The following is a 72,089-nucleotide window of genomic DNA, read 5'->3' as shown; positions in this document are numbered from 1 at the left end:
GTGAGAGGGTGTTGGCTATTGTTAAATGCTGTGATTTCTTCAGCCCATTGGTTATTTAGATGTGTTAATTTCCACGTATTTATTGATCTCCCCCATTTTCTAGTGTTATTAATTTCTACATTAACTTCCTTGTGATTGCAGCACATGCTTTGATTTCCATACTTTTAAATACATCAAGATTTATCCTTATTGCCATGGAAACAGAGAGTCTGTCCTTGAAGGTGTACCCTACCTATTAGAGACGATCACTTTTTGCTATAGTTGGCTCAGCGTTCTGTGGATTTCTGTTGACTGTAGTTACTTTATTGTGCTGTTTGAATCATCTGTTTTCTAACTCACCTTCTGTCTAGTTGTTCTACCAATTATTGAAAGTGGGGTATCAAAGTGTCTGCTTATAGTTGAATTATCTATTTCCACCATCCAACCTGTCAAATTTTGATCCATGTATTTTGAGACTCTGTTGTTAGCTGCATATCTATTTAAAATTGTAATATATTCTTGGTTTATCAGTCCTTTTATCCTTAGAAGAGAACCCATTTGGTCTCTGGGAACATTTTTGTCTGTTGTGTCTGCTATTAGCAAAGCCACACCTTTGCTCTTCAGGTTGCCATTTGTATGATGTATTTTATACATTCTTTATTTACTCTTAACCTGTTGGTATCTTTGAACCTAAAATATGTCTCATATATAACATATCAGTGAAAAACTTTTTTTTTTTTTTTAATCTCAGAGATTAAACCCGGGGATGCTTAACCACTGAACAACATTTCCAGCCCTTTTTAAATTTTGTCTTTAGAGACAGTGAAAGGCAGCGTGGGACCCGCGGCGATCCTAGCCAACGCTGTGCACTCCCGCTGAACTGCCACCTGCTCGCTCCTCGCTCCTCTCGGTTGCGCCTCGCCAATAGCTCCCAGAAAAATGCACTGCAGACACAGGTCACACACAAGAGACTTTATTATGCGGACGACTAACACGTCCACTCCAGGGTGAAAAGAAAGGAAAAAAGAGAAAGATGGCGTGTGCACTTCTCCCAGATATTGGAATCTCCTGGGCTGGAAGGAACCAGTAGTGGAGGAGAATACTTGCAAGCTGACTGATGAACCAATAGCTATTTAGCATGTTAGGACAAAACGTGGGAAACAGGAAAATGGCGGCAGCGTAAGCCGGAAATTCCTGTAAAGTAAGAGGCGGACAGAGCGCAGATTGACAAGTGGTTGGGAGGCGGAGTATCGGCTTTATATTACAGACAGGATCTCACTAAGTTGCTTAGGGCCTCATTAATTTACTGAGACTGGCTTTTGAACTTGCAGTCCTCCTGCTTCAGCCTCCTGAACCACTGGGATTAAAGGAGTGCACTACCACGCCTGGTTTGGTGGATAACTTTTAAAAATTCCATTGTACCAATTGCTATATTTTAATGGGAGAGTTTGAATCCATTCAAATTTAATGTCATTACGGATAGTATTTACAGATGCCATGTGGCTATTTGTTTTCTGTTTTTTTTTTTTTTTTTAGTTCTCTAATCCTTCCCCTGTTGCTTCCTTTATGTTAAATGATATTTTTTAGTATAGCATTCTATTTATAGTATAAATTATATAGTATTTAATGTTTTTGTTGTTGTTTTGAGTTATTTTCTTACTGGTTGCACTGAAGATTACCATCAATATCTTAATTTATAAAATATGTTTTAATGCCAACTTAATCTAAATAGTATGTAAAAATCCTTACTCCCATGTGACTCTAATACTTTCCTCCTTTTTACTATTTTTGTAAGTTATATCTTTATACATTGTGTTGCCATCCATAGATTTATAATACTCTCACATTATGAAGTTGTCTTTTTTGTTAGTTTAAAAAATAATTAACTTATAAACAAAACTACATTTGTTCTGCATTTTATATTCATCTTTGTAGTTACTATACTGGAATTCTGTTTGCTGTGGATTCATTAGTCTTGAATTCTTTCTAGACTAAACCCTGCTTTTAATATTTCTTATAAGACAGGTCTGTTAGTTACAATGTGCTCTATAAATCTTACATTTATTTTATTTATGTCAGTTTTAATAAATTTGTGTCTTAATTTCTATTTCCCCCATGAAAGTTAGTTTTGCCAAATATGAAAAAAAAAAAAAGTTGGCAGTTTTTTTTTTTTTTCTTTCAGAATCTAAAAATGTCATTCCAATGATTTCTGATCTTTGTGGTTTCTGGTAAGAAACCATCTATTAATTTTATTGAGGATTCCCTGTATAAGACAAATGACTTCTTTCCTGCTTTTAAGAGTCTCTCTTTGTCTTTTAACTTTAACAATTTTATTGTGATAAATCTAGGTGTGCATTGCTTTGAAGGCATTTTGTTTGGAATTCACGGAGCTTCGCGAATATGTGAATTCACATTTTTCATAAGATTTGGGAAAGTTTTCAGGCTTCATTTCTTCAATGTTATCTCTTTTTTTTATTTATTGGTTCTTCTTAGTTATACATGAGTAGGATCCATTTTGTTAAAATTATATAAGCGTGGGATATATCTTATTCTAATTAGGACCCAATGCTTGTGGGTGGGCACAAGGGTGGGATTCACTTAGGTATTTTCATATCCATTCATAGGAAAATTAGGTCAGATCCACTCCACTGTCTTTCCTATTCCTGTCCCCTCCCTTCCCTTCTTTCCCCTTCGTTTGATCTACAGAACTTCTCTTCTACCCCGCCCCCTTTTTCGTGGTTTAGCTTCCACATATTCGACCCTTGTTCACTTAGCCTGATAGTCTCAGCTCCACCCTGCACTGGCCAATGCTGCAAAGTCATTCCTCTTTCCCTTTGTTCACTAGAACTGTCATTGTGTATGTGTTGGCACACTCCATGGCCTCTCCCACTTTTTTGATGGCTTTTTTTCATGTTTCTTCCTTCTTCATATTCCTTGGAATGAATATTCTCAATTGTCTTACCTTCCAGATTTCTGCTCAAATCTTCTATGGAACACTTCTTTTTTTTTTTTTTTTTTTAATTTTGTAGTCACCAAATTTCCATTTGATTCGTTTTCAAGTGTTCATCTCTTATTGCAAATCTCTATTTGGGTGAGCAATTGTTCACAGAATTTCTGTCAACTATTCGAATGTATTTGAAACAGCTTATTTAGGTTGAGCATGGTGGTATGCAGCTGTAGTCTCTGATGCTGAGGAGGCTGAGGCAGAAGAATCATGAATTTTGGAGGAATTCAGCACTTCTATTTCCTCTGATACTGGGAATGTAGTCTCTAATTTTTCCAGGTTAACATTGAGCATAGAAGAGTGGATTATGGGACTAGTATAAATTAAAAATACCACAAATTTCACTGTTCTTAGAAAGACGCAGCCATTTTTCTCAACTAACCATCTTCTGGGTTGCTGTGAGCCTTTGGTTAATTTGCGGAGTTCTAAAGAAGTTGAGTCTAACTTTTTCTTTTCTTTTTCTTCCTCCTCCTCATATTTGTATGTGGGTCCATTTATGGGTTCTCTTTTGTGTTCTATTGATCTTTGTGTTCGTCTCTCCATTAATGCCCCACTGTCATTTTTGAAATGACAATTTTTATTGGTTGGATTATGATCATACATAACAGTGGGATTCATTGTGACTCCTTTGTACAGGCACATAACATAATTTGATCAATCTCATTCCCCACTATATTCCTTTCCCCTCCCTCCCCTGATGTCCTTCTATGCCCCTGGTCTCCCTTCAAATGTTCATAGTGCATTATAATTATATATAAAAGTGGGATTCGTTATAATATGCTTGCACATGAATATAGGATAATGTGGTTTATTTTGTTCACAAATGCCTCCCCAGGACCTCCCCTTAACTCTGCCTCTTTATCTCCTTCCTCTGCAGTCTCCCTTCTATTTTTGTGAGATTCCTTTTCTTTTCTCTTATGCTGCCACATGAGAGAAAACATTCAACCCTTGACTTTCTGAGTCTTTGTTTTAATAAGTGCTGTGTGTGAGTTTGTGTGTGTGTGTGTGTGTGTGTGTGTGTGTGTGTGTGTGAGTGAGTGACTGGGGATTGAACCTAGGCCCAATGCATGCTGGGCCAGCAATGGACCACTGAGCTGGTCCACTCCACACTACCTGACAACTGTAGATTTGATTTGGGGTAAGGGATTTCTCCTACTTTATTATTCTTTTCAAAGTTGTTTTAGCTATTCTAGTTTCTTTGCATTCCCAGATACATTTTAGAATACTCTTGTCCATACCTATGGAACATATTGTTGCTTTTTCTTTAACTGGAAATTAAGTTAAATCTATGTATCAATTTGTGGAGAACTAACATTTCCCCATGCATGTACTTAGTTTGTGTGTTCATTTAGATTTTCTTTGATTTCTTTTATTGGCATTTTACAGTTTTCAACACTAAAGCCCTGTACATACTTTTTGGATTTGCACTTAAATATTTAATTTATTTTTGAGCAATGTAAATGGTGCTGTATTTTTAATTCTGGTGTCCCTGCATTCATTATGTTATATAGAATATATATTAGTTTTTTACATGCATGTGCTGTATCCTGCAACCTTGCTGAATTCACTTGTGGGTTATAGGATATTATGGTTTTTTTTTCACTAAAATCATTGGAATTTTCTAGAAAGACATGCTATCTGCAGTGAGACTGTTTTGTTTCTTTCTTACATTCTTTTTAAACTTTTTGATTTTTTTTAATTTTTGATGGTGCTGGGGATTGAACCCAGGGCCTTGTGCTTATGAGGCAAGCCCTCCACCAACTGAGCTATCTCCCCAGTCCCTATTTTTTTTTTTTTTTTAATTTTTAGAGACTGCATTTTATTTCCTTTTCTTGCCTTACTGCCTTAGCCGGAACTACCAGCACTGTTGAGTGACAGGGGTGAGTGGACCTCTTTGCCTTGTTCCTTGGTCCTTCACAGTTCCGTGTAATGGGACATTTAGGGATTTTGCCTATGTTTTCTGTCAGTTGAGGAAGTTCCCTCTGTTCCTCATTTTATGAAAGGGCTTTTGGTTTTTTTTTTTTTTTTTTTTGTAAGTCAGGAATGGGTATTGAATTTTGTCAAATACTTTTTCTTCTTTGACTGTTAAAACCATATGAATTTTCTTCTTTGGCTTTTTATTGTGGTCGATTATATTGATTGATTTTCAAAAATAGAGCCAGACATGTTTCTGTGGAATAACCCTCAGAGGCCATGATGCATGCATTTTTTTTTTTAATATATTGCTGAATTACATTTCTTAATATTCTCTTGAGGAAGTTTACATCTACATTCACAAGGGACACTGATGTGTAGTTTTCTGTTGTTTTACAGTCTTTGGTCTGGCTATCAGGGCAAAGCTAGCTTTATAAGATGAATTAGGAAATGTTCCCTCTTTTTCTATTTTTTTTTTTTTTTTCTGGAAGAGATTGGGTAGAATTGGTGTTAATTCTTTAAATGTGGGTTAGAATTTTCCAGTGTAATTATCTGGTACTGGAGATTTCTTTCTTGGAAGCTTTTAAACTATTAATTCAATTTCCTCAATAGCAATAAATTTATTCAAATCATCTGTTTCATATTGGATACCATGTGGTAGTTTATATTTTTGAGAACTTGCTCTATTTTATCAAAGATGTCAAATTTATGTGAATAGAGATGGTTGTGGTATTTCCTTACTATCCCCTTGGGGCAGGCAGTTTGAATGATATCCCCTGTTTCATTTCTGATTTTGGTAAATCTTTTTTTCATAGACAGATTTGTGTCATCTCTCTTCTTTTTTTTTCCTTAGACTGTTTTGTTAGAGTTTTATCAATATTCTCAACCTTTTCAATGTGTTTTGATGATTTTGTTTGTTTCTTTCCCTTTTTTTTTTTTTGAAACTGAGGATTGAACCCAGGGGTCTTCACCACCAAGCCACATCCCCAGCCCTTTTTAAAATTTTATTTAGAGACATGGTCTTGCTAAATTGTTTAGGGCCGTGCTAAGTTACTGAGACTGGCTTTGAACTTGTGATCCTCCTGCCTCAGCCTCCCAAGCCACTGGGATTACAGGCATGTGCCACCATGCGAGACCATGATTTTCAGTAAGATTCCTTTTCTGTTTATAATTTCCTTGATTCTATGTTATCTTTAATATTTCATTATGTTGTTTGGGGTATATTTTTCTCTTCTTTTTCTAGGTCCTTGAGGTGGAAGTTTAGATGATTTTCTTTAGACTTTTTTCCCCCTAATATATAAAATTCTGAAAACTTCCCTCTTCATGCTGCTCTGACTTATTTCCACAAATTATGTTATGTGTGTTTTTGGTTTCAGTTTGTTCAATGTATTTTTTAAAAATTTCCCAGGAGAATTTTTCTTTGATTCATAGACTAATTAGAAGGGAAGTATACCTTTTAGTTCCCAAATGTTTGATGATTTTCATTTTTAACTTCCTGTTGTTGGTTTCCAGTTTGATTCCATTGTGGCTGGAAAACATGCCTTGTATGTTTTCAATGTTTAATTCTTTTGTGTGTGATCTTGGCTAGCATTGATTTTGGTATGTATTTCACAGTCACTTGAAAAGAACGTGGATTGTTGTTGGGTGCAGTGTGGTTTAAGTACACATTGATGCTGCTATTGAGTTTCCGTATTCCTTGTAATTGGTCTAATTGCAGATTTTTGAGAGAAGGAGGAGAAAGATGCTGAAGTCTCCCAACTATTTTATTTCTTGGTCTGTTTCTCCTTTGAGTGTCTCAGATGTAGTTTGCATATGTTTTAGCTCTGATACTAGGTGACACATTTAGTATAACTAAATCTTGGTGGATTGACCCTCTTATCATTATACACTGCAATTCTCTATTTTTGATGATTTTCTTTGCTCTGAAGTCTAATTTACATAATATTAATACAACTATTCTTCCTTTCTGTGTTTAGTATTTGCATAATAGACTTTCCCATTAATTTAGATGATAAATAAATAATCTCCTGTAGACAAAATAGAGTTTCACCATATTTCATGATCCACTCTGTCATCTGTGTCTTTTAGTTCTTATTATTAGACCTTTTACAATTAGTGTAATTATTGACATGTTAGGGAAATTTAAAATAACAAAGTCTGTCCTTTTTGTTGTTTTCTGCTTATTCTATTTTTGTTTCTGTGTCACTTTTCATGTTTTCTTGTGCGTTACTGAAGTATTTCTGAATTCTGGTTTAATTTGTCTAATATTTTGATTTTTTTAAATAAAACTTTCAGTGGTTGCTTTGAACATGATATTATATATACATGGTTTGAGTCTACTAATGTCATTTTACCAGTTCAAGTGAACAATGAAAGTTTAAAATCTTTACCTCCATTTATGTCCCTTCGTTCTCCTTATCTATAATATAATTTTGTTACATATTTACATACATTGACAATGACATTAAATGGTGCCATGATCTATATTTATCGTATACAATGTAGACAATTCAAAAGAGGAGACATCTGTTGTATGTACCCAGATTTTTGTTAAATGTGCATTTGCTTCCCTCTCTTTGTTCCAGTATTTCTTCTTCAATAATTTCTTTTCTGTCTGGAGAATGTTCTTTAGTCTTTCCTTGAGGGTTGGTCTGATGGTGACAAATTCTCTTAGTTTTTCTTTGTCTGAAAAGTCTTGATTTCTCCTTCATCAGTGAGGGATATTTTCACTGGATATAGAATCCTAGGTTGATGATTCTTTTCTATTAGCTGTTGAAAAATGGTTTATCACTCCCTCCATGGTTTCTGAAGACAAATAAGCTTCACTTAAATTGTTTTCCCTCTGTAGGTAAGAGGATATTTCTTTCACAGCTTTCAAGATTTTTCTTGGCTTTAATTTTCTGAAGTTTAGCTATGTTGCATTTTGGTGTGTATTTCTTTGAGTTTTACTTGAATCTATAGTTTCTATCTTTTGCTAAATTTGAAAATTTTTGAGCTCTTATTTCTTAGAATGCCTTTCAGTCCTTGTCTTTTAGCTATTCTTCAAGAACTTAGATGACATGAATATTAGATATTTTTTAAAAAATTCTTTCACTGTCATTTTTTTAGTCTATTTTCTCTGTTTAGATTGGGCAATTTCTATTACTCTATCTTTATTTTATTTTAGTTTTAGTTTTTTGGCACTGAGGATTGAACCCAGAGCACCTAACCACTGAGCTACATATATCCCTAGCCCTTTTTATTTGTATTTTATTTAGGGTTTTTGCTAAATTGCTGAAGCTGACTTTGAACTTGTAATCCTCTTGCCTCAGCCTCTCAAGCCACTGGGATTACAGGCATGTGCCACCGAGCCTGGCTAGTGTCCTATCTTTAAATCAAATATTCTTCCCCCATTCTCTTCTTTTTGCTATTGAGCCCATGTACTAAGTTTCTCATTTTGATGATCACATTTTTCAATTTTAAAATTTCCATTTGTTTTTTCTTTTACATCTCCTGTCCTTACTCCATGCCTGAGACTTTCTATCTATTTTGCTTCTAATTCTATTTTTTTATATCTTTGAAGAATGTTTATAACTATGCAAAGCATGTAAAAAATCATGCTTGCTTAAAAATATTTGTCAGATAATTTTCTGTCATCTTGGCATTGTCAACTATTGATTACCTTTTCAAAATCCCATTTGAGATCTTCTCTGTTCTTTGGTATGATAAGCGATTTTTGACTGACATGGAAATTTGGTGTATTATGTTATAAATGTGTGGATCTTATTTAAACCTTCCATTCTAGCTGGTTCCCTCTGATGTTGCTCTAGCAGGAGAAGGGATGCCACCTTGTTATCACCAGGTAGGAGTAGAAGTCCAGGTCCTCACTGGCCCTGCGGTGGGAGGGACTTCTCATTTCTGCACAGTGGGACAGTTCCAGTTCTGTTAGATCTACACTGATACCACTATAACTGGATGGGTAGACATGTATTACTGCTTCCCACAAGTTCTCCCCAGGCATCAGAGTGGAGCTGGGGGGGCCTTGTTACTACTGTACAGTGGTCAAAGTCCATGTTCTCCATTAGACCTCCTAGGGCGAGTAGATGAAGTGCCTTCTTACTGCTGGGTAAAGATACAAGTCCAGGACATCTATGTGGTCTCCACTGATATTGTGGCAGAGTGGGAAAGAGGGTGGGCATTACCACCCACAAGGATAAAAATCCTCTCTGTCTTCTCAATATTCTCTTACACCACTCCTCTGCTTCATCCCATCTATCCTTATTTAGTCTTTGCAGGTGGGCTCACTGTTTTTGTTTGTGGTGTTTAATGGAGTACAGTGATTGTTATTTAAAAGTTTTTTGTCTTTTGGGCTGGTGTTTTTCCTAATCCTTTGACTAGAAGTACCAGAACTCTTTTATTTTTTAATTTTTTAAAGATCAGTGTCTACTAGCCATTCCAGTGTGGTGGCTCCTTTAGCTTTGAGTCTGAATGGGTGGAACGAAAAGAAGGCCACCATGTTGTTCCTTGGGATCCGAAGTCTCTAAGTAGTTTGTTTTTTTTTTTCCTCTTCAACTTTTACAAACTTCTTCTGTTGGTGTTGTATACAATGCCCAAGGTTTCTTTAGAAGCACTTAACAATGGGAGGAATAGGGAAAAGTATGTCCACTCAATCTTCTCTGCAGGAGAAATTCCCCACACTTTACGAAAAGGTATTTCAAATGTTTTATAATCCACATAAGTACTTAAAAGTGAGCAATGATTTAGGGAGTAGGGGTTGATGCTAAGTTGGGGGAAAGAGTGAGTTGAATGTAGGTCCTGCAGAGTGAAGTCACAGGGAAGAGGGAGCTTGTGAAAAGATGTCCCATAATAGAAACTGGCAAGGTAAAAATTGCTTACAGGCAGAGCTGGATTTTGAAGACTTGGGGATACAGGAAGAATGTCCTTTAACTGATCATCCCCATAACAGAAAAAAAATGGGCATTCCCCTGCCCCTTAAGACCCACTTTAACCTCACTTCTCACCCTTTTGGAGTAACGTAAAATGACAATAATAGTTGAATCCATTGTATTATTTGAGAGTGACCCCTGACCCAGAGGTCAAGCTTTATGCTTCTTGGTCTGATTAGGGCATTCCATATTTTTTGAAGGAACTCATCTTTAGGCCCTTTCCATTAATTAGACCAGAACTAGCAGATCTCTGAACAGGAAAAACCCAGCATTGAAGGCTCTCAAATTGCTCTTTGGAGATTAGGAAGTGAGATAAGAAAGGGAAGCTTTTACCAACATGACAGTCATCTGGCAAACCCCAGAGAGGCAGCACTCTGCAACCTGAGAGGAGCCCAGCCACATGAGAAAAGCAAACAAACACAAATACCTTTGTGATGCTTGGGTTTTTATAAACTCTGATATCTGATGGTTAATCTGCCTGGTCCTGACCAGAGAGGACAGTGCTAAATTGCCTTCTATTCTTGGGCAACTTAACTTATCATTGTTAGACCGACTGCATCAGAGCCTTTGAAATCAGATCAGGATGCATAGGAAAAGTTGTCTTGGTCCTGGTTTGGTGATCTCTGAACCAACGGAAGTGGCTGAGGTTAAATGAAGCTCCCCAAGGTATGGGAGGGAGCTCTAAGAAGCCTGTCGGCAGGGTGGAGCAGGCAGAGGACACTGCAGAGTCATCAGAGGTGAAGCAGGTGGCATCTCCCACACCTAAGCCCCTTCCACTTTCCAGGAGGAAGGTGGTGTGGGACAAAGAAGCACATAGCCTTCGGATAAACTCAGACCTCTGCCACTGGTCTGCTAAGTGACCTTGGAGAGTGATTCCATGTTTCCAACTTCAGCTTCCTCATCCATAAAATGGAAATAATAATGAACCTCGTTTCAAAGATTTGTGTTAAGGATTGAAGAAGAGTAGTGCTTTATAATTGGGAGTTTTCAATGAGTTGCAGTAGGTGTTCTTTTTAACACTACTAGTCTAATAGAATGTTCAAAGTCAGAAAAATAAAAAACCTTGCAGGATTGAATCTATTCATCTCATTTTGTAGCATGTGTGCTAAGCTGAGATTTAAAGATGTCCTCCATAACTTTCCCCACAACAACCAAGATCATGGGACTTGGACAGCTCCCCTAGTCATACCAATGTCTAAACTCTGTGGTTCTCTCCTTCTGTGTTTTCACTTTCTCTGTCAAGTCTAAGTTATTCTTTGCACTTAATGAAAATGTTATCTGCACTCTTGAGAGTCAGTTTTTTTTTTAAATGCATTTCAAGACAATTGTATCAAAGAAGGAAGAAGAAAATGGTAGCAATGAAGGAGAAAGATCACTGAAAGAAGAAACCCAGATGCAGACAACAGAAGCCATGTCCCAACACAGAGTCACGTGTCTGGTCATCATCACACTGTGCATAAGGTCGGAGTCTTCTCTGTCTCCCAAGGTGAGCGATCCCAAGTGCATTCTAATGCATGTTTTATTTCTCCATTGATTTTAATTAAAAGGATATTGTCAAGGTTGCTAGGCATAAATATTGACTGATTTTGACACGACGGTTGTCCTGGAGGGTTGAGCTTGCTATTTCAAGGTTCCTGTATCTCTTTCTTTCAGTTCTTTACACTTCCTTTTTGTTATATTGGAAATATCAAAAACAGAAATACTTGGAAATGCCTAAGATGCAACCAGGTTGAAACAGAAAATAATGTCTGATAATTTGGAATAACTCTGAAATGAGATCTTGGGCATGAACTTAGAATGACTGCATACAAGGTAAAATTTACTGACTAACGATCTGATGCTTCAATTTGGTCAATGTGTGTATATATATATATATATATATATATATATATATATGCACATATATGTATATATTTATATGCTTATGTAGGTCCAAAATCCCAGAGGGATGTGAATAATGCTTTTAATAAAGCAAAAAGGTATGATTTTTTTTTCAGTGCTGGGAATTGAACTCAGGACCTCATGTATGTGTGAGTAAGTGCTCTAGCACTGAGCTACGACCCAGCCCCTGGTATGATCTTTTAAAAGATAATTTTACTAAAAGAGATTTCTGTAGCCCATCACTCCCAACCCAGTGGCCCCAGATCTGAGTTTTATTGTAATTTTTAAGTGATCACAAGCCTCCACTCAATCAGGCTGTCAGTTCAGCCGCACCGTTTACACTTACCTCGATCCAGAAAGGCTTGAGATGGAGCTGGCACGTTAGGGTTAATTCTAGCAGAGCCCAAAGCAGTAGGGGGTTAAAGAGGCTCAACTCCATATCAGGAGGAGGTGGACTGCTGAGAACAAGTGGTGTGAAATGCATTACGAACATTCTCGGCACAGAGAAATTGTCTTTTTCTTGTTGATAGTAGAAAATCAATACAGTTGTTTTCTGTTCAGTTTTCAAGGGCGCACGTTGCTGTGACTTCAGGCTGGAGAAGTTCATAGGGTGGTTAACAAAATGTCAGCGGTGATTGAGCAGTTCAAGCAAAATTGACATCCCTGGGCTCTCTGTCTACCCTCGCTGAACTGGGAGCCACTGGGGAAGGCAGAGTATCCGGGGCAGCGAGGAGCTTGTGGGCCGGTGCATCGGCTAACGAGGAACTGCTGGCTCCGTACGACAGGTGGAAAGGGAGACAGGTGGCTACCCTCCTTGGCCTGGGCAGCTGCAGGGAAGAAGGGAGGAAGATTCTCTGATGGGCCCTGGAGAAGCTCGGAAACCCACGTAACATCAGATACCCTGTCAAGGTCTGGAACATTCCTTTCCAGATCCGCTCTTACAGCCTGGGGAGTTTCCCTCTTGGCACCATCTAGCTGGTCACACCCTCTTTTTCTTCCTCCTTCCCAGATGCTTTCTTTCCCCACTATTTCCATGTCCCTTCTCCAACTCCCTTTCCTAGAGAGCAGAAGGTCATCACTCAGTATTTCATAGGGTGAAGGGGCAGAACCTCAAACCAGAAATCTCAGGGTTTAAAATCCTGAACTGGGCAGGTACAAGCGGGACAGTTTCTTAAAGGGCTTCTCCAACCCATACCCTCATTTTCTCCAACTGTGAGAGTTGTGATAATTTGTCCTCATAAGACTGTTGAGAGGATGAAATGGGATTACACACATGAAGAATCTCATGCATGGTGAGTGCTTTAGACAGCTCTTTTCCAATTAACGAGCCCTCCTGATTCTATTGATAAATCTAAATTTCCAAACATAACTTTCTCACCATTAGGAATATAAGCTGATATGTGAACTTAGACTGAATGCTTGACAACAGTTTCTCTCCCCAAATGTTCCTTGGTACTATCAGAAAATTTATGTAACTCACCTCCCATGAAGCCATAAGAGGAAGGCATAGGAAGGAGCTCTTTAACATGTTGGTCCTTTGAAGTATATTAATACCAAAGGTTCCTTACTCCAAAGTGACAACTCTAATTATGGGATCCTAGTGCATTGTCAGTCAAGTTAGAAAGATGTAGGTACCTGATAAGGGTTTCTTAAAGGCCCTCAAATCATCAACAAACATCTTTACTGTCTACAGTAAGTCAGGCTGACTGTGGTTGGAAAAATAGAATTAACTATTTTAAGCTAAAGATTTGGGCAATAGTTACATATTGTATGGGAGAGATTAACTAATGGCTATATACCATTCTACCCTCCAATACCTGTGGTTTAAAACACAAGTGTATATGTCTTGCTAATGTTACAATCCCATGGGGGTTGTGATGGGGGTAGGGCTCTGCTCCATGTGGTCATTTGAGGACCCAGACTCTTTCCCTTTCTAGGTTACTCTCCCCTCTATTCTTGGAGTCTTCTTCATTGTGAGGTAAACAAGAATGGTGATTTGCAGTAGGTAGTTTCATGAACCATGTCTAGAAGTGGCCTGTGTGCTTCTGCCCACACTGCATTGACTAGAACTCTGTCACAGGGTATGTAGGGCTGCATGTATATGCATGTTTATAATAGCGCTATTCCCAATAGCCAAACTATGGAACCAGCCTAGGTGCCCATCAAATGAAAAAAGAATATGTGGTGTATACACATGGAATTTTATTCAGCCATACGGAAAAAGGAATGATATCATTTTCAGGAAAATGGATGTTACTCAAGACCATTGTGCTAAGTGAAATAAGCCAACTCAGAAGGTCAAGGGTCACATGTTTTCTCTCATATGAGGAAACTAGAGAGAGAGAGAAAGAGAGAGAGAGAGAAAGATCTGAGGGGAATCTCATGAAAATCAAAGGAGACCAGAGGAGGGAGGGGGAAGTGCTGGGGAGTGATATCAGTCGATTTATATAGTTATATTTTGCATATGTACAAATATGTAACAACAGATCACACCATTCTGTATAACTATGATGTACCCATAAAAAATGTGAAAAAAATTTTCCACATGCCATGACTTGGTCTTGATGAGGAGGCGCCACTTGCAGCAGCGTGCTGTGGACGCATACGGACATTTTTGGAGGCGCACTCGTAAGTTTCTACACATCATAGAATGGATTGTCAAGATTTTAATTCAACTTTGCATGAACACCAGGGTCTCTGCATAGCACAAAATCCAAGACAAAAGATTCTCTTGAATCTCATGAAAGGCCAACAAAAGTAAGACAGAGTGAGAAGCGGATGCTCGAAATCAACCTTTTGCTCAAATTCCTTCTTCCTTAAACTTTTTTCTGTGCATGTATACTACCCTCTGACCCCTCACCTCATGATAACGTTTTGGAAAGAAGAAATCGATGGAAAAGACTGGTCTCCAGTGAAAATGAGGATATTTGCCCAAAACCACCTATAGCAGAACCTCATGGCCAACGCTCCTCTGATGTCTCCTTTTCTTCCCAAGACATTGTGACTTAGTCAGTGAGGAAAAGCCCTGAGCATTCTCCCTAACTTTGCTGTGGCTCACAAGCATTTCCTTTATTTTTTGCACTCTTGTTGGGTGTGGGGAGGGAGAGGGTTTATCTTTGGCTTTTCTGCAAACCCAATTTTCCGTGACTAAGAAAAGGGACATCAAAGGGCTCATTGAAATAGATAAAATGCCCCATCAAATAGCTCTAATAAAACAGCATCTTGATGGTTTTTGAGAAGATGGATCAGAAGCATATGGACTCAATTTCCCTTGGAAAAGCCTATTGGGAAAAGGAAAGCTAAGTGGTGTGAGTAAAGTGTTTCGGGTATTTTGTTCTATTTCTAATTCTGAACTATAGCTCTAACTTTTTGTCAATTAAGAAAATCCATGGAGAGTTGATCCTAACTCTGGGTCCAGATAAGATTTTGATGCCCAAGGAGTCCAAGAGTATAGTGGGAAATCCAAAAGAATAATAACCTCACTACCATATATCTTTAAAAACAAAAAACAAAAACCAAAAAACAAAAAACCTCACTGCATTTTAATCTCCAAAACCAGGAACTTCATGTTGGTATGGGGAGCAGGGATCGGGGAGGGGAGAGGGGCTGCAGAAAGGATGGATTCTTCAGCTTGTAATCTCACGTTCTAAACCTTCCATCTTCAAATGTCGTCAGCTCCGGAATAGTCACTAATCTTCACTATATCTCTTGCAATTGTTGATCATTCTTTTATTTGATGTCAATTAGATAAGAAAGAAGTTTCAATAATTCAATCGTTCTGTATTAAAGGTCAGCCCAACTGCACACAACTTATCCCCACAGTTATCAATTGCTTTTATGGAACAGCTGAATGAAGATCACTTGGCTAACTCACCATCCATCCATCAGACTCAGATTCATCTGAGTAAATGCAGAGTTATGATTTAATTACTGAAAGGTTGAGTTCAAATGCAAGGGAATGAGACTTGTTTATAGAATGATGGCTTGTTTTTCTCCATTGCTAATCATGAGCTTAATTTTTAATGGAAGAGCATTGCTAGCATAATTAACACCCAATTTACATGTGCATCCATAGAACCAATTAATTAAATTTTATTGATGTCTAGTTGCTCTTTAAAATGCTTTCCAAATGCCTCCAAATTGATTTTAAACTGTTGATAGTGGAAGTCAGTTTACACTTTTCTTGGGTTTATGAAATACTAACCTCTTCATTCATTAAAATATGCTTTGTCTACTCGAAGCATCCCATAGTTTGCTAAAGATATTTTGCCTGGAGAGTTCAGTGTGGTCCAATAGTAATGTCCGTTTTAACAGTGCTTGAAACAAGCACTACCATCCTTAAGGGACCACAGTGAGGTGGTCACTGGACCTCTACATGAAGAAAGGAAGCACGCCTTCCGGAGCCAGATTAGAGAGAGTCAGAGTCACCTGAAAAAGACAGAGAAGGTTTCTGAGCAGCAAGTCAGTGGGAATGCAAACACATCTGAGGAAAACGTCTTTCACTCCTAAAAGGCTGAGCAGCAAGACAGTCCTAGAATGTAATTTATGTTACAAAGACATGCATATACACCCTGGGATAAACTCTGAGCCTTATGACTTTTCAGTTTTCTTAGAAATGACAGTCATTGCTGATAATGAAACTCTGACAGCCTCAAACCAACGCCAATAAATGTTGAATGGATACGAATCCTCTCATTTACTCACCAAGAAGTCTCCCAAATATAATAGAGCTTCTATATGTTGACATATTTACATGAAGAGAGAGGAAATGAGCAGGCTACAAGTATTCCAAATGTTTTTTTAGTCTCAGTGATGGTCATTTTTTATACTAAATTAATCAAAATGCATTGGGATTAATTTAAACATATTAAACTTGAAAAGAATGACCACATATCTTTGATAGCCCCTCTTCCCGAGAACCCTCCAGAAACAACCTTAAGTATGACTCAGATCTGATCCTTTCCTCCACTCCCATAACCTTATGAAGTATCATCAGGTCTTGCCTGGGCTACAGTAAAAGGCTTCTAATAGTTGGACCCCGTCCCTCCTGTATACCACCAATCTGTTCTCTGTTCAGGAGGTAAAAAGATCATGTGAACTGCCTACATCTCCTCCCCACCTGAATGTCCATATATGCTCACACAATTATTTTAATGACTTCTAATGCTCTCAGGTTCAATATAACCTTTCTCAATACGCCAAGGAGGTGCCTGACTTACCCACCCATCCCTAGCTCCACATCACATGCCCTGTCTGCACCAGCTGTACAGGGTCTTTTTCAGTGTCCTGTGTAGGACAAACCCCCAATTACTATGGAGCCTGACAGGCTTTTTTAAAAAAAGTTATGAACAAGGTTCTTGTACAAAGTTAAATAAAAATTTACTTAACATGAACTGAGAGAACCAACAAGACTGGGAGTTTGGGAATTAAGCATTTATCAGCATTGGAAAAAGAAAGTTGGATTAAGATTGCTCGTTTAGATACAAAAGTGGTTAATGGACACAGCACAATGAAACTGTAACCTTGAATTATTTTTCCTACCAGCAGAAATCATTTGCATCTGGTCCAGACAAAAATATCCCCAAGTTAACTGTAACAGAGTTACAGAGTCTGGGCCCTAATCAATAATAAAGAATATGGCAAACGAAGGTCTGCTCACCTAGAACAGGGTTGGCAAACTATAATCCCTATACCAAGTGAGCCTGTGACCTGCTTTTGTATAGTTTGAGAATGAAGTTTGTTTTTTTATTTTTTATTTTTTTCATTTTTAAAGGGTTATAGAAACCATTCCTCCAAACAAAGAAGAATATATGACACATAAATGGCCCAATTTTAAAACAAAGCTTAAAATATTTACTATGTGGACCCTTATAGAGACGTTGCTGGTTTTGCCCTGGAAAATTAAACAACCTCTGCTGAACCTTTTGGACAACACTCCTTTGTAACTTTGAAAGCCAAACAGTTGTCCTTTGCCTTATTTCTAAATATATGAATATTTTTTAAAAAATAGGCGTTGCAGGTCTATTCTTTCTGCTTAGAATGTTTTTCCCTTTCCTCCCTCTCTTCACTGAGTTAACTCTCCTTTCAGATTTCAGCTCCAAGGTCATTTCCTCAAAACAGCCTTCCCTGACTTGCCGGACTGAACCATATTCCTTTATTATCTGACTGTTTTGACAACACAAGGGCACCTGTCTTTGTTAGAGTTCTGTTTGTGGGGCCACTTGACTAATATGGCATACTCCCCTCGTGAAGGTAATGACAGTGTCTAGTTTGTTTTCTCCTGTGTCTCTGGTGCCTAGCATGGTAACTTCTTGTTGGTTGTAGGCAGATATTCAATAAGTATAAAATAATGAAAAATGTTTAACATTCTCACAGAGCAAATTAGCATTCTGGGGTTACCTCACCCTTGTGGGTTAGTGAGCATGACTCAATTTCTTATTTGGAAGTCCTAGACATCCCAGCTGTCTTCACATTGGCTCAGATGATTGACAGTTTTCTCCTAAGAACTACTAATGGCCATAAATGGGTGAAGGTATGAGCTGGGGTGTGATGGAGGGAACTTTCACAGTATGATCTTGGCTAATATCTTATAAAAGTAAAGCAGCACCCCTTATTAAGCAGTGACTAAGAAGTGTTATCCGGTGCACTAAGAAGCACTGACATTGAAAGGAAAGTAGCACAGTTTACTATGTAGACTTCCAGGAGTTCAGCAATAAGGACGGGTGTGTATGTGTTCATGGTCTCACTGAGGGTAAAACGCTTGCCTGTTAAGAAAGCATCACTTCACCATGAGATGATTTAAAATTTCGTGTAAAGCTACTGGCATGTAAATTGTTTTCTTTTGACTTAGCACTAGGTATAGCTTTGAACTTGATAAATATCTGGGGACTCAAGAGCTTCCTGTGATCTCGTATTTGGGAGGTCAAAGACCAATGAAATTTGTAAGCTCATGGGATTTGTAGGTGAGAAGTCTCCCGGAAAATTCTGTGGCTTAAATGGTTAGCTCATCTTGGGGATTGGAGGGTGGTGGGTGCATCAGGAACTTCTGCTGAAATCGAAGTAGTTGGAATACTGCATCTAATTCCACAAATCCCTTGAAAATATCCCTAAGGAATGAGTGCATAGCTTCGTTGAGTTGATGGCCAAAGGCAGAAAGAGTTTGCATGACTCAGTTGTGGGCATTGACTCCAAAACAGAAGAGAGATATTAAAATAAGATGGGGAAGACATACAATTTGTAGCATGATAAATCTGGTTGTATTCCTGCTTCTTATAGTGTGATATTGGACTAGGTACTTTTTGAGCTTTGGTTTTATCATTTGTAAAATAGACATGCTCATATCAACGTTACAGTACTGTTGAAAATATTTATGGAAAAAAAGTATGTAAGGCATCTAGAAGAGTACCTGGCCATCAGAGAGTATTCAATGAGCATAGCTACATTTTATTAAGCTCTTATTAAGTGTTTTACCTTGTATTCCTTACTTTAATAAATGAAAAATCAACATACTAGTTGAAAATAGGAATATGAAATTTTATCAATAGCATTAAGAATGGTACCATGGGAGATTGGAATTTAAACCCATGTTTCCAAAGCCATTCCTCTTGTGCTGAATCCTGTGGAATACCTTAAGAAATATCAGTGTATTTCTTTTACACCCTCTATCTTTAAAAAAAAAAAAAAATTATTCTGGAATCTCAGTCCTAGACTTGCTACCCAGACTCATTTCTAACAAGTCCCAGGGGCCACTCTTGTAGAAGCTTTGCCCAAAGATATGGTGAAGCAAGAGTGGAAGAAACCAGGGCTCCTGAGTACCTGCATGGAGCAGAGCTGCTCATGACATGAGATGGTCAGGTCTCCTGTGGTCTTTCATGGGACAGAATAAATCCGTCTTCTTGAAGCAACCAAATGTGAGATCTTCTCTCGTCTTGTTTTTTCCAGTCTTTTTTCCCAATTCTACCTCAGATTTAAAACCAGGTTGCTCCACCTTCTGTGGTTGCTTCACAACACTACATGATTCTCTTCATAGAACTATCCTCCTTGGAGTCGCATAGCCAGGTTCACCAGTTTCTTCTCTCACTGTTCTAAAAATGGTAATATCATTCTTAAATATAATTTTCCTATATCTTTCACTCTGGCCAGTACAATTCTAAGCATATGGTAGCTGGCTGGTAAATTGCTGTCAATTAATATTTTAGTAAGTTGAGAGTCTACATATATATTTTAGCAAATAATTTTTTTTTTCGGTACCAGGGATTGAACCCTGTGGTGCTCAACCACTGAGCCATATCCCCAGCCCTTTTGTATTTTTTTGTTTTGAGACCGAGTCTTGCTAAGTTGCTTAGGGCCTCACTGAATCACTGAGGCTGACTTTGAACTTGCAATCCTCCTGCCTCAGCCTCCCAAACCACTGGGATTGCAGGTGTGCACCACAGCACCCATCAACAGATAATTTTTAAAAAAAATAGATTCATAGTGCTCACCCAAACTACCTTGAAACATACTGTGAACTTCCTTTAATGACTTAGAGAGCAAGAAATAAAGGCACATTGTTATTATTTTATATGGCAACTAATTTCTTTTTAAAAAACTTTTTAAAAAGTATTTTTATTAGCAGTTGATGAAACTTTATTTATTTATTTATATGTGGTGCTGGGAATCAAACCCAGTGCCTCATACATGCTAGGCAAGCTCTCTACCACTGAGCCACAACCCCAGCCTGTGGAACCTAATTTCTTATGCTTCGCCTTTACAATGCAGACTGGCGATGAGAACCCACCTCAGGATAGGCAATCAATGTGCCTATTTGGATGATAACTAGCCTTGAGATAAACCGCCACTTATTAGTATGGGCATATATCCATGCTTTTACCATGCACAGTCACACATAGGTCCTTTGCATAACTGTACTTAACTTCCGAGACTGAAATTGTTACAGATGGAAAAAGAAATCTCAACCTCTTATTTGAATGGACTCTGATTTTAATCTACAGAACATTAACCCAATATAATGGAATTCTGGTTAGTAGCACATCACCCTCCTTCCAGGAGAAATGCATTGTTGGAGTTGGAGATTATCATAAACACAATCTCACAATACTTCTCATGGTAAAGGGTACAAATATCATTTCATAATAAAGTAAACTTCATAGGTCTGTTTTAGTCAGTTTTTCCATCCCTGTGACCAAAAGACCCGAGCAGAACCACAGAGAGGAGGAAAAGTTTATTTTGGCTCCTGGTTCAGAGGTTCAATCCATGGTTGGCCGACTTCATAGGTCTGGGCCCGAGGTGAGGCAGAACCTCAAGGTGGAAGGACAAGGCAGAGGAAAGCAGCTCAGACGTCCACAGACAGGAAGCAGAAAAGAACTGCACTCACCAGGGACAAAAATAAAGGCCAAAAACATGCCCCCAGTGACCTATGCCCTCCAGCCACACAATGCATAAAATTTCATGTGTGAGTGTAGAACACAGACTGAAGGTCCCACTCTGCTGCACCCTGAGAACCGAGCATCGTGAGATGCCCTGCGGACTGGTTGGGGATCGGTGTAGACAAGGAAGCCTGACTACCAGGGTTCAGATCTTAGCTGTGTCATCTTGAGCTTTGTGTCTCAGTTTCCTCATCTCAGGGACATAATGTGACACAGCAATGGAGCCTACCTCAAGGGGTGATGGAGAGCAATAGAGGAGTTAATATATAAAAAACTTTTAAAATAGTGTTTGGCACATGTGAACTGGGAAGCAGGAGGATATACCAGGAAGTCAATATTTGTTGAATGAATTAAACATCACCCTTTTTTAAAAATATTGGGGCCCCCCTTTACCCTCTTTTCTTAAATTTTCAATTTTTTTTTTATTTTTACAGACCGCATTTTGATTCATTGTACACAAATGGGGTACATCATTTCATTTCTATGGTTGTACATGATGTAAATTCATACCATTCGTGTGATCATACGTGTACATAGGGTCATGATGTCTGTCTCAGACCACCATCTTTCATACCCTGCCTCCCTCTCATTTCCCTCTACGTAATCTAAAGTTCCTCCATTCTTCTCTCACCCAACACCCTTCTTTTAATAGCAAAACAGAAGTAGGTGGGTAGAGGGAGCGGGGGAATGTTATCCTCAGACTCAGTGGCTGAGCAAACTGAAAGTCCTTGCTTACGTGAAGTCCTAGGGTTACCCACGAACATTCTATTCCTTTCTTTCCCATGGTGGATGATATGGAGAGGAGGAAGCAAAGTCTGCATGAGCACACACATGCGTGTGCAAAAGGAAGGGCTGAAAAACGGTTGCTGGAAAATGAAAGAAGCTCATTCTTTTCTTAGACCCGTAATCTGGCTTGAGCTGTGGAGAGACCTTTATCATGACAGCTGGGTTAAAGGAGATTTGCGTGTTGCAAGTACTCAGGATGCGGAGAGCAGATAAGGGAGACATCGCTCCTCTGGGGTCCATCTTGCTGGTAGTCCTTTTCCTCCGGAGTCCACGAATGGCACAGGGAACATACTGACCAGCCAACCATGGGAAATATATCAAGATTTATCATCTCTTGGAGTAAAAATTGACCCCAATTTAACCTCTATTAATATTTATTTCTCAGGTCAATAAATCTAGAATTTGTCTTAGTGAAAGTCAATATCAGTTGAATTCTGCCTACTCTTCTTAGGGGGCGAAGAAGAAAAGGGAACTGTAATTTGAAAATGTTATAAATAAAATAATAAAACCACATACAAAATCCCCCAGGGATGGGAGAGAGGATACAACATTTCTGCCACTTCTAATCTTAAAACAAATAGGAAAAAAAAATAGATATTGGACCTCAGATGTAATTTGTCTTGATTCCCCAATCAACATCTCTGGTGGAATGAAAGATTCCCCAACCTGAAAGAAGAGACAAGGCACTCATGTTCTAGTCTCAGGTAACCTTGACCCCATGTTTTACTTTTCTGAACCTCTGCTTCCTAATCTTGAAAAAAAATATATATGTTTCTATCTGTTCACTATTCACTCTACCTCAGATTTTCAGCTGTTTTATACCAGGTACTCAATGTTGCTTCTCATATATTTTTGCTGGAAAAAATAAAATTATTATATTATACTTTATAGAAAACACAAATGATATTAATTAAGTTTTGATTTGCAAAACAAGCAAATCCTTCTCTCATCCTTCCTTTATACTTTATACTGCCTTATGTCCCCAAAATGCTTGGTGTGGGAGGGGCAGCTAGATGTCAACTGCCATGCGTTTGATGCATTAGCTTTCAGACCTCTTGCCAACCTGCAAAATCCTCTTTACCTTTCATACCTTACCTTGTCTTATTTTCCATGTCTCCTGGAGAGTAAATTTAGTCCCCTTATATCTCAGACCTTTTTTGTGTTGCAATAACAGAATACCTGATGCTGGGTAATGTATAGAGAAAAGAGGTTTATTTGCCTCAAGATCCTGGTGACTGGCAGTCCAAATAGCATCTGACAGTATTGCAATATGACAGATGGCATCATGTGGCAGAAGAGCATTAGAAAGAGAGCAGTATCACATAGCCAAATAGGAAGCAAGACACCAGGGAGAGGCTGGGCTTGCTCTTTTATAATAACCTGCTTTCCTAGGAACTACCTCTTCCTTGGAGAACTACATTAATTCCTTCTGAGAGTCATGTGCCAGGACCTAATTGTCTCTTAAAATTCCCACCTCAATATTATTCCATCGAAGAGTTCAGCCTCAACATGAATTTTGGTGGAGACGAATCATATTAAGTTCATCGCACACTGAGACCACCCTTCCTTCAGAGCATTGCAGTGTGAATGTGAATTGGATCTAATTCCTACCCCACCTATTATCCAGAAATTCTTTGAGGCCGAAAGGACAAAATAGTTGGAAAAACTCATGGTAAATATAAAGCATCGGATAGCTAGGAGGACTTTGACTATTTTGGATTCTCTTGGATTAGACAGTGTGTTTCAGAACTGACATCAGATAGAGTCATGGACAGCAGGCTTTCCAGGAGTCACGGTGTGGTTTCCCTGCCTTGATGACAGAGGTACATTAGGCAGATAAGCAGGTGGGGGTATGCTTCCCAGACTCCTCCTCCTAAACCCACCACCCCCTTCCACCATCCCATTATTCTTCATCAGAATGTTCTTTATTTCTCTCATTGTACTATAACTATCGGATTGCTCTAATACCTGTTTAGTGTTGGCACGTGTTTATGAGAATGGGGACTTCATCTGTCCTATACTCTTAGATTCCTTGTGCTTAACACGGGGTTTGTGCTTAGTAAATATTTATTGAATAAGTGAAAGTCTAACTGAATTAGCAAATGCCTAAGAATATGAATAATTATGAAAAAATAATAAATGTGGTTAATCAAAGTTAATAACTCTAATTGCTTACTTTTCTCTCTGTTGTGGTCTCTGGATCTGGAATGTCCCCTACAGGGTCATGTATTAAATTCTTGGTCCCCAATGCAGTAATGTTCATAGGTGGGACTTCTGAGAAGGGTTTAGATCATAGGTATACGATTTATAAAGGATTATCCATAAATAGATTTATGATTAAATGGATTCTTGGAATGTGATGGAAACTCTAAGAGGGGATGACTAACTGGAGGAAATAGGTCACTGGGGGCCTGACCTATATATATAAGGTATATCTTGTCCCTGGTCTCTTCTTGCCTTCTCATTTGTCAACCATGAGGTAGGCTGCTTAATTCCATCCTACCATGATGTTCTGCCTCACCACAGGCCCAGAAGCAACACAGACAGGTGATTATGAACTGAAACTTCTGAAACATTAGCCAAGATATACCTCTTCTCCCTTTAATTATTTTTCTCAGGTATTTTGTTATAGCAACGAAAACCTGACTTACTTCTTTGTACGACCTTTGCTGTGCAACTTGGAAGTTCTTCCCACACAAGGGGAGGAGTATGTTTTACCACCCTTGGCTCTTGATTTGGTCACATGACTAACTTTGGTGGCAGCACAAGACAGAGTGATGCAGTACCCTATTGACTTCACTGTCTCCACTGGCTCCCTTTCACCTCTACCAGAGCAACAAGAAATCAATGCCTGGGTGAGCCCACAGTTTGCAGGAGAGAGTGAGACATTTATGGAGCAGAGCTACCTGTAGCTCATTAGTCTCGATCAGCTAAATCCCAGGCCTGAGGAGTATAGTTCCATTGTAAGCCATTGAGTGTGGGGTGGTTTATGAAATAGCAATACTAATGATATAACAATAACATGGCAGGGCTTATCATGCCTATGCTGACTTAGACCACTGTAACTAAGTAACAAACTTGGTGACTGGAATGCAGATCAAGCAGACAGTTCTAGAATTGTGATTTTGGGATATTGGACTTTAAGATCATGCTCGGAAAGCACAGACATAGGAAGTTTTAGAGGCAAATGGAGAGAGTCCTTACCACCCTTTTCCTTCTGTCTCTTCACCTCTCTCCATACACATACACATGCCTTCCGGATGCAAAGTTTGTATGGGACCCTGCATGACTCGTGATGAAAACCAAATCTTTCCCATCAAGAAACTGAGGGAAAACAAATTATGCTTTGCTATTTGTGTTTGTTGTTGCATCTCCAGCCATTTATGAGATTGAGCAAAGTTAATTTGACAGACATTTATTCATCTTCTGTAATGAAATTGTAAAGAATGGTGTGAATCTCTTCCCGTAGGCCTCCGAGAACATCATTTTCTAAATGTGTGTGTGTGTGTGTGTGTGTGTGTGTATGTTTTTTAATCACCTAAAATGTTTATCTGCCCTGAGGTTTTAAGACAGAAGTCTTGGCATTCCAAAGCATCATGCAGAAAACTATAATAAATTCATTATTAATTGGAGCAGCAGGAAAGTCAATTACAGAAAGATGTCCAATCTTTTTATCAACCTACTTGCATTTCTTATTATCCTGCATCCAACATTTGTTTTCCAAACACAGAGCATGTTATCACTCATGCATTTAGTTTAATTTGTGGAATTTCCTTTTTGTGTGGTTCTTAATGTATTTTTTAAAATATTTCTGACTTCCATTTGAACAGTTGACATTTTTCAATTGTACAGCATTTTAATTTAACTAATGTTGCTATGACGATAGTGATGTTTCTGAAATGATTTTTTAATTTTCTGAGTTCAAGAGGTAAAACTTTAGGAATAAAGTCACTCTGTGATTGGGAGACAAGGACAGTATCCAGACTGGAGGTAACAGCTGATAGATTTCTTAGAAAGTGCTGCTCATGTAGGTGAAGAGTTTAGAAAGACCTCTTCACACAGCATGTGCCAGACAGAGCTACCAAACTTTAAAATGATATGCATATGCAGAAAGAAAATTTTTTTTCTGACAGCTGTATCAAAAGTCCCAGACTTGTCTTTTATTGGTTAGTCTTAGGGAACATGCTCATCTCTGAGCCAATCAGAGTAGGAAAAGGATGAATAACTCTGATTCAGGGTGTTTTTTTGTTTGTTTGTTTGTTTTGGAGAGAGAGGGGGAGATCAGTTCTATCTGAATTATGTTTAGAAAAGGTCAGTTTCCCAAAGAAAAGCTGTTGTTATCAGAAATGGGCAGGCAGATACTCCAACAAATAAAGTTATTATTTTTTTTCCATTTTCTGGGTCCATAGGAAAAAAATAAAAAAAACTATATCACTGTTGGAAGAATTCAGGCCTCCGTGATATATTTAATTATTGGTTCTACTACCTCATTTCTCCATGCTGTGGTCTGAATGTTTGTGTCCCCTCAAAATCCCTATGTTGAAATCTGGACCCCCCAAAAAAGATATTGTTAGAAAGATGATAAGGTAATGGGTTTAGAGCCCTCCAGATTAGAATCTGTGCTCTAATCAAAGACATCTGGGAGAGATCCTTTGTCTTTTCTATTGTGTGAGGACAAAACAAGACGGGGTATCTATGCAGGAGAAAGTGAACCTTGATCAGACACTGAATCTGCACTCATCTTGGACTTCCCGCTCTTTAGAACCATGAGAAACAAATTTCTCCATCCGGTTGATGTTATTTGGTGATAGCAGCTAAAAGGATGGAGACTTCCATAAAAGATTAGCATATCTACAGCCTTGCTTTGTTCCCATGGTGGACAGACCACACATCCCTGATTCTTAACCTTGAACTTGATTGTGAGATTTACTTTGGCTAATGAGACATTGGTAGGTGGGATGTGGTGGAGATTTAAAATGTGGCAGTGTATTTGGGCTTCATCTCTTGATTTCTGCTATCACCATGCTGGCCCCCAAAGAATTGGAGACATGGGGAGCATACCAGAAATGGATTGGTCTCCTGGAACCAGGTCCAACTAGCTTCGGACAGATCAGCTGACCCTCAATTGAACCACAGATGCATGAGTGAGAAGTGAAGTCTCATAAAGTGCCAGTGAGATTTTCTGGTTGCTTGTTATGTGACAACACCTGAAGAAGACACCTTTCATGTAGGTCTAACTATGTGGAGAAAGGATGAATAGGAACACATCCGATTGTTTATATTAGTTGCAATCACAGGAAAATCATCCATATTCTTTCTCCTTTGTCAGCAGGAACATCATCCACAAAGTGAATTAAAAATGATTTCACTGGGCATGGTGGCACACGCATATAATTCTAGTGACTGGGGAGGCTGAGGCAGGAGGGTCACAAATTCAAAGCCAGCCTTAGCAACCTAGTGAGGCCCTAAGCAACTTAGGGAGTCCCTGTCTCTAAATAAAATATTAAAAATGACGGGGGATGTGGCTCAGTGGTTAAGTACCACTGAGTTCAATTCCTGGTACCAAAAAAAAAAAAAAAAAGAAAGAAAAGAAAAAAGATTTCTATTTTGGTTGTATCATTTCTTACCACAATTCCCCCAAATTTGATTTTATTTCCATTGCTTCCCTTTTTATTATCTTGCCCCAAATTCTAAGCATTTTTAATTCATGTCCCAAAGTGTTTAACATTGAACATGATGCTACAAATAATCCACCATTCTGAGCAAGTTTAGTAAGAATTACATTATTATTATGACTACACTTAGGCATTTACAAATTTGCCTTCAAATGAAGATTTATCAGGGGTTTCAGCTGCTCAGAAATAAAACAATATTAATGCCTTCGCAAGGGCGAGTGAGTTAATCCAATCTTTCTATATGCTTGGAGACTCTAAGGATCTCAGTTTGGACAGCTGGGTTCCAATGTACAGTAACTTCTCTGTTACATGGCAGGGCTGGGAGGATGGGCTGTTTGCATGTTGCCCTTTTGTATTATTATGCAGGGCTTGGGATGGTAGAGAAAGAACCACTGAGATAGGCTTTCCATTTATCCTGAGGACGTTCGAGAAGGCGTGAAAGGCGCACAGGCATGGTCCCTAAAGGACATCATCTGAGCCCATGGTCCTGGTCTGACAAAATGGTATTTTCCTTGGTGAACTCATTAGGGAAGGTGGCAGAGTACTTACAAAATGGATGTAGTAATCCAGCACATCTGGGTTTAAATCCTACCTCCAAACTGTAAGGGTCAGGTGTTTACAAAATTTATTTACATTTTTTTTTTGGTAACAGGGATTGAAACGAGGGGCACTTAGCCACTGAGTCCCATCCCCAGCCCTTTTAATATTTTATTTAGAAACAGGAACTTGCTAAGTTGCTTAGGGCTCTCTAAGTTGCTGAGGCTGACTTTGAACTTGTGAACATCCTGCCTCAGCCTCCCGAGCTGCTGGGATAACAGGTGTGCGCCACCGTGCTTGGCTATTTACACATTCATTTTATTCACTAATTTGCTTATTTATTTATATTTTGCTTATATATTTATAGAAGAAGAACCTGTCAGAGGGATTAAGATGTCCTTGATTTATTGAGGGAATGGTCTTAAGACAAACTTGAAAGGGAGTGAGAAACACAGGATGTGAAAGAGGAGAGAGCTGAGCTGGGATGTGATCTTAGGTAAGGTCTGAAGTTGGCTGGACCTGTGGGACCGCTGGAGCACATGGCGCACCACACAGATGTCTTTGCACGTGGCACACTGTTGGGGGCTATGCCATGCAGACTACGCCAAGATGGCGCCTGGCAGCCAGCCAGAGGTTGTTTTGATCACATCTGCGGTGAGGAAGTCGGTTAACATAGGCACACCCAAGTGCTTTATCATTGGCCGTATTCAAATAAGTCCGCGCACACAACGCGTGCACATGTATTCCCGAGTGCTCCTGTTCGTGCCTGTTTGACCTTTACCGTGATTGGACAGTTAGCTCCTCGCCTGATCTTGTCATAACTAGTGTCAGCCCTACCCTTTGCCTCCTGGAGGGAATATAAGCCGGCTCTCCTCGAGTGCCGGTGTTCCGGGTTCCTGAATCATCAATAAACTGCTTCAAATTCAAGAGTCTCGCAGCCCATTTGTCTCCTGTGCCGAATTGACTCCGCTGGACGGTGTCAGCGCACCACACAGATGTCTTTGCACATGGTGCACCACAAAGATGTCTTTGCACATGGCGCATCACACAGATGTCTGCACATGGCGCACCACACAGATGTCTTTGCTTTGAGGCACACCACACAGATGTCTAGCCCTTGTTAAAAATTGTGATAAAATATACATAACATAAAATCTGTCATTTTAACCATCATGAGGTGTTCAATTCAGTGCCACAGTGTTGTGCAGTCATTACCACTGTCTAATTCTAGAACCTCAAAAGAAAACCCTGTTCCTTTTAGTGGTTCCTCATTCTCCCCAGGCCCTGGTAACCATTACTTTGCTTTCTGTCTCTGTAGATTTACCTCTTCTGGATATTTCATGTAAAGGAATTATATAATTTTTGCCTTTTGTGTTTGGCTTCTTTCACTTAGAATAATGTTTTCAACATTCATCCATGAATGTTGTTCCAGAACCTCATTCCTTTCTATAACTGCAAAATATTCCATTGAATACATATACTGTGTTTGGTTTACCCGTCCTTCAGTTGAAGGACATATATATTGTTTCCATCTGGTGAATAGTGCTTCTGTAATTATTTGTGTCCAAGTTTTTGTTTGAAAAATTGTTTTCAATTCTCTGGGGTATATCTAGAGGAGTGGAATTGCCAACTCGTATGGCAATTTTCTATTTAAGCTTTTGAGATACTGCCAAATTATTTTCCACAGTGGCTGCCCTATCTTATATTTCTGTGAGCAATCAAGGAGAGTCCCATTTCCCCCTCATTCTTGCCAACACTTGTTACTATCTGTCTTTTTTCTTGCAGTCATCCTAGAGGATGTGAAGTGGCTTCCCAAGGGGCACCAGCCTTTTGGACTCTCAGATCATCAGTCATTAGCTGCAGGCTGCCCTGGGGAGTTCAGTCTCCCAAGTGAGGTGGATCCCTTTCACCACCGAAGGGCTGCATCTCTGAGCAGTGAACAGGCCCCACTCACAGCTACTGCAGAACTTGTCTACTACATTCATTCATTCAAGGGACCTTTCTTGGAAGTCTAAGTTATGCTGGGATGCAAAGTACAGATTCTGGTTTAACAGAAATAGCACCATACTGGAGTATTTCAACACTGATCAATTCTTACACCAAAGTAAAATGCAACTCTGGCAAATATAGGGAAAAAGATTTGACCTTGGAAGAATGGTGAGAAGTCTTTTGTGAGGCAATAGCCATTGAGGTGTGTTCTAGACAGTAAGTGTGAGGGAACTTGCTGACTAAAGAAGGTCCAGGAAAGTGTTCCATAATGGAGGAGCAATGTGGGCACTGTTCTTGTGGTGGGAGGGATTGATTCTAGAATCATGGTAGGTTCTAGAATCTGACCTGGCTTGCGGCTGGGAAAGGGGATGGAGTGGGCAGGTGTTCTTGACTATACCAGTGAGGTAGGTAGGGTCCATCCCTGCAGGAAGTTGATGCTTATTCTAAGAGTGTTTGGAAACCTTTGCAGGAATTAGGCAGGGCTGACATTTTTGAAAATGTCATTCTGTCTTTTATGTGGGGAAATGAATTAGGATTATCCGTAAAGAAGAATCTTCAAACTGAAGGCTCTCCCACATCGTATTTAGATTTTTCCATTCTCTCTTGTAATGATTCAAATGTTTCCCCAAACTCATGTTAAAATTTAATTGCCATTGTAACAATATTAAGAGGTGGGCCATTAAGTGATAAAGTCACGAGAGTCCCACACTTTGGGGTGGGATTGCCGCCATTAAAATACAGTGTGTTTGACCCCTCCTGCCTTGTTCTCCCTCTTAACCCTTCTGCAACATGATGTCATAGCAAGAAGGACCCTGTCAGGTGTCAGAGCCATGTTATTAGACTTCCCAGTAACCAGAACTGAAAATCAATAAATTTCTGTTAGTTATAAATTATCCAGTCTGTGGCATTCTGCTACAGTAACAGCACAAAATGGATTGAGACATCCTCAACACCACGAAAGTAAATTCTCTCCTTTGTGGCACACGCTGACCCTCCCTCATGGTGTTTTATTTCTTTGTCTGCCGGTAGTTTTTTTCTCTGACCACCTTTGGCGTTATTATGCACAAGGACTCTAAATGCTGTGGACACTGGAAGTGTTCCTGTCAATGTTGATTTATAAGTTTGATGTCTCTGCATTGTATGGGAAGGAATTTGAGATGTGCACAGTAGATAAGAACCCTTTTCTCTACTTGAGTTCAGAACAAATTGACATAAACAGAGAAGTCACACAAATGGATATTGACTTTGTCTCTGCTGAAGTTGAACTTGAATAGCCCAGCTGAATGGCATGAACACAATGGCAAGAGGCTTCCCAGTGCCACACCTGCAAATCAGACTGACCCACCCAGTCATGGATGGTGGCAAGCACTGCTAAACTCATCCACAATATTGACTAGACCTTCACTGCTAAGCCAACTGCAAAGTCAAGGATAAGCAGGCCATGTTCTTCACAGGAAGAGAGGGAGAACATAAGAGCCAAAGATGAGGTGAAAAATGTCCTGGGACCAGTGGGGGAGATGAGAGAGTGTTTCTAGAAAGAAGTGAGATTTGAACTAGACTACGAATGACAGGTTGTTTAAAATCCACTAAGTGATAGATAACACTAGCAACGATGGAAATGATGGTGTCCCGTGATAAGGTTATAGACTAGACAAAAGTACAAGGGCCTTTCTGATGTAAATACCAAAAGAAGTAGTAGCCAGTTACTTAGTGTGCTTGTCGGTTCTCTGTTCATATAACCTTGACGCTCACCATTCCTGCTAAAGATTTCTCGCTGGTGGCATCCCTCTGGTGACGGGAGCAGCTGGGTCTGGGTCAAGGGCAGACTGGAAGTGCTGGGCATTTGACATCTCCAGGACCAGCCTTTAGCCAGTGATGACTGGGAGTTGGTAGATGCCCACCCCCATCTGCACTCCTTGGGTGGGCCAACTCTGGGTCATGTTATCCCATGTGGACAGTGACCACATAGTCCATGGCATAGTCCCAGGCATCTGTGCCCTGTAGATTGGCTTCGTCCCCCTCTTCTCTACTGGTGCTTCCAGAGAGCACCTCCCAAATCAAATACTTGATGTCCACACCTTATCCACATCTCAAGATCTTTCCCTGTACAGGCTATTTCTCTTTAATAAAGTAAAAGTCCACATTTATATGATTGAGATAACAAGAGTTAAATACGTATGAACATAACTAAATATCAAGTCAGAAACATTCCTGAATGAATATTCGTGGGATTATTTATCTATCAACATGTTATTGACTCTTATAATTGAGAGATGTTAGATATTAGGTTCAACAAAAATAAATAATATCAAACTCTGCACAGAGGGAGTGTTCATTGAATATCATTTAAATATGAATATAATTCATGTCACTCCTTTGCCTGGAAACCTGCTTTTTTTTTTTTTTTCCTTGAGTGGTTTCACTTTTCTTCTGTTCAACCATTCCGATAGGTCTATAACAGCCAAATGTACTGTTGACTCAGCTGCCCTTCAGATGCCAAATACCACCCATATGCCATCCCAGGAGGCTATCCTTGAACCAAAGTGCAAAGTTTACCCAGTTATGAAACTGTATTGACTCGGTATTGACTACCTTGCCATTGTGAGGTTGAGGTTAGGACTTGGGTAATCAGCTGGGCAATTTCATTTGAGATCAACCTACTTTTGAAGAACAACTGAAGATTGATAACTTTGTGCAAGGTACCCTTGGATGGTGATACAATCTTTGTTTTCCTCTTATTTTATTCTCCACATGTGTACACACACACACACACAAACACACACATACACACAAAATCACAACCATGAGTAGTACTTACAAAAATCCAAATTCCAGTAACCTAAATAATCAGCTGTTTTAGCCTTTTCATATTCTTTTCTAGTCTTTGGCTACAGATAATTATTTTTATGTGCTTTTAAAATTTTTCTGTACTTTATTCATTTCTTTTAACGTTGTTTTCTCAAGACTCTCTCTCTACCAGGGTTTGCCCAATGCTTTTGAGATATCAAGGATAGAATCCTTCCAGCTGGAATGAGTTGATACTCTGCACTGAAACCGCATTTGGCGGATCAAAGAAAGAACTACTTTTAGCCTCTTGTGTTTTCTCCCTTAAGTAATGAAGTCCTGGCTGCTGCTTCTTTCAGGAATTAATGTGTTTGGATAATTGTCTCAAGAGGCAGCAAGTCACAGGAAAGCAGGTGTGGGGTCTTGGCACTTGGCAGAGGTTAGTCTATTTCTCATTTATTCACTCATGCTTTCTTGTACCCCACGCTCACTAGATAACCGCTGGTCACCACACAGTGGTGACATTGCTATGTGCAGGCAGGTGATAGGTCAGGAAAGAGATGCAAGAGATAAGTGACCACTAGAACTGAGGGTGAGGAGTCACATCCGTCTGCATAGAACAGAGGCACCAGGTGAGCAAACCAGAACGAAGACACAGAGAGAGTCCTGTCCCCCAACCAGGCCCCCAGACAAGAACCAGAAAGGCAGGGCCTAAATGTAGAGCAGACAATCCCAGATCAAAGCAAGGGAGGGTCGAGCATCAAGAGTGAAGATTTAAGGCATAGAGACGGGGATGGACTCTGAAAAAAAACGGCTAAGGACTACCTAGGCCCAGCGTGGCTCTGTCTCTAGGGAACACACTGTGATCTGGGATTGGAATCTACGAGAGGGACCATGGACTTGAGCCCGGCCACCTGGGTTTGAATCCCCTGTGGAAGCTGGGCATCTTCAGGTAAGTTATCTGACCTCCCATGGCCACAATCTCTAGATCCATAAAATAATGATGACATTTAAGCGCTTAGCTCATAGGGTCGTCATGAGGCCTCCGTGAGCTCATACTTGTAAAGTCCTTAAAACAGTGCCCGACACAGAGCAAGTGCTCATATCCGTTATTACATAAAATTAATGGGGACTGGAGAAAGCATTACTTGATAATGACTTAATTCTTTTCCGTAGCTGTAACCACTATCGGTTTTAGAGATTTACAAAGCTGAATGATACTATGGTCTTTTTTCTTCCTAATTATCTTCACATGGTTCCAGCAATGGCTTCCTTCCCCACCATGGTAACTGACGTCTTCAACTACCTTCCCCCACCAACATGGTGTCTTCTCTTCATGTCTCCTTGACTGGCAAGCCAGCTGCAGCATCTTCCAGGTGCTGGGCCAGGGACTCGCCACACACACACACACACACACACACACACACACATATATTTTTTTGTCTGTCGTGTATGTTCAAACACTCACATTGAATGACATCTCTCCATTTCCCTAAAACTAACCAGACCTCTACCCTGTTACATGCCAGTAGGGTCTAACTGGGAGTCAACTTCCATCCAGAAAGCCCTATTCCACTTGCATCTGGCAACACCTTGATGTTTGGATGCAACTCTTCTCCCTGCTGCTTCGCTGTTCAACAAGCTGCGGGCCATCCCTGCCAGAAGATCATTTGGCATTTTTTAGTTGGCATGCAGTGGGCATGCTGGTCAAGGACAAGAGGCAAGTGTTTCCAAGAGCAACCAGGACACCCTATCTACCTGGTCTTTCCTCATGCCACAAGCCTGGGAAGCCTTGTCACAGCCTGTATTCAGCTTCTGGGTTGAAGACTCAACTCCAGGGGTGAGGCCATCACTTCAGTGGTTAAGAACCAGCAAGACAGAAAGACAGACTGCATGGCTGGCGAGGCCCAGGGACCAGGATTTGGCCAGGACTAAGGAAGAGGGCACAGAGTCTACTTTCTTTCCTCTTCTTTTTCTTTTACAGAAAGACTCTTCGTTTTTGTCATTCTGTGCACGAGCTAAGCAGATTACAGTAAAGAGAAATGGGGGCAGGCCCAGGTATCTAGGAGATGGGAGAGAATTTGCATTCCAATTGTAGAACATGTCAAAAGGCTATTCTTCCTGCCTCCGTTGGAAGGTGCAGTTCAGTTTGGGGGGCTATTTAAACAGGACCATATCTCTTCCCTCCAATTTGCTGGAGAGGTTCCAACAGTGGCCCGGGGCACCCTGGAAGGAAAAGGCAACAGCTTTATGGAGGTAGATGTTTCCTTCTGCCTGCCCCCACCCCCACAGAGAGCCTTGAAGATTGAAAGTAGATCAAGCTTCCTCCAGTTTTTAGGCTTCTGGTGTATTCAAAAAAGGGAAGAAATGGCAAAAGACAAGGGCAAAAACAAAATTTCGTAAGTTTAATATTGACTTCTGGCAAAATAATCCATTTGTGTGCACACACGCATGCACGGGCACACAATGAGGATGGTGTGTGTCTCTGTGTGTGTGTGACTTCATTTTATGGATAATGTCCAAAATTTTTATCTGAGGAACAGGACGGAAATGAGTCTCCTTTCTGATGGTTCTCATGCCCGCCCTCCCCCCACGCCCACCAGCTCTGTCCAGGATGCTTCACAGGGAGAATGTCTCACAAAATGTGCCACAAATAGCCCCTCGTGCATCATCTCATTCCTAATGTGCCCACCTCCCCAGAAAACACTGTGTCTCCACCCCACCATTTCTTCTTTGAAATACCACAGACCCCCCAAGAGACAAAGCGTAGAAGCACAATATTCTCTGTTGGTTTAGAATAAATCTGAAAATCGAAGCCTCTTTCTTCTTTCCTCTTTCCACCCATCTTCAAACACACACACACACACACACACACACACACACACACACTCGCACACTCACACACGTGGAGACCCACCTCCAGCTCTCTGTCTGCCACATCCCCTCTGCTGCCCCTCCACACAGACTTATTTCATAAAAACGTCAGCTATTAAGTTAACATTATTTAAGGGGCTTTGGGTTTTAGTTCCTGAATGCAACCTAAGCTGGATCCGTAAAGGCCTGACATGAAGCCCCGGCTGTATAAAACATGATCCACAGAGGTACTAAATAAATAACCCGGCTGTGGGCTTCCAGGCCTCTCTATTTATCACTGCAGTAATGATAAGGATCTGATTTAGAGTGAACCCTACTGAGGGTCGAACCCGGCACAAGCTGTAATATGATCTGCAGGGGAGGGCTGATAACCCGAAACAATGTGAAGAAACCCTGTCAGATAAATAAAACAAACTGTTTGTCCATTAAATAGCGCTGTCAGGAAGAGAACAGGGAAGCCAAACAGAGCTAAATCCAATTCTTTTATAGCCACACAAAGCCAGGAACACCTGAACTAAGGGGGAAATAAGCTCGCTCAGAATAGGTTCTGAGGGAGGAGGTGGGTGGGGGAAGGGCACAGGGATTGATTGAAATCATTCTGTAGGAAAAGTTGCTCTTCCCTCTGGGGCAAACCTACGCCTTCCCTGGGTCTTGGTCTGCCTGTCTATGCAAAGGGACCCATCTGGGCAGTCGGGCCCATCTCACTGGGTTGTTGAGGTACATCCTTGAAAAAATCACAGAAGATTCTGCAGAAGGAAATGACTGCATAAGGTTCAGAATGTGAGAGGCAGCAGGGGCCAACTTGGTCATAGACGTGCTTGCGATGGTGAGCGGATGGTGGGATCACGCCCCGGAAGCAGCATCGCCATCAACATCACCAAGCTCACTACTGCCAGCTCTGTATGTTCTCCAAAGAAGTTCAGGATATGGGTTTCAATGTGAAATCTCAAGAATTTAGGGTGGTCGAGGTTATTATTATTATTTTTTTTAGAGTTCTGTTTGTGTTAAATGAAAAGATGTGTGGCTTCCATGCGGCCTACATTCTGCAACGGGGGGATGAGGGCAATGCGAACTAGAATATTTATTTTCATGACCATGGTATTGATATGGCTGTTGACACTGTGCAGGACTCTAGGACACAAAGGAAGTCAAAACAATCATGTGGTTCCTCAAATCTTCTGGTGCACCTACCACTCTTTGTGCTCCCTCTTTCAACTTTCTTATGTACTTTTCCCAAATCCGTATTGCATCTAACTGAATACAGGACACAGAATCATCGGATGACAAAGATTCTCTTTTATTGAAGGTGTTACAACTGTCCTCTGAACTTTTCACTCCTGGGGAGAGAACCCTGGCCTCCCTCCTGGCCAGTGTCTCCCAGTGGGTGCATAACTGGCATTTTGGACAGGAATTAAATGTCAATAGCTCCCCCGAAGCTAAGGACAACCAAAAATGCTCCCACACTTTAACCACACCACCCTTTGATACTTTTCATTTGTGTTCTTTAAGAAGACCAAGCAGACCAATTTGGCCCTGAAAGTTGTCACATGACCAGTTCTGGTCTCAGCCATAGGCTTCCTGAGATAGTGTGGAGTGTCTTTACTTTGGAAGGGCTGAGGTCCAGAGAGCAATGGGGCCAAGCTCTCCAACAGGAACAGAGGGTCATCTTTGGTTCCCAGCACTGGCTCCGAGCCACCAGTGATACTTCTGGAACAGGCGTGTTCCAGGGCCTTATCCTGACAGTTTTGAGGGGATGGAGTAGGGATGTTTATTTTCACAGAGAATTTCACAGGTGAATCTAGGACATTTTTCATGCTATTGCTTTAATAAATGTATTAATGCTTCCTTTCTTTAAAACTATGGTTCCCAAACTTGTGTGTTCTTCAGAATCAGCAGGAAAGCTTTCCAAATTGCAACTCCTGAGGGACCAGTTTAGAAAAATGATTTGACTTGGACTAAATTTTTACATAACAGGATTGATTCAAGAAAACTACATGAAAAAGTCGAAAAAGTGATCCTAAATTTGTGGTAAGTATACCAAAAGGAATGGCACAGTGGTTTCTGCTTCCTGGAGGTAAGGAAGGAGCTCTTGTATCTTTGCTATGCGTTTGAAGAAGTAGATCTGCTTATCCTTACCTTACAGATGGCAAAGTGGAGATAGAGAAATGGAAAATAATTGTGATAATAGGCCTCAGACTAGAGTAAGATTCCAATGTTTTATCTTTTTCTTGAAGGTATTTCCATCAACTTTTTGTGCAAAATCTGAAGCCATTCATTGTTGGATGAAGTTAATTTTCTGAAGGAGTTGCAGAAGGATTATTTTTTTGCACTGAATTCTATCTTTTCCTTCTACTTTGTGTGCATGAAATAATTATCCTCCTACATTAGACAGGAAGCAGGTTCTGTGTTTCCTTGACTTTAAGATAGTTTGTGGCAGAACACTTTCATTTCCCAAATCTCCTGCTTATTGAGGATTCTATGATACAAGAATCAAGTAATTTCTTTAGACAAAAAAACATATCCCAGAGACTTAAGGAAGAGTAGGTAGAGGTTTAGAATAAAAATTAAAATGTTTACCAATATAGAAATGTGAAATCTTTTGCTTCATGAGCTTTAAATTAAAAAGTCAGATATATAGTCTTTGATTCCACTAAAAATGAAATGTTGACATTTTCAGTTTGACTAAAACTCAGAGAAGGAGGTTAGTCTTATAAAAGGAGATTAAAATTATACACATGGAAAAATGTCTTTTTATTTTAAGGGATTCCTTAAGTGAATAAAATGTACTTAAATTCTTTCATGTGAATAAAAATGTAACCTAATATATTATACACATATATAAAGAATATATTGAGTTATAGAAGTGGAAACCCTAAGGGTAGAAATGACTTCAGATACAACTTAATCCAGAACTTCAAGTGACATTATCAAGAATCTCTCTACTTCTCTCCGTCTCAAATTCTGTGTTGATTTTACTTCTGAGGCAAGTCCTCCTGTGTGGTAGCTCTAATATCAGGACCTTCATCCTCCTGCCATGGAAATTCTAGTACAACCTGGATGTCTTCTCTTTGGCTCACCATGGGGTATGTGCCCATCCCTGAATCCATCATTATGAAGAAGCTATGGAGTATGCTTATTGGCCATCCTGAAAGCAGGAAGGTAAGGTCCATCTCTCTGACCTACCTGGATAGACAGCAGAGATACGATGTCTCCCATAATGGGGAAAAAACTCAGGACTGTTAAAGAAAAAAGGGGAAATTGATCCTGGTCAAGAATGAACAACAGATGTTTTCTACAAAGGGAGACAAGATGGATGTAGGGAAAGAAACCAAGTCCATTTTCTCCTTTCTGTCTCCCATTAGCATTCATTAAATAAAAGCAGGAAGTCAAAACACTGAAACAAACACTGACTGAGAATAAAATCAAGGAAAGGGCCCTTCTGTAATAATGAGAATTCTGACTTGATATTGTTTTCAAGAAAGCTCTTTTTTTTTTTCTTTTAAGAACCTACTGTAACTCAGCTTGGCTAATAAAGTGTTTGCCTAGTACATTATGGAAGTCTTTTGGGAGACTAATGAATCAATTAGAATGATTTGTAATTAGCACACCAACCTAATGACAGGGTGTCTCTATATTGCTTGAAAATAGTTTGGTCTCTTAAGGGACTTGCATGCCCCTCTTGTGAACTTATTTATGTTAGTGATATGCTTACTAGCTTTGATTACATGAATGGTATGCATCTACATTGTGTATAACCATAGAAACGAAATGATGTACCCCATTTGTGTACAATGAATCAAAATACAGTCCGTAATAAAAAAAAAAAATAAATAGTTTTAAAAATTTCCAGAGAATAAATTTTGGCCGAGATTCTGCATGAACTATCACTAATTCTGGATTAAATGATTCTGAATAATTGGTAAGTATTCTATTAATTAGAAAGGATCCCTCCCATAGAAAATTATCCACTCTCACAAAGAAACATTTTTCCATAATCACACAGTGCTGGGGACTCGAACCCGGGCCTCCAGCATGAGAGGCAGACATTCTACGAGATAGGCTATATGGCCTGCACAAAGAAACATTTTTGAAAATTGTGATTGGTAGAAAGAAATCCTGTCAGGCCCTGAAGTCAAACAGATGAGAAGCTGGAAACAATAGGACTGCTATTTCAAGGTGTCATTTCCTATCATCCTAAGGATATTTACAAAGGCATAATAATGTAAAACAATATCTTATTTTTTTCCCAAAAAGTTTGAAAAGAAGCTGGAAATCATTGACCTTTTTCAAAGTTCTTTGGATGCCAATGGCCATTCATGCTGCACAGCTTAAATTTTTTTCAAATTTAGAGAGCCAAATTTGGGAGCAGTGGAAAATCATGAACGTATGGCATTTGGGGCAACAAAATCATTTTTGGAGTCAGGTAGAGCTTGAATTTGCGTTCTTGCTCCTTCCCTATGACTGTGTGGGATCTCAGGCAAGTTGCTTAATGGTTCTCAGCTTCTAATGTGTTGGGGAAATGGCGCGAGGGTAATTGTAGCATGCCATACAGAAATGTGAGATGATGACCTGGTGGGTGGGACTGAATCATGTTTAAGGTGACAAAGGGTTTCCATAACAGATGGGAGCAAAGGTTGCAGAGGGTGGAATGGGCAAGAGTGGCAGCATGGTTTCAGTCAAGTCCTCTTTCCAGCAGCTCCTCAGAGTCAGTGGCTTCCATTCCTTCGATCATCCATTTACTAGCTCCCTAGACACGGATGCTGACAGATACAAATCCAGCCCCTGCTTGACATCAGGAGTCAGTAGAGTTAACAAACTTATTTTCCACCAGTCCTTACTTCTCTGGAGCAATAAAACCTGTGATTTTTTTGATGTCCATGATGTCTTTATTTCAAAGTCAGATTTAGGTCAGTAGAAATATTAAAAAAAATCTAAAATTAAAACAACTAGAATCTAATACACTTCTCCAGACAAGTTTTTTGTTTTGTTTTGTTTTCAGTTTGAGCATTCTTATTGTGTAAAGTACTAAAATTTTCTCTCTAAGTGCTGACCCTAAAATATATTTCAGAGGGCTGTTGTCTATTAGAATTTGTGGTGAGAAGGAAGCACTTGGAATTTTCTCGCAGTATTATCACAACACACCTTTCTTTCCTACCTCTCTAACTTCATTTTCTCAGTATGAGATCTGAAAGTGGTGCCCAGTTGCAGCTCACTGGTAAAGCACTTGCCTGGCATGCACAAAGTTCAATGCATAGAGTTCAATGCCCAGCACTGCAAAAAAGCAAATTAATTAAAAGCAAGTTAACTAATCAAATTAACAAGCACTCTAAATAGTAAACCTGTGACTTTTGTCATAACCATCCAACCAAAACTACAAATAAGTAAAAAAAGAAAACAGTCACTTCATGCTTATAGTTAAAAGACGTGTGTGATGTGCTTAACACAAGCCTTTGCTCATTAGACATTTATAGCACAGTATAAAGAATGACTTCAACCTACTGCAAATTATCATCCCATGATTGTTTTTTAAATCACTATGATATTGTTGGACATATTAAGCCTAACTTGGTTCGGATCTGGGTCTGCCTTGTAATAGCTGATAATCTTAGACAAATTCTCCAATATCTCTGAGTTTCAGTTTCCTCATCTATTAAATGAGCAATACTAAGTGACATATTGTCTATAAAGTGGCTGGCATAGCACCTGGAAAGCAGGAAATGCTCACTGGTCACCAAAATCCACAGAATAACTGAAGTGTGTGTTATGGTTTTAAGTGGACATAGTACTTTCATGTACACAGTCTCATTTCATGCTCAGAAAATGACAGAATTGTCATTAATATAGTTGTCATCACTGTCATCATTATACCTATTTATAAAGTGAGCAGGGTTTTGGTGACTTTCCCAGAGTATAGGGCAGGTGACAAATTCAGTCCTTCTAAAGTCCTAGAAGGCATCACTGGTTTCACAGGTGATTCACAAAGTGGTCCTTTAGCCTGGAGAGAAAAGGTCTTCCTGGGCATTTGTATAAGGGATCCTATAATGTCTAGGACAGGTCTGAATCGACCATTCTAGATGCACTTTTTGGTGGGAAACATAAACTAAAGAATCAAGCATAAGGCAGACTAAGGACTCCAGGTCTGTCTCCCTGGGGAAAACTGTGACAAAATAAAATTCCTGTCTCTCTGTTTCAACTTTAGTCAGGTCAAAGACACATCACCACTGGATCCAATATTCAAATAAATTTTCAGTCTTTCTTCCAGCATCATTTAAATCATAGGTGTACTAACATATTTTCTTTTAAAAATTGTTGGAAAGATGCCACTTTGGGAGAAAATGAAAGGGGTGGTGAGATTTATCTTTTAACCAAACCTCTGCAGGGTGTGAATTCAGCCTGAGCAGCTCTTCTGATTTTCCTAAATCTGGTAATCTGCATTTTTATATAGAACATACACATTTTTTAAGATAGACTTCGAACAAATATAAAACATGGCAATTGCCTAGATGAGATCTGGGGATTACCATATGCAAACTCAGTTATATCCAGGGACATGATTTACTTTAGAAGTCAGGGATGAGCTCCATGAACAAGTGACTTTTAGTCCACAACCAGAAAAATGAGTAGGCACTTGTTAAAAGAAGACAGACAGGAGGCCACCTCCTATGGCTGGAGGGTAGGTGCAACTCTATGAGCTGCTGTTTGGAGGAGGTTGGGAAGGGTTAGATCCTGCCGGAGATTTATGGGTCCTGTGAAGAACATTGAGGATGGTGATGTGGTGAATCCAATGAGCTCATTAAAAACATGGCGCCCTGATGGGAATTGACTGGAGGTGGCAAGAAAGGAACTAAGACATTGTTGTAGTGATTTAAGCAGATACCTCCTATTCTCATCCCCATCTCATTCTCCGTTGGGTGTAGTCCCAACCCTGTACAACACTAAGTTAATTTTCTGCTATATCTTACTAGATTAAAGATGACTATCTTTTATCTGCACCCTGTATAAGAACATAAAAGAGATTTCCAACTTCTTTCAAATCCTGGTGTCTCTGACCTACTCTGCTCCCTTTTCAGTTCTCATTTACTTTTCTTGCTAATTCTTTTCCCCTTGTATTTTCTTTTTACACCTAAATGCCCATTTTCAACTGTCATTGAATACGAATTAGGAACAAGCTACATTAAAAAAAATAGCTTATCAGTAAATCAGACCTTCTGGCAAGCATTAGGGTTGAGGTACCTAGTGTCATTTTCTTTTATGTCTACCTAAGGAAACATTTTTTTTCCTCCTTTCTTACTGCTGACATATATTTTGAGAAATGCAGCCCTCAGGTTGTTGTTCTGCACTCTTTGAAGTCACTGTGAATTGAATAAAACTAGTTTGATGGCAAACTGCCATGAGAATTTAAACAACTTGTGTGATGAGATATCAATATGTATTTTTTTTTTTCTGTCATTTTAGGTTCCCTATGGCCACCCCAGGTGATGGTGGAAACAGGTAATAGTAAATCCGGGGGAACTGTGGGAAGTCATGGTCAATCCTATAGCATTGTGAGAACAGGTAGTGGTTAATCCCATGGAATGATGGGAACCAGTAGTGGTTCATGGTAACTGTTGCCAAGCGTGGGTTCCCACACTTCCAAATCCGGATGTAAAATTTGTGAGCATGGAGACAGTTCTCCTCACCCTAGAATCAAAATATCAAGGTCATCCTATTGACTCAACCACTTTAAAAGCAAGGGGATGGAGATGAACGAAGAAATTAAGTATTGAAGACACTGTCTTTCACTGATTTCAGCAAAGCAACGCTCTTATTCTAATACATAATGTGCTGTATGTATTTCACAGGGTTATTTATTCAGCTTCTTTGTGGACTGCTCTGGGATGCTACCTTTTGATTATTTTATTGTTTTCAGTACCCTTTACTTTCTTCTCCCCTTTTTTCGTTCTTACTTTCTGCTTTGAAAAACAGAACAAACCTCTACCCTAAAGAAGCTAAATGTCCAAGCTTCTGTGCCCCTGATCCGTGGCGGCGGGATTCGCATTCGGATGAATCACTTCTTGTGGTGCTGGGTGACGTGCATGCCTGTCTGCTTGCTCGCCCCCTCGTGCATTTTTTCTGGTGAATCAGCCTACATCTGGTCCCTTTGCCGTTCCTTGACTTTTGCATTTTTTTTTATAAAGATGGCAAATAAATCATTTCTTTCAGATTGGATAAAAAATGGCTGTGCTCTTTGGAAGTAGAAGACTTCTAGATAATTCCATGTTTGTACTATAAACTATACCAGTCAATTGTACATTCAGGTTTAGATTTGAGCCAGATTTATGCCCCTGAGAAAGTTCTATTTTTGCATGATTTAGACAAAAAAATGTGTCTGAACAGCGTTACCCAGCCTAATTTATATGAAACTGGGATTCTGCCACCTGGAGTTTCGGGTCTGCTCTGTGAGACGTGTCTGGTATGTGACTAAAGGACCAAGTGAGGAGGAGGCGGTGGAGGGGGACGAGAGCCCCCTTGAAAGGGAGACGGCCACCCCTGCCAACTGAATGGGGCGTGCACGAGGGCTGGGAGGGGCCTGGGCATTGTGTTTTTATTATTGGCTCTTGTGTACACCCAGAAAAGCGTCCCCTCCTCAGGGCATGCTTGGTTGCTATGATCTATGCCTGGAGGCTGGTGTGCATCCCAATGGCGGTAGCCCTCCTAGCCAGACAGGCTCGGGTTGCTCCATCACCAAAGCCTGCAGCATTTTGATCCCAGACACTGCCGAATCCCACCTGCATCTGAGCCTGTGTGAGAAAGGGAACAGGCTGAGCAGGGCTCCCTATCTCCATCCTGGGGGACAATTCATTCTCCACTTGACCAATGCTACTCCTCCCTTACCTAGGCAAGGGATGGCCAAGGTGTTTTGGTTCTGCCTTGTGTTTGACTGCCAAAATCCTCTTCTAAGGCTTCAGCTATGCTCATTGCTCTGCTCAGGAGCCAGACTCATGAATCTCTTGGTGGCAGAGAAACTGCTCCCGCGTCTCCACATTTCATAGCCATTGGGGGCTCTACAAAGGTTTGATAAGTATTTTTTGAGCATTGAATTCATGTCAGGCTCTAGTCTGGGGATTCACTGCTGGGAAGGGGGAACAGTGATGAATAAGGCAGATACGATTCTTACTCCAAAGGAGTTTATAAGCTAAGAGAGCCATAAATCCAACAATCACATAATAAGTGTGTAACTCATGTGAAAAGTACAGTCTATAATGGGACCTGCCTTAGTGGGCAGTGGAGGATGGGTTGAAGGGTTTCCTAAGGAGGAGCTCTTTGATCTGAGAACTGAGGAATGGACCCCAGAAGACTGAAATGCCAGTCCTGGAAGAAAACAGAATGTCCCTAGCTCAGGAGGGGAACCTTAAGACCAGATGGAGACAATGACTTGCCCAAGGACTTTCAGGAGGCCAGTAACAGGGTTATACCAAGACCCTCCATGCACCCGAAGAAAACACTCAAACTTCAAAGGGGCTATTTTAAAGTTCATAACTTAGTCTTCTGAGTTTTTCTTTCCTCATTTGTGGAAGTGAGGACTGTAATAGCTGCTTCTATACATGAATGTTTTGAGACGTGATGAGGATAAATACGTGATGTGTTTGGGCACCATAAAGGTTAGTTGTTACAACCACTTATTCTTATTTGATCTTTCGGAACAACTCTGTAGGATTAAAAGAGAAAGAACTACTCCCTGATATCCACCCACAAACCTTTTATTATAAACAGATGAAGAAAAAGCCATCAAGTTCACCCAATCATGCACAAGTGAATCCATTCAAAACATTTAGTAGGCTCTTACTACAGTGAAGGTATTATCCAAGGTGAAAGAGAATGGTGAGACGAGTCCCTGACCTCAAGGACCATGACCTGTTCCAGGAGCTCCCAGGTTTCAGAGCGAGGGCTGGAGCCACACAGGGACATCACCTGGATTTTCCATTTACTTCATAAACAGGGGAACTGAGGCCTCGGTGTGGAGGATGGGGCTGGTCTTAGCATCTCGGTCATTTCCCTGTGTCTCCTTCCTGTCATGAGCAGCGGGAGACTCTGGGTATCAAAATCTGTTCCATTTCAGTCTCCATGGACCCACCTTGGCAGAGTTGTCAAAAGATACTCGTGCACGCTTGGAGAAAGCGCTCCTCCTGATCCTTGCCAGGAGGAGCTGGGAGGCTGAGCTCTTTCTGTAAACTTTGGGATGTTTTCAGTTCATCTAAGACAGCTACTCCCTAGGGAAACGGTGAGTAGGTGAATTTTAATGTTTTTTTCTTCCTTTATGTACATTTCTAAGTGCCTCGCAGCCTCCTTCTCCTAACTCAGGTGTCCTATACTAGTTTCCAGCCCTTCCCCCACCTCACAGAATGTGGTGGGTCTCTGGGCTTAATTATCACAAGTGGTACTTGCCCATATGGTTATAATGCATGTTTTATTCTCTTAAAGGGGGGCATGATGCAAAGACAGAGCTGCTTTTGGTACATCCCCGTGAAGCTCACTCCCTGAAGAAACCATTTACAGACACCCATCTGGAGTCTCCCCAGCCAGATCTGACTTAGCTGATGGTTTGGGGTGCTTATTATCTTTCCCTGGGCTTCAATCTTTAACTTCCCAATAGCAGGGCAAACAACATTTTATTTATGATTTGTTTACTAATGAGTTTTCAGCAGCTGGACTGAGGGGGAGCCCTCTTGGATTGGGTTGGGAGGGGTGCTGGATCAGCCCCCCACCAAGGGGCACGATGCTCCTCTGAAGGGTCCTCCTGGAGAGCCACCCAGCTCCCTGCCTCAGGGCAGTGTTTGGAGATCCTGTTGAAATGGCTGAGAGCTGACTTCTGAGCCTATGAGGGAGGGCTCCCTGTTCGCTTTTGGGCAATTACTCTGGAAGTCCTTCCTGTAATTAACCCCAGTCTCTCTCGGACACTGCTATTTGCACATCAGTCCTCTTCTAAACACTGCCTCTTTGCCATTATTCCCTGGGAAGATGAGTCACTGAAGAAGATGCCTTATCTCCATGCAGTTTTAAAGTAGCTTTGGTCTCCCAGAGATATGTGTTAATGATATTTAGGACATTTCCAACCAGGCGCTTCTCCCCCCTACCCACCCCTTTCTTCAAACTTTTTTTTTTTTTTAATAACATTTTCTTCCTTTCTACTTTTATATTTCTTCCTCTCCCTCCCATAGCCTTTCATGCATTCAGGATGTAAGAGAACCAGCATCAAAGCCCAGGGCCCTGCCGAATCCCCCTCCCCTGTGGTAAGTGTGCCCTTTCCCTGTCTGATCGTTGACTCGTAACCACAGAGCTTCCCAGGCACAGGATGGGGAGAGGGAGGGCTCAATAAGCAGGGACCACGGTCTGCAGCCCCGGGGAGACAAAAGTTGAGGATTTGTTGAACAGAATTTTTACCCCCTTTGGGGATAATTGTTCGGGACAATCTGAGCTGACCCAGGTCTAGGGAGGGGGTGAGGGGAAGCCAGCACCCCATCCCCGATCCGTCCACTGGTGACTCCAACCAAGTGAAACTCATCTGGTCAGGTTCCAAAATCTGAAGGCCAGGCCAGTCCCAAACTGACTCCCAGGGCACCATCGAGACTTCCAATGGTATTATTTAATGCTCCTGCCATTGAACTTGTATGTATTAGTTGCCTACTGAGTGCTGAGCTTCAAGTTGACAAGGGAAGCCACTGACATAAACACTGTGGAAGTTAATGTCCCTGTCTTTCAAGACAGAATTTGCAGGCCAAAGACAGCTTGGAGCTCCCTCCCTGCCCAGGCCCTCCCTCCCCTGCTGTCTCCATTATGGATGAATGGGGATCACATCTGTTTCTTTTCTTGCTGGAAACCAAGAGGCAAAGACCCTAAAATGGGGACAGACCAGTACACACCTGGGTGGTCTTTAAATTAGAACAAGTTCCCCCCCCCCCCCCGCCCCCTAGAGAGTTCCTCATTTAGGCCCACAGTCTCAATACTTATCCTTGCTCTCTACCCCTGTGGGTTGGCAGAAATGGGGTGGTGTTGGGGGAGGCCTGGTGGGGACACATCAGGATCCCTCCATTGTCCCATTCTCTCCTTGGACTCACACATATCCTTCTTGACCATATTTCCAGCACTAGATTCCTCACTGGGCCCAGCACGCATGGTCTGGTTCACTAACCAAGCAAGGACAGAAGCCCAGGTCAGGCAAGAAAAATAGAAACAGCCATTTTGATTTCAGCATATGCGTACAGTTTAGGTCTTCTTCAAAATTAAATGGTCTATGTGAGGGTTGGGTAACATTTTTATTTTATACCTGGGATCAGAAGTTAGACTGTGTGGACTGAAACTTTGCTTTGTAGCTATGTGGCTCTGGAAATGGTGCCTCAGTTTCCTTATCTGTAAAATGGGGGTAGTAAATGTTCTACCTCACAGGGTTGTTGGGAGGGATAGTGAGTTAGCACACTAGGCTAGGTGTTAGTTCTGATCCTTTGCTAGAGACACCCTGTGAGGGACAGTATCTGCCTTCCTGTCCCACCTTGAGATATCTTTCTCAGAGTTGTTCCATGCACTGAGACATCTGAACATCTGTGATTTCACTCAACACTCCCTTTATTATTTAAAATTGCAAAGTAAGAGATAAGAGTCCCATGATTGGTCACCCTCCTGGAGTCCCTAGCCATAGGACTTCATTTTTTTCTTTTTTTTGAGGGGTACCTGGAATTGAACTCAGGGGCACTCAACCACTGAGCCACATCCCCAGTCCTATTCTGTATTTTATTTAGAGACAGAGTCTCACTAAGTTGCTTAGTGCCTCACCATTGCTAAGGTTGGCTTTGAACTCAAGATCTTCCTGCCTCAGCCTCCTGAGCCACTGGGATTACCATGCCCGGTTGGCTCAGGCCTTCTTTGGGACCAAGGTTGTCAGGGAAGTATAAGGATGTCCCAAATTTTGCATGGGAACATAATTATACTGAAACTAAAAAATCACAGTTGACTATCTGAAATTAAAATTTAACTTGGTGTCTTGTATTTTTATTTGCTAAGTCTGGCAACCCAACCCCAGGGATATCCTTCACTGGTGACTAGTGAGTTATCCTGCATCTGTAAAGTGACCGGAAGTGACCTGGGTTTCTGGAACTGGCTCTGCTCCAGAATATTTTAAAAGCTCCACAATAGGTGGAAAGAGAAAGGAGTGTCAATAAAAACTCCAGTCTTCCCTGTTTCTTATAAAGGTAGTGAAAGAGAGTCATTCTCTAAGAATGGCTAAGGGAGCAGAGTATGCCTCAGGAAGCTTTGTGAATTTTGTAGGCTTCATTGTAGTAATATGGGAGAAAGGGAGGGGGGCTGGGATAGGGACCACGGAGTCACCCAGTTAGTGGCTTCCGTGCATCTGAGCTGTGAAGATGGGGCCCATGGACTCTATGGTGTATGACACGCATACCTTTCATTTTGGTATAAACATAAACAATGTCTAGTCAAACAGTTAAACTGTTTGGTACAATTCACAGAAGCTTTCCAAGTTCTTTTTTGCTTAGTTAACTTTTTCTGAGCTACTGAAAGTTCTAATTCACTCATGAATAGGAGAGATTAAGTGGGGGAGGGATCCGAGGGGGGTGCGGCTAGCATGTTTGTCTTTTAGAATTTGCCAAGGGAACCATCCAGTGAGCCTGGCCAGGCTTTTGTGCTTGCATTTGAGGGTCATCCGATAAGAATTACTATTATGACCACAGTGAAAAAAAAATAAAAATTACCATCTTATGGATTTATTAAGAGTGTTCATTTTATCAAAGATGCTTCCCACTGAGTGTAGCTGGAGTAAGAAAACTGCTTAGAAAGTGTGTGTGTGTGTGTGTGTGTGTGTGTGTGTGTGTGTTTCTTTTTTTTTTTTTTTTTTTTTTTGCTCCAAAGGGAGTGATGAGTGAAATTAAGACTCTGGCCACAACAGTGGTGTGATTCAGATCCCAGTATTTATAGAGGCAAATTAGCTGATGCACAGCATACTAATGTGGCAGACACCAGCCTGAAGGGGACAGGGGGTCCCTCTCCAGGAGATGGTTAGAGGTTCCTGGAGCCCCCAGGAGGGAGCTTTAGGGTGGAGGCGCCCCTGGTATACTAATCTGAAAAGTTAGTTTGTGTGCTTCTAGTGTTTTCCAAATATTCCTTTCTTCATTTGCAAAACTATGGAGAAATATATAGAATATATTACAGGAATAAGTCCTCATTCAAGTACCCACAATAAATAAATAGCTATATATTAAAGATGTAAATAAATGTGGTCATAATTTCTTATTAAGGTCTCTAGAAGAGAGGACTAGGAAATATTTCACTGAAATTAAGATTCCAGTCTCCGGGTAGAGTTACAGGAAGATATTTCAGCCACTCGGTGCCTAATCTTCTCTAAAGCAAGCATGAGTTCCTTTGCCTATTAATTCCACAGCTTCCCTTTAAAAGAACAAGGGACTAAGTGGCAGGCTTAAGTTTGTGGTGTGGCAGGAAATCAGCGACAAACTCTGGGAGATTAAAGGAGCTGGGACTTAAGAGTAAAAATCTAATGGAAGTCACTTATTCACCAAAGCTGTCTCCACCACATGTGCCAAAGGGCCAGCAAAACATAATTTATATTTACCCACTTTACCTGCAAGAAAAGTTACTTTGCTTCCCTATCCTTAATTGGATTGACGGTGCATCCTATTTTGAATTAAGTGGTTGAGTTTTAAAAATATTCTCTTTCCTCCAATCTAACTTTTTCAGTCCAGCTTTTTCGAGAAATTCTCTCCAGTTCAGCTTCTTAGGCATCACCTGCAGCTGGGTCGCCCCCTCCCCCACACCAGATTTTTTTTTTTTTTAACTTAATTACCAGGAGATGGGATCTCCTTCTGTCAACAAGTCTTGGTACCTGCTGGCTTGCCCTTTTCCCTCTTACCCAGGGCCCATCCTTTTTCTTCTCAAATCCTATTTAATTTTTGCATTTCCTGATTTTTATCTTGGGAAAACAAAAGCCAGCTGCAGTCAGTTAGGGAAACAGCTGAGGGATGCTGGCAGGTAGAGGCCTCGCAGGTTTCCAGCTTCCAATGGTGAGAACTGAAAGGCAGCGGGGTGTCAGGTTGCTGTGACTCCAGCAGCATCTCACCCGTCCTCTTTCCCGTCTGCCTACGCGCGCGTGCGCACACGCACGCACACACATACACATACACCACTCCAGCGCGTGTGCAGACACATAGCACTTTTTCTCACTGTTTGCCCAGGGTCCCCCTCGCTTGCTCCAGCTGTATTTCCAATCAGCAGAAGATACATCTTGCTCGAGTCAACTCTCCTTCCCTCTGCGCATTCTTAACCTCCTATCTTATGCATGGATCACTGGTTAGCTTAGAAATACGCGGACACAAAGGAGAAGCTGACATGAGAAGCCTGACGGCCGTAATGGCTGTTTATAAGCCTAATCCATCACGTTTAGTGGACACCTCCATTTTTGTCCCTCTGAAAAGGTATAAATAATAAAATGGGATAGCTCCAGCTCGGAGGTGCCTTGGTAAATATTTTAACTATTTACAAGTCGCCCGAATAACAAAAGAAGCATCTGTACCATCCACAGAGGGGCCCTGGTCATTAAGAGAATCCCAGATGGTTCCTACCATTCAACCAACAATAACATTTCTTGATGACACAGAGCTTTTGTCACAAGGGTTACATTTTTTTTTTCCATATCACGTTGTGATATTCCGAACTTGTCTTCCTTTGTCAGCGGTGCCCTCAGCAACCCTTCTAAAGAAAATATCTCCAAATAGCCATTCCCCAAGGAAAGAATGAGATCTCTGAGGAACGAGGCAAATGTGTGTTTCAAAGCCCGATTCAGAGACCAGTGTGAACAGTTATAAAGTGGGCCTTCTCAAAGTTCAAATATTGACATGGGCCCACTCATTCGGTGGCCCTGTTCAAGGGTAGGGGTGGGTAAACACCCCCAGTTAAATCCCGAATATGTCGTGCCAATTCACACTGAATGTATGAATCTGCCTCATTCGGTCTGATTTTGTCTGTTCCTGACAGGCATCAGGAGAGTGAGCAGGGAGGGTATCTGCAAACTCTAAGCATGACTTTTCCGATCAAAGGTGCTTCTCCTTGGAGGACCCCCACCCCTGTGCCTGACAATGGGGGGGGGGGTGGTAGAGAGAGGCTGAAAGTGAAGACAGTATGTGGCTTTTGAAATTTTTCAGCCATTCATACTTTTTTGTCTTGTTCTGTACATGAGCAAAATGGGGAGACTCTTCAGAGAGAATCTGCAGCCCTGAGTTGCTTCGTAACTGCTGAAAACTTGTCTCTAAAGCACCAAAGAAGTCAAGTTGTACAAAGATGCCGGGGGGAGAGAGAGAGAGAGAGAGAGAGAGTTAGAAGAGTGAGGTGGTTAAGGGATCCAGCTTCCAGAATCAGGAGACCCAGTTTTGAGCCTTGGCTCCATTCATCTGGCTGTGGGGCTCCTTTCCCAGGGGCTTCTCTACTTTGGTCTTCCTCTCTGTCCATAACATGGGGGTGATAATAACACGAACTTCCGAGAGCAACTGTGAAATACAGCAGATGATATATTTAAAGCAGGCAGCTAAATATGCCAAAAAGGCTGCTAAAATTAATACTAACAAACCTACCCCAAAGAGATCCAGTGTTCTGAAACTAGCACTGGCATTTGAAGTTTCCTTCAGGAAAACAAAAAACAACAAAAAGGGCCACCGCTCTTCAGGTCTTTCAGAAACCCAAATGTTCATCTCTTGTCCAAAGGCTCTGTTTAATTTTGGAGCTCCCACTTTCCAAATTCGGTCAATAAAATTAACAGCCTCCTTTTGAGTGGAACATCACACCTCCAAATGAGCTCAAGCTGGCGGGGGGATTGTCCTGGGGAATGTGAGGTTTACATTTCACAGCTCCTCGCCAAGGAATGAATGAATCGGAGCTCGTAAACAAACGATCCTCACTTCCCTTGTTCTGTGGCCCCCAACGCGGGGTGTGTGCAGCAAAGAAAAATATTTATCCTGTTTGTGTGGCTGCTGGGTCCCTGAATGGCCCACCAATAAAACAACACCATAAAGGGCATTTCACAGCTGAGCTCGCAATTTAATAAACAGATGCAAACAGAAGGCCTTGGAGGTCAACAATTAAAAATAAACCAGCCTAGGGTTCTCCTTGGAATTCTCCTTCTATAAAGTAGGGAGGACCAGGCCCCTGCAGCTGCGGCAGTGGAGGGTGAGGGGTGGGAAAGGTTTCCCAGCCCCTGGGAGCTCAGTGGGGTTGTACCTGTTCGAAGTGATTATTCCAACAACCCCCTTTCCAGCAAGAGAGGGAAACTTTGAAAGCAGATGAAATACCCCAAGTGGGCTAGAAAAGCGCATAGTAACCTTGGTTGACAGCGAATGCTAACTGTCAAATTCTGTTTTCTGCCACTAAGAGTAAATATTGGAGCAAATGATCTGAGATAGGAGCAGCAAAGAATCACTCTGTACAGTTGGTTTGGAGTGAGTTCTATATTTAAATTTGAAAGTGTGCGTGTGTATGTGTGTGTGTGTGAGAGAGAGAGATGTTTGGACAAAACAGAAAAACCATTGCACAAAGGTGATCAGAGGTCCCTTCTAACTTCTCCCTGGACATCTCCAATCACTGCTTACACCAAGCTTGTCCTCCCCATGGCTACACCTGCTGACCTCCTCAGCTGGAGTCTACCCACGTGACCTCAGGCTCTGGGTCATCTCTCCCTGCCTCCGTTTTCTCTTCAACTACACAGGGTAATAAAAGTTCTTTCAGTTGTCCATGTAAAGTTCTGGAGGTAGTGTCTAACAAGAGCAGGGACACAAAAAGGTTCGTTCTTGGGCTGGGGGTGGGGGCTGGGGGTGCATCTCAGTGATAGTGCTTGCTTAGCATGTGTGAGGCCCTGGATTTGGTCCCTAGCACTGCGAAAATAGAAAGTAAAAATAAAAAAGTAAAAATGACTTCTTCTGAGTAGCATCCCTGCAGTCTCAGAAGATCATGATTCCTGAGGGGCCAGACCGTTCCCCAAGGTAGACTGTGCTCACCTGATGTGGGAAGGTGTTGGAGGCCTGTTCACTTCCCATCTGGCCACCAAGTCCCAGATACTCCCCAGCTAATGCCTACAACCTCCCACATTCCTCGGCAGATAAGAGGGGAAATGAAGGATGGGTTTCAAGATAACCGCTTGCTGAGGGGGCAGACCTCCCAGCAGGCCCGGCTTCATCTGGCAGGCAGAATGGGAGGAGCCCCGAGTGCTGTGAGCAGCCCCACCATGCTCTTCTGTATCCACGCTGGCACCCCAGAGTCACCCCGTGAGTGCCCAGCACACGGGGTATGATTTGCTCAGTGAGACGCTTCCCAGGACTGCAGAGGCCGTGAGCTCAAGAAGTCAATGAAGTACTTGGCGTTCAGAGAACTTGCCAGAACATCAGGAGCTCCCCTGCGGCCTGTGGCAGGAAGAGGGCCCAGGCTCATTCTGGGGAACTTGGGCCTGTTGTCACCTTCTGGATTAGCTACTTTGCAATCATGTAGTCTTGTGCTCAGATCTCCCCACTGCTTTCTTTCTCCCCTGGAGATAAACGATTTTAGAAAATACAAATGGCTTGTTAAGGAGCAAGATCGAGGATCAAGTTTTCCCTCTTCTCTAGACTTACATTTCCCTTCTTTGCATCTTCTTTATTAACAGTAAGGGAATTCTTTCCTTGGCACCTTTTCGCCTACTCCTCAGTCTAAGCCTGCATGGGGCTATTATCAATCTACTCTCACCAAAGAAGAGTCAGACGTTCAGAGGTGCAGCAGCTCCCTCCTAATCACTTCATGGTTCACGTTTCTTTTATTGTTTCATTTTTATCTTGAACTGATCTTAAAAAGCCAACTGCAGTTTTCTAGAACTGTTAGATTAAAAACAAAAATGCCTAAAATATAAATGCACACTTTAAATCACAAAGCAGTTTCCTGAATTTTGGATTCCTGTAATCACAATCCAGATCAAGATCTAGAAAGTTCCATCTCCCCTGTTCTTTTCTGATCAGGAAACCCAGAATAAATAGAGCCAGTATCTTGACATTTCTGATAATCACTTCCTTCCTGTGTGTTACGATTTGACTCCCTGAGTACCCATAACCCATACAGTTCAGGTTTGTCTCTACCTGACTGTTACAGCATTGACGTATGCTGCAGTTACTCTGCTGTGTTTTTCTGCTTTTTCTCAGTCCTAGGTCTGTAAGATTGATCCGTGCTGCTGAGTGAACCTGTGGCGCATTCATCTTCTTTATTGCTGCAATGTATTCCACTTTGGAACTGTACACTGATTGATTTCCCCACTGGAAGCCGGTTGACATCTGAGCTGTTTCCAGGTTCGGTTGTGAGGAAGACTGCGAATATTCTTCGCACGTCTCTATCCATACCCTCTGCCAGGTGGATCAGTTTGGCTAGTAAAAAGAAGCAATGGTGTCCCAGGTGTGAGCCAAGGTCAAGAGGCTTCATGTACTTCTGCCTGTCTTCTTGCACCTCTGTTATCACTTGGAGGACATGGGTACACAGGGCCACAGTGCAACAAGAGACTAAGAGACTGGGACAGAGTTAATATGGAAAAGCGTGAGTGAGCCCCAGCAAGACACCCCAGATCCCACAGCGACTCACTATTGCTATATGAGGCGGATGCCCTGTGGTTGATTATTACACGTGATTTAGAAATAGTAAGTGATTCAAGCTGCCATAGCTTTTAAGTATCCATGTCAAAGGTCATCATTTCTACTCAGGTTTTCTCCCACTGCAAAGCCTGAGATATTTCTATTATATTGGACCCTCGACTGATTTTTAAAGTAGTGCTGGTGAAAATTTCAGCTAGAATTGAAGATCAAGTTCCTAGCATATGGTCAAAATGTGAATAATCCATCTATGGCTGTTCAAGCTGTATTTTATTTTGTTTTCAGTACTAGAGGTGGAACCCAGGGGCATTCTGCCACTAAGCAATATTCACAGCCTTTATTGATTTTTTTTTTTAATTAAAAAAAATGTTTTTTTCCATTGCTGAGGACCAAATCCAGGGCCTCACGCAAGCTAACAAAGTCCTCTACCACTGAGCGACATCCCTGACATTTGATTTTTATTTTGAGACAGCACCAAGTTGCTCATGTTGTCTTTGAACTTGTGATCCTCCTGCCTCAGCCTCTTGAGCAGCTGGGATTACAGGTGTGCACCATTGTGCCTGGGTCTGTGTATTTTATTGTTTGTTTTAACGTATTTATTCTTTTTTTCTTTATTTTACATTTGAAAATTTCATCTCTTAAGAATCTCTTCTTTGGGCTACAGGGATTACTTCTGGCTAGGCTTACATGCTATTCCTCTTTTGTTTTCATCTCTGAATCCTGAAACAAAAAGTGTGGACTGGTCTCTTGGATTAGAGGTGTTCAGAAATCCAGAGCAATGTTGACTCTGGATCAACTGGAATCCAGGGGTCTCAACCTGATGGCCCTTAAGATATATTCAGTTCATAGACATATTTCGTTTAGCCTGAGAACTTAAAAATGTTTTGAGCCAACTTGAACCACCAAAATGAAAAGCAAACAACAAAACAGGAATTTCATATACAAATACAAAGTTTGAGATTTCCTAGGACCATAGGAACATTTACTAACCCAGTCATGGGTAACTCCTACATGGTACATAGTGAATGAATCCAAGAAACTGTAACCCTCTTTTGGGGGTCCTACAGTCCCCTCAATTCCCTATATTCTCCCTAGTACTGAGACTCATGTGGACGGCTGTTTATAATAGCCTGTAGGATATGATTTTCTAATGATAGGGAAGTATTTCTCTAACAAAAATGGAACCAGAAAAGAGACTGAAATAGTGTTCTAATTTATTTTTTTTAATCGCTAAGGCTCTAATAAAAATCTTGAGCCAATGACTAATGTACATTATACCTTGTGACTCAGTTCTCAGCTTCAAAACCTCCAATGACTCCCCATAGTCTATTGAATAAAGTCCAAGTCCTTTAGAGTGGCATTTGATCCCTTTGCATTCTCAATTTAAACTTCCTGTAAAGCCATGTCTCCAACCCTGTGTATCTGTGAATTTTAGGCTATAGAAACCCTGTACACATGAAAACTTCTGTTCATCTTACCTCTTCTTATTTTAGTCTGTGCTGTTCTCTCTCCCTAAGATGTTTTCCTTCCTTCCTTCCTTCCTTCCTTCCTTCCTTCCTGCCTGCCTGCCTTCCTTCCATTAATTCTCACTATATTGACCAGACTGGTTCTTGAACTTGTGGGCTCAAGCAAACCTCCTGCCTCAGCCTCCCCAGAAGCTGGGACCACAGGTACATGTCACCACCTGCTGGTTTCCATCCGTCTTAAATACTACATATCTGCTGTCTCTTCTGTTAAAATGCTGCTCATCCAATAAGGATTAACCCAATTGTTTCTTCCTGAACAAAGACTTCTTTGGGTCCCTAGTCAGTGTTAATTTTCTGAGGTCTTTTGCATCTTAATGTGTTGTCATTTTAAGGCATAATTCCTTCTGCCCTGACTTATTTTCATGCATAAAATAACATCTTAATCTTAACATCTTAATGAGTACTTACTCCATGACAAGCAATATGTTACATGCTTCCCATGGGGTTCATTAAACCTCACAACTGCTTCCTAAGATAGATCTGATCATTATTCCCATTTTACAGATGAGAAGACCGTGATTGGAGTGGCTCAAGGTCATGGCTGTATCAATCACATAGCTGGGATATTCATCCTGGCATTTTGGCTTCAGACCCTAAGTTTCTAACCATTGCGAAAAACTGTCTCTCCAGTCTCGCCCACCAGATGACCATATAGGAATTGCATATCATTTACTTCTGTTTCCCATCTCAGCATAATGCTTTGAACATAATCAGTATACAAAGAATATTATTCGAGGAGAGCAGAATCAGTGCCATTGAAAACGGTGACGGGCTGTTTAGCATCTCACTTTTCTCTTGAGAACCATTCTGCTATATCTCCCGAGTTTCTGTTGGTCCTCTGGGGGTGGACATCTGAGACAACCTAGCCAATCAAGACTCCCTAATCTCCTGGTACCAGTGGGTAGCACTGGCATTGGGCAAGTGGTCTGAGTTGAGCCAATCAGAATTCTTCCCTGGGATTTTTTCATTCTGTAACCCAGAAAAATCAGCAGTCTATCATCAGTGATGAGAACTTTAAGACATAAAACCTGGAAGTTCTTGGCTGCATACAAGAATGTCAGACTGTTAGATTGTCAGAATTAAAAGCAGAGGCAAAGAGAAGCTTGAGTATAAGAAGAGAGATTCTAAATAGCATTTCCATCACTATTGGTTATTGTTATTGTTACTAAAATTAGTCTCTTTCCTTGGTCTTCACTCATTTTGAATGATCAACTTTTCATGGAATCTTTGAGCCAATATTTTTTCTTTGGTGACTAAACCAATGTGAATTGCATTTCTGTTATTTTCAACCAAAACAGACCAGATAAATATGGACAGAAGTAGAGCATGGACACAGATATAAAGAAAACACATCACATGATCACTTGAGACTACCAGTCCATGGTGCTTGGGAATTTAAAACATTGACTAAGGTGCTTGCTGTCAATGAACTCACAAATAATTAAAATTTGTTTGTTGTTTCTGTATATTCTGTACCTGGTCTCATGTGTGGCACACAGAAGGCGTTCATAAGTCTTTGCCAAATAAATAGATGGGATGTCCGGATGATGCAAGGTCAGCAAACTATAATGGGGGCACAGAGGACGACACTGATAATTCTGCTAAAATGAGGAAGTTGCAGATGGGTAAGCAAGGTTTCCCAGAGAAGGATGTATTTGAGCTGAGCCTTGAGGGACATGTAGGTGTTAGAGGGTAGTAAAGGGAATTCAGGGTGGAAATCCAGACAGAGGGAAATGTTTATATGACAGAGCCTAGAGAGCATGGTACATTCCAGAAGCCAGAGGCTGGAGGCTGGTGTTAGAGAAGTCTGGGGGAAGAGGTGGGTAAGGTGGGTGGTGCTGAGCAATGCAAATGGATCAGATTAAATATTTACATAAGCTCATTAGTGACACTATCTGCATGTGACAAGTATGATTTAGTTTGAACCTCTAAGGTTTAAATACCCTAAGTGCAACTGTATCTTTTTGAAATTCATTACATGACATTAATAGGCTCTTTCTCGGCTTTAGTGGCGATCCTGTTCAGGATTTACTTCCACCTCTTATCCCTGGAATCAGGGCCCCCATCCTGACCCCCATCCATCCTCTCACACCTTCCCCAGGAACTGAAGATTGGCCCTTAGAAAACTCCTGGGCAATTCCCTTCCAAAGGGAAGCAATTTTGCTTCCAAAGTTTTAACAGGGAAATTTCCATCATGAAGAAGACCTGTAGGAAAGAGAGTTCTAATCACAAGACTGTTTTCTTGAGTCTCTGCATTCTGCCCTAATTGTAATTCAACAAGAATTCTTTATGAACTTGTAAGGAACCCTATAATATGGGAGGCAGATGCTAGGAATATCTAAGATCTCCTTGTGCTCAGAGACAGAATCCTTTTCCCTAAAGAGCTCATAGACATATTGAGAAGGCAAGATCAATATCACACACTTTGACAGAATCACTTGCTTTTCTAAAGCATTTATGAAACGTTCACAAGCCCATGCGTCTATATTCTTTCATCTAAAGTCATCTGCACAGTAGATGGTAGTAATGATTATTGTACATTGGGTAGTGACAGAAGAGAGACAACTTTGGGTCCAAATCCTTAATTTTATATTTATTAACCTATCAGTTCTAGGTTAAGTTTTTTTCGGCAAATACAACAAACCCTGGGATTTCAGAGAGTGAACAAAACAAAAATTCATTTCTCACCTACATCTTATGTCCACTGAGGGGTAGCTGCAGGCTCTGCTTCTTAGGTCCACACCTCAGGACTTGGGTGATAGAGCAACCACCTTATCAAGTGTTGCTTAAAGAGAGCTCACCCTTGACCTGGGGTGTGGTCACCTGACTTTTTCTGGCCAATGAAATCTTAGGCTACAGGGTGTGCAGAGATTTGAACCATGTTTGTGTAGTTGGTTGTGTGCTCATGAGTATCCACCATCACCTTGAGAAAGATCTACCCAGACTAACTCCCTGATACCTGGAGAAGGGTGCTAACGGCTGACTCACAGCCCACCTGCTGAATAAGTGCTGATTGCTCTGTGAGATTTGGTGGTCGTGGGTTTATGCAGCTATTGCTAACTACTGGGGAGATGTGTGACAAAACTGGGTCAGTGGCTGGAGAAGCCCACCCAAGTCAGACTGAACTGTCTTTTCTGCTCCAAGGTATCTGGGGGATTGGCTAAAATTTCAGAATATTCCTTTAAGGATGAAAGAGACCCTCCTCAAAACCAAACCAAACAAAAAGAGAACAACCGAAGGACTTCACGTCTAAAGATAATCCTGATGTCGTGCTTTGACAATATGTGGAGCAGTCCTGTGTGCCACTCTTCGTGCTGGGGACGGTTATCTGGTGGATTAAGCTTTCCTGGCCATCCTTCCCAGGCTCTGTGCTCTTTTTGGAAAACCGTGAAGCCCAGAGCGGGCCCCTATGCAGACTGTGCATTTTTTGGTTCCTGTCTAGACCATTCAACCCAAAACTGAAATAGCTGAACTGAGCAAGGAACTGAGCTATGGGGAGCTGAAGTAGGGGAAAGGCAAGACTGGGGAGGGGCACAGGGGACAGAAAGTTAAAAATAGGGGGAAACACATTGCTTAACGGCCTGTAGATCAACAACACAGTCCTTGCAGAGTCTCTTCCCAGGGCTCAATCACGGGCCATGGAAGTGTGTGTTGGTTGCTTCTGAGCAGGGAAGAAACGCTCACTTTCTAGAAAAGTAAGGGTCACATGCCCAGCATCCTCTGAATGCCTTGTTAAAAGGCCACAGTGGGGTTAGCCTGGAACTCGATCAGTATCCATAGAAGAATGTCACGCCAGCTGACATGCACCGAGCTTCAACGTTGTGAACATCAGGGGAATATATGCATTATATACCCCTTAATGACAGAGGCATGTGCAAAGTATCCCCACTTCATTCACAAGGACACTGAGGTTTGGGAAGCTAAATTGCTTCCTAAGGTAAATAACTTGAAGGGTTAGTGTTAGGACTCAGGATTAGAATCCATGCTTTCCTGAACTTAATATCATCATTAACATTTATACATTAAGAAATGATGCTTTTTAAACCCTGAATGGATCGTTTGTTTGTAAGGAATAAAGCAGGAGAAAGCATCCTGGCAGAAAGGAAAGCCATTCTTGTGGATGAGATGGAATTGGGCTGTGCCTCCCTTCATTTCATCTAACCAGAGAATCTGAGTCACTGGTGGCCAAGCAAAATCTCATGTCAGACAGTTGTTTTAGGACAAGACAAAAGAGAGGGAAGGGGCTTTAGAAGTTGGAGGTGTCCGCAGGTCTTCCACACCCCAGGCTCTGATGGACGGGTGTGGGGACAGCCTTGGAACTTTGAGGTGACTCTGAACACAAGTGGACCCTCATTTTAGTGAGTAAGAAGCTGAAGTCCAGGAGGGTCAGCGGCTGCCCACAGGTGCATTAGGAGAGCGCGTGGGACCCCCACCCCGAAGTCAACTGGCCCACCCAGAGCAATGCTCTTTCTGATGGTCATGCTGCCCCACCCTTGCTGTCTCCCGGGTGTTCCTCAAGGTGGGAGCTAATCCTGGGACTCTGTTCTCCCAGGGGCTCTCCCTAATGAATGTCACTTTCTGGTTTTGAAGGAAGAGCTCCATGAAATTAAATGTTTATAAACTAGAACACTTTGTGCTGTTTCTCAGCTTAGCATCTCTCAATTTTTCTTTTTTTTTGGTTGAAATAAGGCTCACATCACCATCACTGGAAAAAAAATACCAGATCCAGAGCTATGGGACATCTAGAGCTTGGTCCACCAGAGTAAGCAAGAAAAAAGAAACACTTATATCCCTATTATTTATGTTGGGGGAAAATTCTAAATATGTTTTTCCACATGTAAGCTTTGCTTTATTCTGTCTTTGTGAGTACACACATGTGCAATGGTGCTGGGACACACCATTTATTGAACCTGTATGTTTTCTTCAAAGTTATAGTATGTGTAGATATTGGAGAGATGGGATTTGTATTAGTTCCTTTTCTGCTGCTGTAATAAAATACTCGAGGCTGGGTAATTTACAAAGAAAAGAGGTTTAGAGAACTCACAGTTTTGAAGATTCCAGGGCATGTCACTGACATTAACTTGCCTGGGGTGGGGACTCATAGCAAATGGCATCACAGTGGCAGGAGCACATGTGAGAGGGAAAGATCATGGCAAGACAAGAAAGCAGAGATCAAGCTGCAGTGGTTAGGATCAAGCTTCTTGCTCTCAGGAGAACTAATTCAGGGATCCCATGAGAGCTACTTTTATCCTTCCCAAGGGCATGTCCCACAGTATCCTAAGGACCACCCTCCCAGACCTACCTCTGAAAGACCCCACCACCTCTTAACATTGCCACACTGAGGACCAAGCTTCCAACACATGAACCCTTTTCCCTGGGGGCAAAAACCACATCAAACTATCACAATAATGCAGTCCTACCCAGTGTCTTATGTCGAAGCCTGGCTTCATCAAAACTCTTTCTTATAAGACAGAAATGCTCAGAGCAGCTCAAATGTCATGGGCATATTATTGAAAGGATACAGGAGTGTCTCTCGAAATAAGACTCGGTCGGGAACCAGGACTTAGCAAACCAGGAGCTGAAATCCTTCATTCTTCTCTTCCTGCATACCATGGAGTTTCATTTCTGTTTCTCTCTATTGTGTTTTTAAAAATCTTTCTCTTTCTGTAGATTGTGTCAGTCCATCCTCTCAGTTGCAAATAAGAGATATTGAGCTGTGTCAGGAGGACACAAGGGCCATGTCACTTCTCTTCCAGTCCAGCTGATAAAGCAGTGAATGAGGGAGTCTGCAGTTCTTCCTTGACATTTCCCAGGATTCCCTCCTCTACCACCTCCTGCCCGTGCTTTCTGAATGCCCAGGCCAGTTGCCCTTGCAGAAGGAGAGAGAATTGGAGTGATTAGAATGGGAAGTTTGGGATGTTTCATTTTAGGAGAAAAGTTGATTTTATTATGAGCAGGTTATTTAGAAAGTGACAGCTTGGCAGCTGGGAACTCTTTTTACTATTCTCCTATAATCTTAATAGCTAACGCTTTTTTGATTGCTTGCTATGTGCTGGGCATGACGCTAAGCATTCCCTACCTATTGGCTCATTTAATCCTCACGGCAAGGGGGCAGCACAGTTATGGGCTCCCTTTTACAATCCAAGAAATGAGATGAGGTGTGGGGAGTTTCACCAATTTGCCCAAGTAAGAGCTGGAATTTGAACCCTGAGAGTCCAGGTACAGAGACTGTCCCTTTAACCACTCATCCGTAAGGATTCCCGGATACTATGTATTAGCTTTTTGCCTGACATACATTAGCACTTTGAACATATTAACTCTACAGACGAACAAACAAACAAACATGACTTGTAGACAGAATTAACCTGTATGTGTGGAAACTGAGGCTCCATGAGGCCAAATGACTGATCTCAAGTCCGTGCAGTTAGTAGTGTTGACCATGCATTTGGACTTGAGTCTAGTTGAATACGGAGTCTGGACTGTGGCCACTCGGCTTCCTTTTCTTAGCTTAATTCTGAACATTGGAGGCTGAAGTCCTAGCAGGGAATGTGCTGGGAATGAATAGTAACAAAAGAAAAAAAAGTTTGAAAGGCCTTAAAAAAGCAAAGAAAGCAAAAATACGTTTGGAGCAATTTTCTGCACAGAAAAGGACTTAACATACACGTACACCAAACCCTCTTGAGTTCTTTACGATCTATCTCAAACGGATGCATCAGAGAGAAAAAAATCTGGTAGATATTGAGCAAGTTACAAGTTCCCAACAGCTGAAAAGAGTTCAACTTCAACCCGATCATTGTCAGAAAAGCAAATACACACTTGCCCTGGGGCAAAAGTAACTTTCAGAAAATCAGGAAGAGTAAGATGGACAGTAAGTTATGAACATAAAACTCTTTGTACCTGACCCAATTAACCCCAAGCCAAGGCAACCCCGTGCCTCTAAGCTATTCATTGAAGGGTTTTACGATTTATAGGCAGCCTTTCTCCGGGGAGGTCCCGCCTGGCTCTGATTTCACGTTTCACAGCAGCACATGTGTAATCCTGCTGCGTCACGGACGCACGATTCAGCCAAGACCAGAGAATGCACGTTTCACAGGACGGAAAGAGACCTGGGAGTCTTCATTCAACTCTGCTTCTCTCCAAGTGGCCCGGGAGGGCGTGGCGAGGGCTGCACCCTGAAGCCTTGGGTTTCCACTTCCAGGACAGGGTGAGAAGCGGGGGCTGCTCCGCCCTCGGCCCTCAAGAGTTCATTTGATAATGGGCAGGTAGTATCTCCTGAGCACCAGGCACTGAGATAAAGTGAAGCCAAAGTCATGGTCACGATCTTCAAGGAGCAAGGAAGACCTGACCAGAGCATCCAGACCATTTTGTGGACAAGGATGGAGTCTAGGACAGGGAGGGATTAGCCTCTTCTATTAGTTCTTTGGGAAGAATGTCACAGTGTACAAAGAGGATTTGGCTAAGTAGAGGAGCAGGGAAAGACGATTTCTAAGAGTGGCAGGTGAAGGCCTCTCTCTCCATGTAAATAGAGATATATATGTATGTAGACATATTTATATGCATATAAATATAAAACTATATGAGTACATGTACATATATTATATTGTACATATATTACATGTAGTTATATACACACACACTAATTGTGAAATTGCAAAAATATCATATGTGATCATATGTGATCTTCCCTGCCTTCAGGCACACATCCACTAAAATCCTTGGACTCTCTGGAGTGATAAGAACACCTTTTGTATCTTAGTGAGTTGACTGATGGCTGACAGCCCCTAGGTAACTTCAGAAGGAGGACTGGTCACCAGAAGACCAGGGTATGATTTGAAGGTTGGGACTCTTAGCCCCAACTTTCAAATTTTTTGAAAGTCTGAAGGCCGAGTTAGTCAAGCATATCTCTGTAATGAAGACACATTAAAACCCAGAAGGACAGAGTTTGGAATATTACCTGGTAGTTGAACACATGGAGGTTAATTATGGTGGTGCCCGGAATTCCCACATGCCTTGCCCTGGGCCATTCCTCTATGGGGTTGTTCACTTGTATCAAAGGTGTACAGATTGAATATCACTTACCCAGAATGCTTGAGGCCAGAAGTGGTTCAGATTTTTTTCAGATATTAAGATATCTCCATTTACATAATAAGAAATTTTGAGGATAAGACCCAAATCTAAATATAAAATTCAATTATATTTCATATATACCTTAGATGTTTAGTCTGGAGATAATTTTATACAATATTTTCAGTGTGTCTGTGTTTTAATTGATCCACTGACTGAGGTCTGTGTGGGGTTTTCCATGGTTATGTCATGTTGGTGATCATAAAGTTTCAGATTTTGGAGCATTTTGTATTACACATTTTCAGATTAGGGATGCTCAATCTATAATAGTCTTTATAATAAATGGGTAAGGGTAAGTAAAGTGTTTCTGGGGTTCTGTGAGCTACTCTAGCAAATTAATTGAACTTAAGGAGTGGGCTGTGACATTTTGATTTCTAGCCAGTCAAAAGCACAAGTAAAGCAACTCAGGGCTTGCGGGTGGTATTTGAGGTGGAAGAGTCTCATGGGCCTGAGCCCTTAACCTGGGGGAGACATGTTCTCTCCAGGAAGCCCATGGAAGAGTTATATTCAATTAGAGGACACACTGCAGGTGTCTGCTGCAGAATTGCTTGTCATGTGGGGAAACAACTGGTATCCACATCTGGTATCAGGAACACTCTGTGCTGTATTGAGTGACCGAGTCTGAGGAGAACAGGAAAACCTCACGGGATTGGTTTTTCTTATAACTCACACTAATACATATATGTTAGAGTTCTCCAGAGAAGCTGATCTGACAGGCAATAGATTTTTTATATATATATATATATGTATATATCCATATATATAAACATATTTACATACACAGATATATAATACTATAGATCTATATTTCTCTTTCTCTATATGCAAGGAGGGAGTGTGTGTGTGCACACACACTTGTGTGATGAATACAGATGACCCCAAATTTGCTGAGGTTATACTTCAGATTTTTTTCAACTTTAAATTGTTGAAAAAGTGATACATATTCAATGGGAATTGTACTTTGAATTTCAACCTTTTTCTGGGCTAAAAATAGACAGTATAATACTCTCCTGTGATGCCAACTATAGACTCACATAAGTGTACTGAGCATGTTTAAGGTAGGCTAGGCTAAGCCCTGATGTTCTGTAGTTTAGGTGAGTTATACATTTTCAGTTTACAATATTTTCAATTTGTGGGTCACGATCCCATCATAAGCCAAGGAGTATCCATGTGTACACAGACATACCTATGTGTGGAAAATACTACCTACCTAGTTGCACAGTTATGCATTGCTTAACAGTGGGGGTATGCTCTTATGAATATTCTGAGGTGATTTCATTGTTGTGAGACCACTGTAGAGTGTACTTGCACAAAATAAGTTGGTTACAACATCACTAGGTGATAGAACCTTATGGGACCACTGTTGTATTTGTGGTCAGTTTTTAACTTGACGGTCATTATGCAAAGCTTGATGTGTGTGTATGTGTTTGTATATGTCTAGGTATGCATCTTTGTCGATAGCTACATTTATGCATACCATTGGTTCTGTTTCCCTGGAGAGAGCTGACTCAAGCAGATTTTGGTATTGGAGCACGCAGGGAGGATGCCATGTGACACTCGTGGTTATGCCACCACGAGCTGATGCACTCCCGGAAGGTTGGAGGGAGAGCTGGGACATACCCTTTCCCCCAGAGGGAGCGTGGCCCTGTGCACACCCTCAGCTGTGTCTCCAGACCTGTGAGAAAGTATATTTCTATTGTTCTAAGCCACCTGGTTTGTAGTACTTTGTCACAGCAGTCCTGAGAAACTCATAGGTTTTGGTGCATAACTGAGATGGTCGCTTGGACCATGGGTTTTGTGGAGAATTTGGAAAGAAGTGGATTCATTTAAGTTAAATTTGGAGGGCTCAGGGAAGGCATGGGGATGGGAAGGAGGGAGGGGGTGAGTTGGAAGAATTAACCAGGTTTATGGCTTCCTCTAGTCTGCTGCCTCTGAAGCCCTGTCCCCTTCTTCTCTGCCCTTCCATGCTGAGTTGCGTGTCATGTCCTGAGAATTTTCTCTGTCTCCAGCAGTATTCTTGATCTTGATCTCTGCTCAAAGTGCTGGAGTCAATATGTGGGGCTCTGTGTAGTTATTTGAGAACATGGGATATTTATTCCTAGTGTAGACCTGGCCACAAGGACCCAGGTCTCTGCCCTGGGGTTTCCATGTGTTGGTAATCAGGTCCCCTTGGAAGCTCTTAGAGAGAGAGCAGAGGATCGCAGCTTCTCCATTGATTACATTGGGCCTGCTGCTTCTGCTGCTGAGACGGTCAATGATTTTCCACATTGGCTGCTGAGAGCTACAACAAAACTCACTCTAGCGTTTTCTTGGATGCAACCACAACAGAATAGCTCACTTTCGGTTGGCAGTCACCATAGACTGATCACTGTGTTTAGTATTTCATAAGGATTTAATCCTCATGGCTAACAATTTTGTGACTCCACACACTGCCTCTATTTCAGAAATGAGAAAATACTGACTCTGCGAGCCCTGCTGAATTTCTTAGGTTCATCCTGCTGGGACGCAGTAGATCTAGGGTTGGCCTCCAGGTCTACCTGGGGCAAAGCAAACACTCTTAATCATCTTTATGTTCTCTCTCTCTCTCTTTCTATTTTCTATCTTCTACACACACACACACACACACACACACACACACACACACACATTTTTCAAATAAACCCAAAGTAAATGGTTCTGTTATGGGTTCCAGCATTTCCAAAATGGTGTGAGTCTACATGTCCCTGCTCAGTTTCAGTTATCCCTACTGTTGGGCACAGAAAATCCTATTAGGGACAAAGCCTTTTTTCCATCTGCCACCTCCAGGTTTGTGCCCTTGCCAGTTTTCCTTCCATCTGCTGTTCCCCAGGAAGGACCCTTGCTGGGCTTCATGGCTTGGATTTCTCTCCTCCTATTCTCCACCATGGAGAGCTGACTCTACCCCCCTGGTTCAGGGTTTCTGCCGTGATCCTTGGGCTTTCATCAGGACTGTTAGGATTGCCATCTGCACCATCCTGGGTGACGGATGACAAGAGTTCCAGGTTTTGAAACTTTTCTACCCATTCCCAAGCTCCCTTTCCCAGCCTGGCTCAGTATGTACACCGCGTGGAGTAGATCAATGGATCGTTGGTCCTCCCTCCCACTTCTCTGCTCTTGCATCCTCTAGTGTGTTTGTAGGTCCATGGACCTGGTTCCAGGAAAGAACGCTGATGGGTGTGAGCAAGCTGAGCTGGGGTTTCTCAAGCTTGGCTCTGATTTGGAATGATGGGATAATTCTCTGTGGTGGGGAACTTCTGCACTGCCGGATGTTAGAAGCACCCTTTGCTTCTACCCACTGAATGTATCAGCTGGAGCCATGACGATCAAAACTATCTCTGGAAAGCAAATCCATGCCTAGCTGAGAAGCGCTGATCTAGGTCAGTGTCCTCTTGTGCCTCTTTGTTCAACTACTTTTTAAAGATTCTCTTGCAATTAGAGTTGGTCACCTGTTCCTCTTCTGGCTAAGGCAAGGTCTGCTGAGGAGCTCGAAGGAAAATTTCAGCTAATGTGAAAAAGGAAAAAAAAAATTTTTTAACAACACATGACTCCTCTTTCTCCCCTGCCTTGAATACAAATAGAAGATGCTTGGATCTGTGAAAGTCTTATTGTGATCCCCAAAGGGAAGAAAGGTCAATATTCAGAAGAAGGTCAGGTAGGACTGGGCCCATTGATTGTAGAGACACTTCAATATCAAACCTGCAACCAGCAAACTCACCTGTTATGAGAAAATGTAGTGAAAAGAACTGGTATGGACAAACAATTCTGTGAAGGAGAACAAATGTGGAGGACCCCCCCCATCTGATTTTGAGATTTATAAAACTATAATAACTCAGAGTATGAAAAGATGGAGATACCAATGACTGAAACACAATAAAGAGTCTGGAAATAGACCCACACAAATAGAGTTGATTGATTGTTGACAAAAATACAAAGACAATTCAGTGCAGAAAGGATGGTCTTTTTGACAAATGGCACTAGAACCATTGGATATTCAAACATAAAATAGTAAGAATTATAATGATGGTAATCAACATTGACCTATAGATGTCATACCTTATAGAAAACTAATTAAAACAGATCATTATGTACCTATATGTAAAACACAGGGCAAAAGACAACATAGGAGAAGATTTGTGTGATATTAGTTAAGCAAGGAGTGTTTAAGATATGACATTGAACTCATGATACATAAGAGAAACAACCCAGTAGCCTTCCACCAGCAAATGGATGAACTCAATGTGATAAATCCACTCAAGGAAATGTTACTGAGCCATGAAAAGAAACAAGCTCTTGAGTAATGCAGTAACATAAATGCATCTTAAATGCATTTTAAGGAGAAGAACCTGGACTCCAAAACCTATACATTGTACGATTACATTTAATGATGAAATGAGAGAAACTGGAAACAGGTTAGTGATTGCCAGACATGATAGAAGAAAAGAGGGATTGAATTCAAAGGCACTGCATGAGAATTTTGAGGGTGATGAAGTTATTCTGTAAGCAGTAGGTGTATAATTCTATGCATCTGTCAAAACCCCCAGAACTGTATACTACAAAGAGTGAGTCTCACTTAAATAAAAATTTTTAAAAGTCATTCAGGATGTGGGCAGAACCCCCAACAGAATGCAGCCTGTGACAAATAAATCAGACTTTGTCACAAATAAACAATAACCAGACCGAAGGGAGTGGGGAAGAAAGGAACTGGTGTAAATAAATTTGGGAAACCGATTCTGTAAGGCTAAAAGGAATTGTGCACAAACACTGTATTCAATTCAGCTGATAATTTCTTTTTCCAGGGGAAGGGTGAGCAATTCTGAAACCACTTTATATGTCTACTCGGGTTGGAAGAAGAAGTAAATATTTTGTAGATGATGAGAAACAGGCTTATCATGGTCAGAGAAATAAATTACAACAGAGGAAGTGAAGAAAGCTAGAATATATCCTGAGGTGCTGGCCTGGCGTCAGAGATCATCAGCGTGAACATATGATTTTAAAAACATACATGCAATAGATAGATAAAAAAGCAAATATGGATATATGTATATGTATGTGTTAGCATGCATGCACAGACTTTCCTGGGGCTATTTCCTAAGAAAGCATAAAACAATGAATACTCTGGTATTAATGATCCTAACACCTAAATATCATGCCCTCTTAAAATTAAAGGGACCATGGCCCTTTAGAAAAATCGTTAATAGCAGGGCTGAAGCAGAAAAAATCCGAGATGAACTAGAGCACCTTGTACTCAAAAGGAGTAAGTTAGGCACAGGAATCAATGTTAACAGTTTGTTGGCCATAGTTAATCATAATGTATTGCATATTTCAAAATGGCAAAAAGAGTACATTAAAGTGCATTTAACCCACACATACATGAGGACAAGTAGGTGAGGTGGCAAATGTGTCATTTAGCTTGACTTAATCATCCTACAGTGTACATGAATATCAGAATATCCCATTGTACTCACAAATGCATTCAATTATTACTTTTTAATTGAAAGACAGTGTAAAAAGGAGTATATTTAAAAAGGCATAAATGCATGTTTAAAGAACAGGATCCAAGGTGAAAATATTCCCAATCACATATGCATTGGGGAAAATTGGAGCAATTGAATAATGAATAGGATTGCTGTTACTTAAAGAATAAAATAAATATCCTGAGTCCATGCTGATAAGTAAATAATTAAATGAGTAAAGAGATGAGGTAGAAAGGACAGTGCTTCTTTCCAGAAGATTCCAATTCCGAAATGAATTCCAATTCATAGGAACAATAAAGAAAATAAAAAATCACCATTGGATCGCCATAATGTTGATTACTGTGGGCAAGATTCACCAATGGCAAAAGTTTAGGGGAAATAGGATATTTGCATAGTCCACCAAAACAATATTTATTAATAGTAACTTTACAACGGAGAGAGGCAGAGGTTGCCTCTTCCCCATTGACCAAGATTAACATAACCAGTGACAGCATGCCATCATGTGCCACTGATGTAGACAGAACACTTTGTCTTTATGACATTTTCCCCAATAAAATATAACCCTAGGCTAGTCATGGAAAAAGACCACACAGTCTCAAATTGGGGACCATTATACAAAATGACTGGCTGGTCCTCTTCAAATATTTCCAGACCATGAATGACGGAAGAAGACTAAGTTGCTATCCCAGACTGTAAGGGACAAGATGACATTAAAACTGAATGCAGTGTAGAATCCTGAATTGAATTTTGGGGTAGAAAAAGACATATTGGGAAAAAACTTGGAACCCCCAAATATGGTCTATATATTAGTTAATAGCCTTGTACCACAGTTAATTTCTCACATTCATGAGTAATGTATATCATGTATATGTGGACACATGTATACTTGTGTCTTAGCATGCATACACAGGCTGACTGTGGTTCTGTAGATGGTATGGGAATTCTCTGTTCTATGCTTGTAGTCCTTCTGCAAATCTAAAACAATTTCAAATACTTTTGTTTTCCTAAGCTGCTATTAGTCAACGTTTTCTGCTTGCAAAAACATTCTGAAGTCATATAAAGACCTATCTTGGAATATGGGAGCAGGGGAAAATAGACCCAAGTCACAATTAGTAAAAGAGAATTTGTGGGAAATCCCATAGGGAGAGTCAACCAAAACTCCCCTTAGGGGATTCAAACATTGCCTTAAAGTGTGTTTTTCCACATCTCTAAGGTTGTGAGGCATTTGTTGTATTTTCATGTAAGATGCACACATTTTGCAGCCAGCACCTACCACTAATTTCTAAAATATGGATTGCAATCTATTCTAAGAGGGGAAATGGTAAGCAGTGGAATATAAAATGCAAACCAATCTATAGTTTCCAAAGAGCCTAGGGAAGCTGCCAAAATTAAAGTTGGCAGAAAATAGTTTGCTAAATCTCTAAAGAAGAAAAAAAAAAAAGGTTATATTACAAATCCCATAAATATTCCAAGAGTGGTAGGTAAAGCGTGTTTAATGCTGATGAACAAAGTTTTAGCATGT

This window comes from Sciurus carolinensis, chromosome 16 (assembly GCF_902686445.1).
Source record: "Sciurus carolinensis chromosome 16, mSciCar1.2, whole genome shotgun sequence".
Classification (NCBI taxonomy): Eukaryota; Metazoa; Chordata; class Mammalia; order Rodentia; family Sciuridae; genus Sciurus; species Sciurus carolinensis.
The sequence above is the reverse complement of the archived record's forward strand: the minus strand, read 5'-3'. Positions refer to the sequence as shown.